Source organism: Perca fluviatilis, chromosome 13, assembly GCF_010015445.1.
Source record: "Perca fluviatilis chromosome 13, GENO_Pfluv_1.0, whole genome shotgun sequence".
Classification (NCBI taxonomy): domain Eukaryota; kingdom Metazoa; phylum Chordata; class Actinopteri; order Perciformes; family Percidae; genus Perca; species Perca fluviatilis.
Window position 1 is genome coordinate 37,044,570 of NC_053124.1, and position 72,089 is coordinate 37,116,658.

The window sequence follows — 72,089 nt, forward strand, 5'->3', positions numbered from 1 at the left end:
GATAGTTTCCGATCTGTGTTGAAGGTCTTGTACTGATCATCAGTGTAATGGACCTTTTTCAAAGCAGACATTTTGACTTGTCATAGTGGGAAAAGCACAGCTGAAATTGATAACCTTAACAATGGCTCAGTTCCATCAAGTGTCCCAGTAAGCTATTTCAGTGATGCTACGTTTACACATGGCCGGCTATTTTCATAAACGGACATTTCAACCTCTCCGTTTTCAGAAAAGTGTTTGTTTATATGTACCCGTGTAATATGCCGTCAATGCCGTCAAGAGCATGCCAGACCTGTAGGTGGCGGTGTAACGAGAAGCTCAAGCCCACGTTAGCCAATCAGAATCCCGACAATAGCAACAACAGCAACCAATCACGTCCTCTTTCTCTCTCTCGGCTGCCTAAACCTCTGTTTCTCCCAGTTGACACGGCAACACATAACCGGCGTTATCAGAAATCTCCACTTTGGCAAGAGTTTTTAGAAATAATCGTTTTCTGTCATAAAAACTGGGTTTTCGTGTAAATGAGAGGCCAAACCGAAGGAAAATATCTGCATCTTCCCTTTGTGTAAACGGGGCCTAAGTCAGCATGCACAATACCAGGGTCTCTCCTAAGTGGAATGCAGCCATCATTAATGGTTTAATACCAGGGCCTCTCCTAAGTGGAATGCAGCCATCATTAATGGTTTAATACCAGGGCCTCTCCTAAGTGTAATGCAGCCATCATTAATGGTTTAATACCAGGACCTCTCCTAAGTGGAATGCAGCCATCATTAATGGTTTAATACCAGGACCTCTCCTAAGTGGAATGCAGCCATCATTAATGGTTTAATACCAGGACCTCTCCTAAGTGGAATGCAGCCATCATTAATGGTTTAATACCAGGACCTCTCCTAAGTGGAATGCAGCCATCATTAATGGTTTAATACCAGGACCTCTCCTAAGTGGAATGCAGCCATCAGTAATGGTTTAATACCAGGGCCTCTCTAAGTGGAATGCAGCCATCATTAATGGTTTAATACCAGGGTCTCTCCTAAGTGGAATGCAGCCATCATTAATGGTTTAATACCAGGACCTCTCCTAAGTGGAATGCAGCCATCAGTAATGGTTTAATACCAGGGCCTCTCCTAAGTGGAATGCAGCCATCAGTAATGGTTTTAATACCAGGGCTCTCTCCTAAGTGGAATGCAGCCATCAGTAATGGTTTAATACCAGGACCTCTCCTAAGTGGAATGCAGCCATCATTAATGGTTTAATACCAGGACCTCTCCCTAAGTGGAATGCAGCCATCAGTAATGGTTTAATACCAGGACCTCTCCTAAGTGGAATGCAGCCATCAGTAATGGTTTAATACCAGGGCCTCTCCTAAGTGGAATGCAGCCATCAGTAATGGTTTAATACCAGGACACTCTCCTAAGTGGAATGCAGCCATCAGTAATGGTTTAATACCAGGACCTCTCCTAAGTGGAATGCAGCCATCAGTAATGGTATTAATACTTCAGTTCCTAGGTTTAATACCAGGACCTCTCCTAAGTGGAATGCAGCCATCAGTAATGGTTTAATACCAGGGCCTCTCCTAAGTGGAATGCAGCCATCAGTAATGGTTTAATACCAGGGCCTCTCCTAAGTGGAATGCAGCCATCAGTAATGGTTTAATACCAGGGTCTCTCCTAAGTGGAATGCAGCCATCATTAATGGTTTAATACCAGGGCCTCTCCTAAGTGGAATGCAGCCATCAGTAATGGTTTAATACCAGGACCTCTCCTAAGTGGAATGCAGCCATCATTAATGGTTTTGAATACACCTGTGCTTTTCCTACTATGACATGTCAACATGTCTGCCGGTCTATAGCTGCAGTGTCATTGATGTTAAAGAAGAAATTAATTTCTGGGTTGATATCGTGCTCAATGTCTTCTGATTTATGTTCAGTGTATTCAAATGTTTTCAGTTCCAGCTTATCACTGTCAGCAAGCAGTTGGGTTATAGGTAACGGTGTATTATCTTTCCATTACATTACATTTCATTTAGCTGATGCTTTTATCCAAAGTGACTTACAATCTCCAGATGTAGGCCTAGATGAATGATTATTTTCAGAGTGTGTCATGTTTGAGGTGAGTTTATTTCCAATTACCTCATAATCCACTTTGCTCCTCATTGAAACTTGTCCAAATCACGATGTCTTTGATCACCATCACTTTCGCCTCCTCTGGTGTTCCGTTTATTTTTATGAAGATTTTGCATCATCTTTAACTTGGTTCTTTGTTTTCTCATAGTTCTGAAAATGTAATAAAGTATTTGTCTTTCTTCAAAAGTGTGTTTTAATCATTTATATTCTTGCGTGTTTTTCACAGGAAATCTGGAACACCTCCGGACTTTTATTTTGAAGCTCAGCAACTAATCTGCACCGGAAGCTGTAGTCTTTACTGCGGCTGACTTCACACTTTGAACAAGATGGCGTCTAGCAGAAAGGCGTGTTAGCAGAGTGTCTTTGCTGTGTAGAGAAAGAGGTAAAATGTGTAAAGTCCAGATGCTGAGAGCGTTGGTGAAGCAGCGACTAACTGCGGCTGCTGAAGAGATATTTGGGCTGTTTGAAAGAACGATAGCAGAGTACGAGGAGGAACTTTGTCGTTCAAAAGAGGAGAACGAGCGACAACGGGAGCTACTGGACGCTGTTTACAACCCTCAGCTTCGGCTACACAGAGCAGGTTTGGTCATTAAACCTTCAGTTGATCTTTTCTCTCCTTCCTGGGATCTCTTCTCTCAGCGACGATAGGACGTATGGAAATAAGCATTTGTTCATAAGATCTATTGTAATCTTCGCTCTTTAACAGGCCTTCGCCAAACCCACCAGACTCCATGTTAATAATCTGTACTTTTATCATCGTACAACACACTTCATTCTAAGTGGACAGAAACTAAATAAAACTATCAAAAGCCGTCTTGGTTCATCTTTCAACTGCTCCAACAATCACCACTCTGGTTTGGTTGAAATTAACCCTTAATTCACCCATTTACATGTGGAGATATGCTGGTTCTATACACGCTAAAAGTCCTGATTATTTACATGGAGTCTGGTGGGTTTGGTGATGGTGATTTCGGGGCTGTTTTCTAGATAAACAAAGGTTCTTATTTAATAGGTATTCCCTTAGGACTGTATAGGTGATTGTTACATAGTAGTGATGTTTGCTTTGGAACACAACAGCACAGTATTGTAACCACTCAGGCTTAAGGCCGTTTTACAGTTGTAAAGTGTGTGTGTGTGTGTGTGTGTGTGTGTGTGTGTGTGTGTGTGTGTGTGTGTGTGTGTGTGTGTGTGTGTGCGTGCGTGCGTGCGTCTGTCTCTGTGTGCGTGTCAGAGATGGGGACTGCACTATATGTGTCTACACCATTAGGGCGCTGACACACCAGGCCAAACCGCTGACTTCAGACTTGACTTGCAACTTGAACCAAAAGACTTGACTCGAGCTTCGAGACCTGTCTTCATGCAATTATTGCTTTTTAAATCTAAATTCATTGATGTATTTCTATTTTCTTTTATTGGCGCATATACGCTGGGGAAACATATGATGAGCTGCATGTCCCCTGCACTTTGCCATAATGTGCAACATAACCCATGCGTTATGCCTTATGTGCGCACTCATAAATGCATTGACGATGGTGACACAAAGTCCTCCCGGAGTTGTACCTTTTGTCATTAGTTTTGCTTTCAATAACTTGGTAAACAGTGGCAGTAAGCCAACAGCTACATGCAAAGATAAATGATGCCGGATCAACAACGTGGAACAACATCGGGCATCTCAAAACGCACCCAGATAGGTCAGTCACTCACTTGCTAATGTGAAACAGTCGTTACATTTAGCATATATCGTCACAGGTATCAAGATAACCATCGCCTCGTTCTTATCTCTGAGTGTGTATTCTCTGGGAAGCCCCTCTCTCGGCTGTCCTCTAAGCCTCTGTAGAGAAAGGAGGAGTTCTCCATTTTCTACGTCTGATCTATGACATCGTTGATTCAAAAATCTATATAAGATAAGAAAGATTTTATTGAGCCCACACTGGGGAAATTCCCTAATTATGGCAGCTCAAAATTTGAATCACAAACATATATTTTGTCTTTGTCAGCTTTATTTTTACAACTTCTGATCAACATTTTCGATTTTTTAGCACTTTTGTACTTTCACAATCTTCATCAGCTTTTGGCATTTGGAAAAAGCATATTTTACTCCATTAATAGGAAAACTATAATTTAAATATCGCTCAGATAAAGGCAAGAAGTAGGTCAATTATAATTGACTTCTGAGTAAAGATAACTATTAAATTTAACTGCATACAATCCACAAACATATCATACAAAATGTGCACAATATATATTGGTGAAACAACATATGAGATATGATCTCTGAACCTAGTAATATCAATATGAACTCCATTATCCTAAATGTCTTTTGCAACAATTGTTATCCCTTTAATATACAAAGTATATTATATCTTTATAGTAAAAAAATATTTTATTTATAAGATTTTATCTTTAACTTACTGTATATTATCTCATTTTTTGTGAAAGATTTATCTTTAACTAATATTATATCTTACCTACTTGATAAAGGGGTGATAGAATGATTATTTCGGGTATTTCACACTGTTCCTTATGGTCTCCTAATGGGGTATGTAACATTGGTTGGGCTGAAAATGGCCTGGTTGATATTTTATTGGCCCTTATGCATCCCTGTGTTTTGGCCCTATTTGTAACAAGAGCTTTTCTTCCAAATATGGTATGGTCATGAATATTTAGATGAGCTGGCCCTGGCTTGGTTGGGGCCTTAGCTCCCCGATAACACACATAGAGACCCGCTGATTGGTTGAGCGAATCCCCAATACACACACATTAGAAACGCGACAGAATCTCATATTCCAGACACTGCAATGTTTCCTTACCAAATTCACTTCTGAGACTTTTTTATGCGAGAAATCAACTATATAAAGCTCAAATATGGGCCGTTTTACGAAAATGGATGGCTAATTGCAAATTTGGTAAAACTGTGTGTCGGAGTTAAGCTGCCTGTGTTGCTGGCTCGCCGCCCGGCCTGCCTTCCTCCACAGACCCCGGCTTGCTGTGAGCTCGATTGAGCTCCGGCACGGCTGCTGCAGCCCACAGCACCTCATACCCGCGCAAAGTCACCGTTTGGGCTAATGGACTACTACAAAATGCCGCTGCCCTGACAAAGCGCCAGGGCCTGCATCTCCTCTATTCCTGCTAGCTAAATGGCCCGTGTGTGAAAGCGCGGTCAGCGAGCTTGTTACACCAGCAATCTCTTACCACATGTTACACACGTCACGCCACTTAGTTATACAACATATACCTAAATGTCTTATAAAGCTAACAACGGTGTCCGATTTCAAGTTAATGAATATTTGTGAGCTGTAAGGGTTTCGTTAGCTGCGACTGTCCCTTCAATCCTATGTGTACAGATTGCGGCTAGTTAGCTTCATTTTTGGTCGTAATTCGAGTATATTTACAGTTTGAATTTCGTCACACCACTTATACAACAACTAACTATATGTTTTATAAACCTAACAACGGTGTCCGATTTCAAGTTAATGAATATTTGTGAATTCCAGAGGAATTCTAAGAGGAGGCTAGCTAGCTCTCATTGATAGAGCTCCATCCAGCCGCAGGCTCTATCAATGAGACTCACGGACAAGCAGCGTTTATTTCCCCAATAGTTTGTTTAAATAACTCAACACATTATAATTACACACATTAAAAGATTAACTAGAATCTGTGTTAAGAGAATGCTGGCGTAACAAGCTCGCTGACCGCGCTTTCACATACACCGGGCATTTAGCTAGCTAGCAGGAAGAGGGGAGCTGGAGGCCCTGGAGCTCTGTCAGAGCAGCGGCGTTTGGTAGTCCATTAGCCCAAACGGTAACTTTGCGCGGGTATGAGGTGCTGTGGGCTGCAGCAGCCGTGCCGGAGCTCAATCGAGCTCACAGCAGGCCGGGGTCTGTGAAGGAAGGCAGGCCAGGCGGCGAGGCAGCAACACGGGCAGCACCAGCCTCTGAAGTCCGACACACAGTCAGACAAAATTTGCAATTAGACATCAATTTTTGTAAAACGGCCCATATTTGACCTCTAAGTAGTTGATTTCTCGCATAAAAAAGTCTCAGAAGTGAATTTAATGGTAAAATAGCATATGAACAATGTATACATTTTCTGAGATCTGCACGACCTAGATTCAGAAGACTTCCTGATCTCAGGTCAGTTGTGTAGCCTATGTAAATGTTGGGGCGTGACCGTTCTCTTAATACACCCATGGGCTGACAAAGGTTCCGGATTTTGAGACGCTTACGCAAGCAACTAGCTTTGTTGAGATTCGCCCGTTTTCAGCGGCAGTTTCAAAATATGAGATTTTCATAGTAAAGGGGTGTCAATGGGATTTTGAGCTTCTATGTATGTCCTATTTACCCACCGAACTGTCCTCATTCAACTATGACAGGGTAAAATCGGTTTTGCATTCTATCACCCCTTTAAGACACCACACTGTCTATAATCTAGGGTTGGGCGATGTCCCCTAAATTGGCAGTTGCCGATGTTTACAGTAACACATCGTGATGGATGATGATATCGTCGCGGGGGGGTGGGAGTAGCGTTTTTATTTTAATATATTTCTTTACATGAATATTTTTTTCTACTAAAAACTATTATTTCGTTATTTTATTAACCCAACTAATTACTCATCTGGACTTTCCAATAAGGAGAACGAAAAAAAAGTAGCTTCAGTTCCTTCCACTTAACAAGAGTTGATACAATGGCGTTGGTATTGGTTGCTAAAAAGGGCACTACTTCGCCTATATGGCAATTTTTTGGATTTAGACCTGATGAGAGTGGACAGCCAAGGGACCCGATTCAAGTTGTGTGCAAGATCTGCTTATGTGTGATCCGCGCAAAAGATGGGCAGACGACCAATCTTCATGACCACTTGCGTGTGCGCCAGCCAGCAGAATATGCCACCTTGCCCGCACGTCCTGGGCCTAGCAAAAAAGCTAGCCAGGGTCAGCAGACGATAACTGGGGCTTTTGCAAAAAGCACCAAATATAAAACAGGCGGTGACAGATGGAGGCAGTTGACAGATGCGGTAACTCGCTTCCTGGCCAAAGAAATGGTGTCGTTCAATACAGTGAAGAAGCCGTCGTTTAAGGCCATGCTGCATACCTTTGAAAGTCAATACGAGCTGCCAGGTCGGAAATATTTTTCCAATACGGCTATCCCTAACCTTTTCAACGAGGTCAGAAGTAACATCACGAAAGAGCTGGGTGATGTAGAATATGTGGCCCTGACAACGGACATGTGGACCAGCTGCAATATGATGCCCTACATGTCAGTGACAGTGCATTATGTGAATAAAGAGTGGACACTGCAGTCCAAATGCTTACAAACTAGCTTCATGCCCGAAAGCCATACAGCAGATAATTTGGAAGAAGCACTGCGCGAGGCAATTAATGACTGGAAACTACAGGAGGAACAAATTGCCTGTATAACTACCGACAATGGAGCGAATATTGTTGAAGCCATCCGGCAGTTGAAATGGCCATGGTTAAGTTGCTTTGGCCACAACTTGAACCTGGCCATAAACAACTCGCTTGCGCAACAGAGGGCCAGCACAGACCGAGCTTTTTCGGGGTTTGCCGGGCAGTCAACACTGCGTTTTCGCACAGCTGGCTAAGGCGACGTGAGCTGCAGAAAGCACAAGTGGAAATGAAACTCCCTGAGCACTCATTGATCACGGTAATTTTTAAAACAATTCGTAACAACGAAGGAATTATTGTTTAAATTATTTAATATGTATTTTATAATTTACTGCGTCTTTACTGACAGGCCTGTGCAACACGATGGGGCTCAAAACAGCAAATGGTGGAGAGAATGCAGGAGCAGGAGCAAGCCATCAAACGTGCGTTTGCCCAAGACAAAAGCCGCCGCCCACTCCCCCAGCTGACATGGCAAGACATAAGTGTTCTGGAATCTGTGAACAACGCGCTGAAGCCAGTAGCGGACTTCACAGACATTCTCTCTGGAGAAAATTAGGTAACGGTGTCCTCACTGCTGCCCATGTTGGCCCATTTAGAAGGTGTACTGGAGGAGTCAGATGATGATTCCAAACTGACAGCCGACCTGAAGCGTGTCATCCTGGAGCAGATGGAAGGCAGATATGGTGATGACACCATCCAGAGGAGGATGCGTAAAGCAACACTGCTTGACCCCAGGTACCGAGGAGACCATATGAAACCTCCCGAAATTCATTCCACAAAATCTGAAATTATGGAAGAGATTGTGAGAGAGATTGCTCTGTCGCTACCAAGGCCAACACCAGGTCCCTCACATGCTGGAGAAGGGGGAGAGGAACCAGATGCTGGCGCCGCCACCCTGCCTAACAAAAGAAAGTGTTCTTTGGGCAGCCTTCTTGCGAAGAGAGCAGCCACAGCATCTGCTGCCACGCTCACTGATGAGCAAAAGGTCGAGTCAGAAATGACCATGTACCTGCAGGAAATGGCCATTGATGGGGAAGAGGACCCACTGACTTGGTGGAAAACGAACGAAAAAAGGTTTCCGTTCATGGCAAGATTAGTACGGAAATATCTGTGCATCTGTGCAACCAGTACTCCATCAGAGTAGGTCTTCAGCACAGCGGGTAGTGTAGTTACTCCAATCCGCAGCTTATTAAAACCAGATAAAGTAAATATGTTGGTATTTCTGGCCAGAAACATCGAAATTTAAACATGGTCTATGGTGATTAGACTTCTTTACGCACGTTTTGCAATCCGTTACGGAGCTATTTAATTTTGATTTTGCAATTTGCATATTGTTTTTTAAATGTTCATGTAGTTAATATGACCACTTTACAATATTTCAATAACAATTTATTTTGTAGCCTTTGCTATGGTTTGCACGACAAAAAGTTAATTGTGCTGCTAATAAGTGAAATGTAAATCCCGAGTGTCTGTCTGAGTGTTTGTTCCCGTTTTCTTGTTCTTCTGTGTTTTAATAAATGTGTGTTATCAGAAGAATCACATTAATTCTTTCATTTGATTTGACATTATGGCTAAGGCAAATTGTCTTTAAAAGTATTAACCAGACAAAAGACATTCGCTGAAGTCTGGGTTTATCTTAAACTGCTTCAGTGCAGTCACAGAAGAGCTACGTGACAATGAGCAAGATTTCCTGAGACACTAGGCTAGCCTACTAATAATTCTTTAATAAGGGCTGTTTTCTTACAAAATTAAATATTTTAAGTTAAATGTACAGTATAAGACAAAGACAAGAGGCTAACAATGTCAAGATCAATGTTAGCCTGCCTGACACGGTATCTTCACAGACTAACACGTCACATCTAGACTAGCCTCCAGTATTTTAAATAGCATATATGCATTAGTTATATTCTCAATGTAATTTATAGAGCAATCCCTGCAAAGTTTTTAGGTTAACTATAAGAGATTAGGATTAGTCAGTGGTTCTCTAAGATTTTTAAACCTAAAAACAATAGAGAATAATATAGATCAGAACTAACTAACTTAATTTAAATAAACAACATTTAAATAGTTAAGTGATGCTTTGGATGGAAACTATATAAAAGCGCCAATATATAGCAGCTTTGGGGAGTGCCTCACGAGCTCAGCTTCTTGTTGGTCTTGTCACTGGAGCGCGCACAGCAGCGGAGTGCCGCGTTGACAGTAGCGGGGGAAGGGGGGTTGGCGGCAGCGGGGGGGGCGGGGTGACTCACCATCGTGATGTCTGTCAGCCGATGGACGATGGTATCGTCCATCGGCACAACCCTACTATAATCAGTCCAAGACTGATTTCCCTTCAGAGTCTCACCCTGTCTCTTAGAAGTTGCGAACTCCCTTTCTCTTTTAACATGCAGTTCAATGTCTTATTGTACTCTGAAATGAAAGAATAGAACAAATGAACAATTTAAGTTAAAAAATAAATCATGGAATCAATTTATAAACCAAAATGTATTCTATATTTTTGACTCCTCAAAGTAGCCCCCTTTGGCAGATACAGCTGAACACACTCGTGGCATTATTAGTTGGATGCTGTCCTCCTCTCCTACTTCAATGCCTAACGAATCTGTCTTTCTCTCCACTGTATTTCACTGGTTGAAGCCTGAAAATATTGTGAACAAATTAATAACCTAACTTGTTGAGGTATCAGCTCTGTTTCAGACTGATACCTCCGGTTCAGGCTGGTCCTCATCCTCAACACGGGCCTTTTTCAGTCACGGAAAATACTTTTCAATACTCATCTGGATTGAAGCAGCAAACATTCAGTGTAAGAGTACAAAATGGCATAACATTATTTATAATACGTTTACTTGATTCACAGCTGCTACATATAGTGTTTTGACCTCAACAACCCAACTGCATTTTACCTCAAACTTGCAACTAGTTAACTTTCTAAAGCAGGCACAATCGCTTATTTGCTAAGAGTCTGGTCGGTGATTATGAATGTGTGATTGTGTAAAGGTGTTCACGAGATGGATACCAACCTTTCGTGAACTTGTGAATTTGGCCAGCCGTCTTCCCTCCTTGATGGAGACAGACGCTGTGTGCACGGTGGGATCGATGGTGTTTTAAGCCCCCAACGTTGCCTTACAAGCAGTAACCCTCACCGTAACCTTAAACATAACCATTGCTGTGGTGTCTGGAAGGCGACGTTGGGGGCTTAAAAAAAACCTTAATAACAAAACGCAATGTGCGGCTGGTGTTGATGCACCGCCACACAATAGTCTATGTGTGGGAAACACTGGGCTGCACCACTGACCTGAGGTCAGCTTAGTCTTCTGAATCTAGGGCACGCAGATCTCAGAAATGTTATACATTGTTCGTCCGCTATTTAATTACTAAATTCACTTCTGAGACTTTTTTATACGAGAAATCAACTATGTAGAGGTCCCGTTTTACGAAAATGTATGGCTCATTGCAAATTTTGTCCGACAGTGTGTCGCAGTTCAGCAGGAGCTCAGCAGGCTAATGTGACAGTGGCCGGTGCTGCCTCGCCGCCCGGCATGTATACCTTCACAGACCCCGGCTCGCTGTGAGCTAGATGGATCTCCGTCACGGCCAGAAGGACTTCCTGAAGTCCGACACGTCTTACCAAATTTGCAATTAGCCATCAATTTTTGTAAAACGGCCCATATTTGAGCTTTATGTAGTTGATTTCTCGCATGAAAAAGTCTCAGAAGTGAATTTAGTAACGAAACATTGCAGTGTCTGAAATATGAGACCTGCTGTCTCGTCTCCAGTGTATGTGTATGTGGTTCCTCAACCAATCAGCGCGCAGCTCATCTAAATGTTCGTGAACATACCATATTTGGAAGAAAAGCTCTCGTTCCAAATGGGGCCAAAACGCAGGGCCCATAAAATAGCAACCGGACAATTTTCAGCCCATACATACACTATTAGGAGACCTTAAGGAACAGTGTGAAATACCATATATAATCATTCTATCATGCCTTTAACGTGCTGCACAGAGTTAGTTTTTACCGGTAACCTTCTCACATAGGCTATGGACTAGTATTCTATTTCACTAGTCTTCCCATAAGACAAGAGACATTGTCTTATCGACTTACGTGTTCTTGATTCGTTTCTGATTGTCTTGTCATTAGGTAAAAGCAAACTATTACCACATTCAAGTTGTATAAGGCATGAAGTGTCACTAGTAAAGAGAATACCCTAGCAAAATAAAATACATAATCACATTTTGTCTTAAACAAGCAGCCTTAACAAGCTCTGCTATGCTACTTTGTATCAGTTTGTTAGACTAAATTTGTAAGTTTTGAGATATATATATATATATATATATATATATATATATATATATATATATATATATATATATATATATATATATATATATGACAATACAAACTACCTCTCATTATTATTATTATTATTATTATTAGTTTGAGTTTAGTTTGAGTGGTGGTCTGTAATGTGTCTGTTTCATTCTGTTTTCCTGCAGATGTGCAGCAGCTGTTGGTGGTTAAAGAAGAGGTTCCCCCTGAGCAGCAGGAGTGTAGCTCCAGTGTGGACCAGCAGGAGCCAGAGCCCCCCCCACACATTAAAGAGGAACAGGAGGAACTGTGGAGCAGTCAGGAGGAAAACAGCTCGGGCTGGTGGGAGGAAAAAGAAGAAAAAAACAAAGGCTGATATCAACCCTCTGAAGAGTGAAGATGGTGAAGAGAGAGGTCAGTTCTTACAGCTTCATCAAAGACAAACTCAACACATGGAAACAGAAGCTGATGGAGAGGACTGTGGAGGACCAGAACCAGCCAGGAACTCAATTTTAGCTACTAAAAGTACTGACTAAACAGTTGAAGTAGTTAGCTAAAAGTACTGACTAAACAGTTGAATTAGTTAGCTAAAAGTACTGACTAACCAGTTGAATTAGTTAGCAAAAAGTACTGACTAAACAGTTGAATTAGTTAGCTAAAAGTACTGAGTAAACTGTTGAAATAGTAGCTAAAAGTACTGACTAAACTGTTGAAATAGTAGCTAAAAGTACTGACTAAACAGTTGAATTAGTTAGCTAAAAGTACTGAGTAAACAGTTGAATTAGTTAGCTAAAAGTAATGTCTAACCAGTTGAATTAGTTAGCTAAAAGTACTGACTAAACTGTTGAAATAGTAGCTAAAAGTACCAAGCTGCCTTGCCTTACATCCTTAGCCTGTCAGTCAGTCCCCAGGGCAGATGAAAAACAGTTGTGCCTGATTGTCAGGAAGTGTACATCAACAGCACCGCGACCACTTTCGCCTCGCCGTTATTATCATATCGCAGCAAACGCTGTCTGCGTGAAGTTTTGAACAACTGTAACCACACTTGCAACCACTTTGTCGGCATTTCCGTGACTAACTGTGACTTCAACAAAATGTAGTAGTAGTTATGTAGAAACGTAGAGTACTTTGCTGTGTGTGTGTGTGTGTGTGTGTGTGTGTGTGTGTGTGTGTGTGTGTGTGTGTGTGTGTGTGTGTGTGTGTGTGTGTGTGTGTGTGTGTGTGTGTGCGTGCGTGCATGCGTCTGTCATATGCGGAGAGGACAGATAAGCTTGCGCTTACGAACTCTGTTTTACACGCTTAATGTGTAAAAAAAAAAAAAAAAAAAAAGGGGGGCAAATTAACTGGTCGACTGGATGTAAAATTCAGTCGCACACTCTCAAATTTTTGGTCGCAGTCTGGAGCCCTGAAATAGTTAGCTAAAATTAATAGCCTAAACAGTTTAAAAAGTTAGCTAAAAGTACTGACTAAACAGTTTTAAAGATGAACTGAACTGGAATTTGATTAAAGGTGATATAACAGATGTATTTTATTTCTTCTCGTTGGTACAATGATTAAAATGGCTGAATTTGTTAAAAGGGGTAAAATGGTACATTGAAAGTGTTGTTGTTGTTACATGGGCGCCGCCATGTTGGAATTCCACAACCTGCTACGTCACTGGCATGGTAAGCAGCCATAGAATGTAAACAGTCAGAGGCTAACGGACATGGCTGAGGAAACGGCAACCAACAGGTCTAGGGGGGGTCTTACTGTATTACCCCTGGCTGCAGTAATGACTTGTATAGGGCTAAGGCAGCTGGGGTTATGATACATTTCCACAGGCTACCTTTGACAAGGAAGCCAGTCCTCAACTCATAGCTAGCTGCCTTAAAACTGGCTAGCCCTCCGACGGCCCCTGGATTTAGAGTCTATAGCGACCATTTTTTAGCGACAGACTGTTTAGAGAGCTGTACATTTGATACAACAGGGTCACTGGTGAGGGTTAAGTCCAACAGACTGAAACCTGAGGCCATACCCTCAAAGATCAACTTTTCAGGCTACAGTACAGGGCCGACCGATAGACCAACGGCAAGTACCAACACCAGCGATGCTATCTGCCGCAGAGACAGGGCGCTGAAACGCTCCCATCAGGCAGAGGACAGAGAGGGATGTGTAGCTGTTATCCAGCATGCTAGCTAGTCTACTAGGCAAAGGGCTGGATGTAACGTTGTTGTCACATACACAAAACACGTTCATATTCACTTACACACACAAATAATAGCGTTCAACAAAACTGAGACTGACACACTGGCCGTTCATTAAAAAAGTGGGTCACAAAACCAAGCTAGATACCACACGCTCCAACCTAGGGAAAAGGCTAGCAGCTAAACACGTTGGAAACATTTATGTCAAACTCCACAAGCTAGCACTCCGACCATAGACTGTATGAATAAATCCTGACTCCGACAATATCACAGATCAATAATAATGCGTTACTAGCTGCTAACTAAACCACAGCAGGTCTGTAAACAGACTCCAATGTCCCTTTCTACTCACCCTGATGCTAGCTGGTGTCCACCGCCTCAGGGCACATCGTTGATGCAGAGGGAGTTCAACTCGCAGAAAAAGCTGCTAGTTCCATATTAAGAGGTATCTGTGTAGTATCCTAGTTCCATAGTAAGAGGTATCTGTGCAGTATCCATTTGTGTAATATCCATCAACGACCACAAGGAAAAAATATGCCAACTCTACACTAGCCTAACGTAAACGGCAAAACTCGTGAATCCTCCGTGTATCTATGGTCAACCTGGGGTGACTCTCCTACGTGCAGCGAACTTTTTTTTTTCTTTTTTCAAACTTTATTTATTTTGGTTTTAACATTTTGCGTGCAGGTAACTTAACAAGCGATCCCATTGGATGAATTCGTCCAATCACAGATGGATTCAGTTGCAGTGTCCATGCTCCGGCACGCGCCTCACACACCAGTCACTTCCCCCCACACGGTCCTGTACTGCAGGTGGAGCCTGAAACCATGGACTGGTCATCCTCCATGTGGTGGTAGTCAGACACTGCAGGCCTGTCCCTCACAGGCTCAAATGCGTAACCTATGCCATTAAAATTACTCATTTTCATGTCCATGCTGCACTGTAACCTATATACCTTCGCAGGTCCTACCATGCCAGTGACGTCATCGAAATTGTCAGTGTTCTAATACTAACAAACGTAATTTTTGTGTTGCTTAAAAAAAGCTATATTGATTTTTTTTTATTAAAATTTTTAGTGTAATTCATTTTTATTTGTCATAACCAACACATTATCAATGCAGATTATTTCAGTTCAGTTCATCTTTAAATATTAGGTAAAAGTAATGGTCTAAACAGTTGAAATAGTAGCTAAAAGTACTGACTAAACAGTTGTCTGTATTTGATTATGTTTCCTGCAGATGTTGAGCAGCTGTCAGTGGTTAAAGAAGAGGTTATCCCTGAGCAGCAGGAGTGTAGCTCCAGTGTGGACCAGCAGGAGCCAGAGCCCCCCCCACACATTAAAGAGGAACAGGAGGAACTGTGGAGCAGTCAGGAGGGAGAGCAGCTTCAAGGGCTGGAGGAGGCTGATATCACCAAGTTCCCATTCACTCCTGTCCCTGTGAAGAGTGAAGATGATGAAGAGGAAGCTCAGTCCTCACAGCTTCATCAAAGACAAACTCAACACATGGAAACAGAAGCTGATGGAGAGGACTGTGGAGGACCAGAACCAGCCAGGAACTCACATCCACTTTTACAACCAGAGCCAGAAGACCAGACTGTAGACTCTTCTGATCCTGAGACTGATGCCAGTGCTGATTGGAAGGAGACCAGAGAACCTCAGTCAGTTTTAAACTTTCTGAAAAATGATTCAACATGTAAGAAACCATTCAGCTGCTCTGAGTGTGGGAAAAGATTTGGCTTCATGTCACCTCTGAAGAAACACATGCAAACTCACACAGGAAAGAAACCATTCAGCTGCTCTTTTTGTAATATATCTTTTTCATGGAGAGGAATTTTACGGTCACATATGGTAGTCCACACAGGAGAAAAACCTTTCAGCTGCTGTGTTTGTAATAAATCTTTTACACAGAGTGGAGCTTTAAAGACGCACATGAGAATCCATACAGGAGAAAAACCTTTCAGTTGCTCAGTTTGTAAGACATCTTTTACACAGAGAGGAGATTTACAGAAACACATGAGAATCCACACAGGAGAAAAACCTTTCAGCTGCTCAATTTGTAAAAAATCATTTACACAGAGTGGAAGTTTACGGTCACACATGAAAACTCACACAGGAGAGAAAAGTTTCAGCTGCAGTGTTTGTAAAAAAAGATTTGCCTGCCGTTCTCATGTCCAAAGACATAAATGTGTTGGTCCGATGGCAACAGAAGCTGATGTAGAGTACTGTGGAGGACCAGATCCAGCCAGAGACTGAAGATCAGACTGGAGACTCTTCTGAGCCTGAGACTGATGACATGGAGTAACGTTTGTGCCTTTAAGTCTAAGCAAAACTTCATCAAAATTAGTATCAAACAAAAGTCTTTATGTTAGACCCAGCTGCAGTGGGTCAGCGGACCGCTAACGTTAGACCGAAGTCTTATAGGACACCTATTAAAGGAGTTCAGGTGAAACTGTTTACTGTTCTAAATGAATATGCTACATTAAAACAAAAAGGAAATGTGAATCTATTATTTCCAACACTGTTTGGTGCTTCAGTGCCTCGTCCTCTGAACACCACAGGATGGCGCTAACACACACGCTGTAAGAAGTAAGTTATACTGCCCCTCTGAACTGACTTTGTTTCTCAGCGAATAACGTTATCTCACTGTTCAGGGCGTAGCCAGGTTTACAGAGTTATTGTTTGGAAAAACTTTAGATTTCGATTGTAAAACCAATTAAAATATAAACTTATGTTTTAAAAATGTTATTTGGCAAGTGACCATGGTATGAGCAGGTTAATGCCCTTCGAGGTGTCAATTGTCAGGTATTAATGGAAGACGGCGAGGCGTTAACCGTCCCATGTGTACATATGTACATATTTATTGTTTCATTATTACTGTTATAATAACAGTATTATGTGCTGATGTTCTGCTGTTTTTATTATGGCTTTTTTTTATATATATACAGTTTAGTGTATTACGTGGTTTGTGTCTCAGTAATCATCAGTGGAGGAATGTAACTAAGTACATTTACTCCAGTACTGTACTTAAGTCCAAATGTTGAGGTACTTGTACTTTACTTGAATCTTTTCTTTTCATGCCATTTTCTACTTCTACTCCGCTATATTTCAGAGAGAAATATTGGACTTTTTACTCCACTACATTCATCTGTTCCAGCTTTAGTTACTAGTTACTTTACACATTAAGATTTCTGCACACAAAACACATGTAGTTTATAAAATCTGATGTTTTATTATAAAGTAAACTAGCCAACAATATAACGGCTATAAGTCTAGCTGAGATGATTAGACCACTTAGTTGATTGACAGAACTCTTTGGATCGTTTCTAAAATGTGAGGATTTTTCCGCATTCATTACTTTTACTTTAACACTTTAAAGCTCTATTGTGTAATAGAGTTGATTATTATTGCAAAAAAAAAACTTTGTTCTTTCACAAATATGTGCTCATTCATGTGTAATTACTTCCACCAACTAATCAAAGTATTCTCGTAAGCGTAGAAGAAGGTTAATACAACTAAAAGTGATTACCAGTTTGCAGTTGCTGTCTTTTGCTTTGCGGTTTATAATTACATTTCCATTGTAGTTGTTTTGGGGCTGTGGAGGCAGATGGTTATATCTGGTATTCTTTCCACTTACATCTCTGTTGATGTTAGTTTTGGTTGTAGTGCAAGTGTTTCTTGATCATAATTAAAGGGCTGATTCTAAGCACTGGGCCTTATGCTTGTTTGTATTTGTGTTTTGTCTGTAATGTTCAATTTTTCATATTTTACCTATGTGGTGTGGTGGTAATTTTCTTACTGTTGTGGTCCACCACTTGAAGGGATGTAAAGAAAACACTGTAGTTGCCAATGGTGTCCCACGGTTCAGAGCTTTTTTAGCCGGCTTCGGAGTCTTAAGACCTGGCTCCAGTCCACCTGCTGTGCCCATAAATTTGGATTTATCGACAATTTTGACTTGTTTTGGAACCGCTCCTCCTATTTCAGGAACGATGGTGTCCACCCAAACAAGCTGGGCAGCTCGTTTTTAGCTGCTAACATGCAGCACGCTGTACAGTCCGCCGCACGAGAATGACCGTATACTAGGGCTGCCACTAACGATTATTTTAATAATCGATTAATCTGTCGATTATTTTTTCGATTAATCGATGAATCGGATAAAAAAACATTAATTTACATCAACTATATACATACATACTTGTTGTTTTAGTTAATAGTTGTGTAAAGGTAAGTAACCCAAATAGCAGATACAGACAAGACACACACACAGACAGACACGCAGAGACACACACACTCACACTTATTCATTAAATTATTACCATCATTGTAGTAAGTGCAAGTTAAGTTCATTTATAAACCACACACTAATATATTTGCCAACAATAAATGATATTGGACAAGCACATAATATATACATGACAACAATTGAAAAATGAATGGGCCAAAAAAGGCGAGTGAAAACCATGTCTTTAGTATTGCAAACTATACCACCCCTGCTTTATTACTGTTATTAGCGAGCTAACGCTAGCTTGTCATGCTAGTCAGCTGGATAACGAGTAAACGGCAGCACCAGAAGAGCTACTGGAGGGACGTTACGTTCCTCACTTCAGAACAAAACAGAAGTAGGATAGTGTAGTGACTTCACCCTGCTGTTAAACTCCCTTCCTCCTCATCAAGGACTCCAACATGTTTACGTTTTAGGTGCTGACTCATCACCGTGGTGCGCCCATGCCATGCCGTGTCGCTTCTGCTTATCTTGCAATTAACATGTTTTTGATTTCTTTAGTGTGAAATGCTCCCACACCTTGGATGACTTAGGTCGTACTGATTTCTCTGCCTCCGCCGAGTGTTTCAGAACAACGTTACGGCTCTCTCCGGTCTCTCTCCGTATTTCCTCTACCCCCGCTCTGCTCTTTTTTTCTTTTTTTTCGCTCCGCGCTGCTCCGCTCCGCACTCAACTCAAATTATTTTTATCTCCGCGACTGAGTGGCGTAATAGTTGCGCGACACAACGAATCGATAATGAAATTCGTTGCCAACTTTTTTAGTAATCGAATTTTATCGATTTTATCGATTCGTTGTTGCAGCCCTACCGTATACACCACACACCCCCTTCGCAGACTATTCTTCTCTCAGTACCACTTCTTTCTCTCAGGACATTGTCAGCAGTGACATCTCCCCCTACAGCCCGTCAGTGGCAATTACACAATCACCACTCTATGGTCCCATACAGACCATTTTAACAATTAGGCCGTCCACCCAGAAGAAACGCTCTGGTGGATCACTTCCAAGGTATCTGCATCCTCTGGCCCTGGCCCCTGCTGTACCTAGCAGTGGGTACGCGCCTCTGAAGATGGCTCTGATGAATGCTCGATCCATTACAAACAAATCTTTATTCTGAATGATTTGTTTATTAATGGGTGCCTTGATTTCTTGTTCCTGCAGAGTCTTGGCAGAAAAACTTAGAATACGGCCCTCGAATTGAACTTTGTCCACCTGACTGTTGTTTTACTCCCAGGACCTCAGGTCGCGGTGGAGGACTCGCGGTGGTATATAAAGGCTGCTTTCAAAGTCGGACAGTACCCAGTAGAGTTTCTTTCCTCATTTAAACTGCAGGTTACCAAAGTTGGTAATTCTAATCCATTTTATTGTATTTTAATTTATCGACCACCTGTTTCTAACAGTTGTTTTTTGTCTGAATTTAGTGATTTTTTTTTTTTTAATCATCCATTATTATGTTGGATAAAGTTATTATGGTTGGAGATTTTCATATCCATGTTGACGACTTGTCTAGCACTTTAGCTGCTGATTTTCTTAATGTCACTGAGGCTTTTAATTTTATCCAGCATGTTTCTGGTCCCACACACATTGGGGGTTACACTTTGGACCTTGTTTTTACTCTTGGTGTTAATATTGACTCTGTTTGCACTGAGGAACTGCATATTACTGACCATGATTGTGTTGTGTTTAATTTGTCTTTTAATCCAGATGTATTGCCCAGTAAAAATTTAAGATGTTCTCGCATCTTAAATCACTCCTCAGCTGAGAAGTTTACTGCAGCTTTTGTCCAAAGCGCAGTGCTGTCCTCTCATGCTGACATTAATGATCTGGTCCATTCATTCAACACAAATTGCATATCAGTGTTGGATAAAGTGGCTCCATGTCAAATGCGTCGTGTTTACCCGTCAACTCATCGCCATGGCTTAGTGACTCCATCCGCTGTTTCAGGCGTACTTGTCGGAGGGCGGAACAACAGTGGAAATCCTCCAAGCTTCATGTTCACCAACTATATTACAAGGACCTCTTAACTGAATACAACAACATGGTCAAGACGGCGAGAACAACTTATATTGCTAATCTTATTTCTTCCAGTAAACAAAACCCTAAAGTACTTTTTGAAACCATCAACAATATTGTCAATCCTGCTCCCCCTAAAGTGTCAATTTTTTCAAATAAGGACTGCAGTAACTTTCTCAAGTTCTTCGTAAAGAAAATCAGTGATGTCAGAAATGGCATTATCCCTTCGACTTACTCCATTTTCGGCTCACTCAATCCGGCCACCAATCATGAACCATTTTGCTCCAATCTCACTACAAGAACTCACTGATCTGGTTAGCAGTATGAAATCTTCCTCGAGCCCAGGAGATATTATACCAACTTCATTATTTAAAAATGTTCTTGGGTCTGTGAGTACTTGGGTTCTCGCTATACTCAACAGCTCTCTGCAATTTGGTTGTGTTCCTTTCATATTTTAAACATGCAAGTGTTCAGTCACTTTAAAAAAAAAAAAAAAACCTGGATACATCACTCCCGGAAAATTATAGGCCCATTTTGAAAATGCCTTTTATCTCCAAAATTTAAGAAAAAGTTGTTGCTAAACAGCTCACTGCTGTCCTGAATGCACACAACATTTTAGACAAATTTCAATCTGGTTTCCGTCAGAAACACTCAACTGAAACCGCTCTTCTTAGAGTGTCCAACGATTTATTAATGTCCTCTGACAAGGGTCAATGCTCTGTTTTGGTGCTGCTGGATCTTAGTGCCACTTTCGATACAGTGGATCATAACATCATGCTTGAAAGACTTAAGCATTGGGTTGGTATCTCAGGAAGCGCCCTGGATTGGTTCACCTCCTATCTATCAGATAGAAGTTTTTCTGGGTCTCTTGGTCCCTATTCCTCAGAAACTGTGTCCCTTTCCTGTGGGGTGCCGCAGGGTTCTGTGTTAGGTCCACTTTTATTTGCATTGTACATGCTCCCCCTGGGACATATAATTAGCCAAGTTGGAGATATTTCTTATCACTTCTATGCAGATGACATCCAGCTGTATGTCTCTTTTGAGCCAGAAGACACTGACAAAGTGTTGAAATTGCTTAGATGTTTCAATTCGATTAAGGATTGGCTCGCAAACAACTTTCTACAGCTCAATGAAAATAAGACCGAAGTCCTTATTGTTGCTCCGGACATTATAGCTTCCAAGTTTAGTCAACTGCTGGGCTCCTTGTCCTCAGCTGTTCAGTCCAAACTGAAAACTCTTGGTGTAATATTTGATAATAACATATACTTGGATCAACATATTAAATCTCTGACCTGCACATGTTTCTTTCAATTAAGAAACATTGCCAAAATTAGAGGAGCTGTTTCACATTCTGAGCTTGAGATGATCATTCATGCTTTTATTTCATCTAGGCTTGATTACTGCAACTCTATTTTCATCTGTCTCAGCAAATTGTCCCAGGACCGTTTACAACTAGTCCAGAATTCTGCTGCAAGGCTGCTAACCAGGTCTAGCAGGATGTCGCACATCACTCCGATTTTATACTCATTACATTGGCTTCCGATTAACTTCAGGATCAAATTTAAAGTTTTGGTTCTGACTTATAAAGCTTTGCATGGTCAGGCTCCGGCGTATATCTTGGACCTGCTCCATTCATACACTACGAATAGGCCCCTCAGGTCTTCTAACCAGGGATAACTGGTTTTCCCATCCACCCGTTTAAAGACTAAAGGTGACCGTTCCTTTGAAGCGGTGGCTCCAAACCTGTGGAATGCTCTTCCTATTGTCTTACGTTCTGCAGTCTCTGTTGAAGCTTTTAAAAAGCAGCTGAACTTGCAGCTGAACTTGTTTAAATTTGCTTTTGATTCATGTATGTAAAATGTTGTCTTTTAATGATTGTTTTTAGTCTTTTAGTCTTTTTAGTTGTATGACTTACTATGTTTTGTACAAATGTTTATCATTTGAAGCACTTTGTGACTTTGTCTGTGAAAGGTGCTATATCAAATAAACTTATTATTATTAGTGTTGGCTATCTCAATGTGTGTGTATGCCAGTTCACCATATTTGCATGTGGACACCATGTATGGCACTAAATAAATGTTTCCAGTAAAGCCCCTGGCCATGAGATGCACCTCCTGTTGAATGAGAACACAATAACAACCCTGATTGGTTGGGTCCATTTACAGTAGGCTCGTTCGAGATGAGCCAGGTCTGCGCAGAATCGATCACCGGCAATCGGCGCACAATGCATGCTGGGTAGATTTGTGTCCGACTTGATCCTGACTTGCTCTGACATCATGCACACGTGGGCAACAATAACCTCATGAGATCAAGGTGGCCGCAGGTTTGAGACGCAGGCAGCGCAGTTGCTTTTCACCGACTGCAAGACCCGGGCGGACCCAGGGGCATGCTGGGAAATGCCGGCCTTTCAGCTGATCTAACAGCTGATTGGTTCAGAATCTACTCAACATGATGACGTTTTATATAAACTTTTTTATTGATTTTGAAATGGAGGGATTTTAACTGCTGTTTGTATAATTTAAAGGCGCAGTTCATCTCGAACAAGCCTAATGTTTCCTGCTTTATGAAGGTGAAGTAAATGTTCACCTTCAGTAAAACAACAAAATCAGATGAAATTACACTGCAAGACCAAAACTTGTATCTTCTGTTTGACACATTAAAAGGAAAGGGAAACAAACTACCATCATCTTTAATTTGGTTAATTGTTTTTCTCAGAGCTCTAAAAATGTAATAAAGTATTTGTCTTTCTTCAAAAGTGTGTTTTAATCATTAAAGATCCTGCGTGTTTTTTAGAGGAAATCTGGAACACTTCCGGACTTTTATTTTGAAGCTCAGCAACTAATCAGCAGCGGAAGCTGTAGTCTTCACTGCGGCTAACTTCACACTTTGAACAAGATGGCGTGTAGCAGAAAGGAGTGTTAGCAGAGTGTCTTTGCTGTGTAGAGAAAGAGGTAAAATGTGTAAAGTCCAGATGCTGAGAGCGTTGGTGGAGCAGCGACTAACTGCGGCTGCTGAAGAGATATTTGGGCTGTTTGAAAGAACGATAGCAGAGTACGAGGAGGAACTTTGTCGTTCAAAAGAGGAGAACGAGCGACAACGGGAGCTACTGGACGCTGTTTACAACCCTCAGCTTCGGCTACACAGAGCAGGTTTGGTCATTAAACCTTCAGTTGATCTTTCTCTCCTTCCTGGGATCTCTTCTCTCAGCAACGATATGACGATAGGACGTATGGAAATAAGCATTTGTTCATAAGATCTATTGTAATCTTCGCTCTTTAACCGGCCTTTACCAAGCCCACCAGACTCCATGTAAATAATCAGGACTTTTATCATCGTAAAACACACTGCATTCAAAGTGGACAGAAACACAATAAAACTATCAAAAGCCGTCTTGGTTCATCTTTCCACTGTTCCAACAATCACCACTCTGGTTTGGTTGAAATTAACCCTTAATTCACCCATTTACATGTGGAGATATGCTGGCTCTATACACGCTAAAAGTCCTGGTTATTTACATGGAGTATTGTGTGTTTGTGTGTGTGTGTGTGTGTGTGTGTGTGTGTGTGTGTGTGTGTGTGTGTGTGTGTGTGTGTGTGTTAGTCCGCTATCAACATGGGTGTGCATCATGAGTATGAAAATTATCGTGCCATTTAATGCTGTCAGACTTAACATATTTGATCATTTCTGTTAGGTTCATTTGAAACCTTCAGCTCGTTCGAAATGAATCGAAGGTTGACCGCGATTTCACTTGGTTGTACAGTTGTGTTGAAAATAATAGCAGTGTGTTCAAAAAAGTTAAATAGCTTTTAAATTCCATAATATCAATGCATTGGGAACACTGCACATTCAATTCCAAATAAAAACATGACCAAAATTGATCAAGTTTGTGTCAAAAGGAATATTAGGCTGTTCAAAAAAATAGCCGTATTTGCATTTTTCTTTACAAACTCAATTTACTGTATAAACAGACGATTGAACTACATTCCACAATTCAATTGGGTTTTGCCTCAGAAACAGCAGTGATTGAGGTCTGGGGATTGGGCTGGCCACTCCATAACATCAATCTTGTTCATCTGGAACCAAGACTTTGCTCGCTTACTAGTGTGTTTTGGGTCATTGTCTTGTTGAAAGACCCATTTCAAAGGCCTTTCCTCTTCAGCATAAGGCAACATGACCTCTTCAAATATTTTGATGTATTTTAACTGATCTATGATCCCTGGTATGCGATAAATAGGCCCAACACCACAGTATGAGAAACAGCCCCGTAACGTGATTTAGGACTGCATGATTATGGTCAAAATGATAATCACGATTATTTTGATCAATAGTGAGATCATGATTTAATTTTCACGATTTGTTGATTTTAACCAAAACTAATTTTATTGTCACATAGGCTAATTATAACTGCTTTCACATCCATATTGTGCTACATTCCTCCTTTTGTGGAAGGATACTATGAAGCAGAATGCCATTTCAGCTGTTGTGGGACCGCTTTCCACATGTAGCAGGTTTCAATCACACTCACTCTCTCTGGACCAATCAGGAAGTAACTGCATGCTATATAGGCAGGGGGTTTGACCTCTTGACACTTTTACTCTTTGTTGCTGGAAGCACATTTCCGCTTTGGGTCCTTTTGCGTGGTGCAGTCACGGTTGTGCAACAGGTAATGCAGCGTGCTTATTTGGTTGTTACCTAAAGGCCTCGTTTGTGTTAAGATGGGCAGTACAGCGTGTATTGTCTTTTGCAGTGTCTCCCTGTTACAAACCTGCTGGTAGGTTGGACAAATCTTTCTCCTCCTTTTGAATATTTCAATAAATGAGTGTTTAAGTAATTGGCCGTTTTATTGTAGGCTCTGTGTAGCTGTACTATCGGCACTTGTCGGTGTATTGGTGCAAAGCTCCTTGACGGGTATATATGTATACCAGTGGCATTGCGTGTATTTTCTTTAATCATAAACAGTTACTGAATTTGGTTTGTTTGTGCACACCAGGGTTGTAAAATTGCTTCGCTTGCGCTGGTATCTGCACTAGCCCCTCCCTTCCCTGCCACGCTGCTGTTTTGTCTCAACCACTCAACGGGTTGTAACCACACCAGCTCACGCCAGGCTTTGAACGCCTCTACGCGCCTCACAGCGCCAGGATCTGTTGCCCAAAGTGTCCGACAGGGCTGTATTTGAGTGATCGTGACACGGACGATAGCTTTGCCTTTCTTTGGCTTGCCAACGTGTATGGAGATTGGGGTTTATGTTTATGGGTTTATTTGTTAAATTATGATTTAAGTGATTTTTTTTGGTTAATTTATATTTCTTTTTGTTTAAGTCCTGATAAAAGACTAATTTCTGTTGAAACTTTATGATTTATCTGTTAATCTTTTGTTTGGCTCCAGGCAGCTCGGATTAAGTGATCTTTGGTTGATTTTTATTTCTGTTTAAGTTGTGATAACGACTTTCATTTTTGTTGAGACCTTTATGGTTTATTTGTTAATTTTGGTTATTTGTTAGGCTCTAGGCAGCTATTTAGACACCTTTGCTGCCTAGATTTGCCTTAGATTGAAGTTGTTTTTCATTTATTTTTTTGATTCATTCTCCCCAATAACTGAATGTTCTTCTCCTATAGGTGCTGAGTGCCGAAGGTGGTGGTGTCTCCCTCCTGTGTGCTGTGTTTTCCCCCTTGGTTTATTTTGTGTGTGTGTGTGTGTGTGTGTGTGTGTGTGTGTGTGTGTGTGTGTGTGTGTGTGTGTGTGTGTGTGTGTGTGTGTGTGTGTGTGTGTGTGTGTGTGTGTGTGTGTGTGTGTGTGTGTGTGTGTGTGTGTGTGTGTGTGTGTGTGTGTGTGTGTGTGGAGACCCTTCCCTGAGACCCCACACCCTTTGACCCTGTCCCTCCACCGGTAAGGCCTCAGCACTTATTTCCCACATTTAGTAGGTCTGGTATTTTAAATAGTATTTTATATTTGATGTTTTAGTAATTGTATTAATAAAATCATTGTTTTTGATGGAACTACGTCTCTGGCTTCATGTATAAATTGAATCTGTGTGCTTTCTGTATTTTGGTGGTTTAACTATTTTATTAGTCAAATCCTATTCTCGGGGTGAAATTCCAAAAGAGTCCCACTCGCCACACACACATGCGCATTTGTCGTGAAAAGATACTTTCTCTCAATTTTCTGTTCACGTTAACGGGCGAGAGAGATGGGGGATGACATGCAGCAAAGGGCAGCAGGTCGGATTCAAACCCGCGCCGCTGCAGGACTCAGCCAACACGGGGCGAATGCTCTGACTGGGTGAGCTAGAGGCCGCCCCGTCACCAACCTTTTTTAAGCCCAAGATCACTGACCTCTGCCCTGGTGAAAAGCAACATCTACTCATCAAATTATTGAGAGAAAAAGAATGCCAAAAACACTTCTAACTTGAGGCCTTTTTAGTTTTGCAAAATATATTTGAATAACATGAAATACTTTGCTCCAACTTTCAATTTGATGCAATAAAAATTCATTCATTCATTCATTAATAAAACCTGTAACTGGAATATAACACCCCCCCCCCACCCCCCCATAGACGTCCATAGATGTACCGCTACAGCGGAGAGGATGGTTCGTTAGGACAGCAGTTAGGTTTACATGAGTTTGTCCAAAGTTCAAGATTCGTTGCAAACTAAGAAACCGACTACAAACTAACATCTTTCATTTTAGCTTGGACTGGGGGTAAAACCGATGCTGATTACCAGGGCCCAAGGGGAGAGAGGGCCCTTTAAAAGTCTTTTAATATATTTTATTTCATATTTTCATTTCCTAATTAAATTTCATAATGCATGTCAGATGAAATGTAAAGTTAGTGTATTGGCTGAATAACTTGGTTGATTGACTGACTACATTTTGTATACAAAATAAGACAGGTCTCACCCACCCCTTGCTAATGAGCCAAATGGTTTAGTCCATCTGCACGCATTTTGTTTACGTTAGCTAGTTCAGTTGAGCGTCTGGTGGAGCGCAAACTTCTGCTGTAGAAATGTCTTTCTCAAAGAAAGCCAAATCAGCCTACCAGGAAAGAAAGGAGAAGGAGAAAAAACAAAATGAGGGGAAACAATTGGTAACTGACTTCTTTTCAAAGAAAGGTGAGCACAAACTAAAAAACCAAATCCATGGTGCTAAACTGCTTGAATATCTCCGTGACCGTTAGTGCTAAAAACAAACTGAGACAACCCATATAAAGAGCAGAACATACACTTTCAAATGATAATTTGGTTATACTTGTAATCTGAGGTAAAGGCTAAATAAATAAACTACACTAGCAATGCTGTTTGCATATAACACACCATTGTAATAGCCTCATTTAAACCATGTTTAATTTTAAATTAATAGGCTATAATGTCTATAATTAGCAGTAATAGGCTAATCAGTGTCATAGGTAGCTTGGTAGCTCATCGGTAGATCATATCATGTCAACATTATAGTTATGTCAGATTTAGTAGAAGCAGATTTTAACATTGTAAACACATGGCCCTCAGTTTCAGAAACTGTCACAGCAGGGAGCAACAGACCCCTCAGCCTCCTCTTTGGATTTGAAACAAGGGAAGCTTATATCAAAATTAAAGCAAACCATGTTTAGCTATTTTGACTGAAAGGTGTTAAGTAACACCAACATCTTAGTGTGTTTGATTATATTAGGTTACAATTAGGATAAGAGGTTAATATCAGATGTATCCTTCATAGAGAAAGATGACCTAGAACATCTGACTGAGGATGATGGGAGTGAAGACAGCAGGGAGCTCTGAGCACAGTGTGGAAATGAGAGCTGAGGAACTGGAAAGTAGGCAGAGCAGTGCAGACCAGTTGTTGCCAGAGGATCCAGGACTATGGCCAGATAAATTAACAGATGATCAGAGAGACACCATAGTATGCAGGCTGGCAAGTAAAGGTCCAGAGAAAACCAACAAAATGTAGTAGTAACCACAGTAAAGTAGGCTAGAGAATGTTGACAAAGGAGGTTTGAAATGTGTGTTATCAGGCTACTCTAAGCATTAAAATGAATAGTTATTACCCTATAAACATCTAGGCCTACTGATTCATGTGTACAGAGGCCCGATTATTTTTTTTGGAGGAACATGGGGGCCCATCAGGGCTGCCTATGCATAGGGCCCAGGGTCTGGTGCTATGCCCCTGGGTAGGTGGGTATTGATAAGTAGGCCTATTGACTTTTTAATCATGGAGGTTTTATTGTAAGCTACTTACAGTAAAAGTGTAGCGTTAGTTCATCTGCGCCAGCGGCAGTAAATAATCCTCGGTATCGTTTCCAGTCAGTTACATGTGCTGCGTGAAGTAACGCACACACCTCGGCGTGTGTGTGTGTGTGTGTGTGTGTGTGTGTGTGTGTGTGTGTGTGTGTGTGCATCGCTGTTCTGAATCCCGGTCTATCTTCCAAAATGCAACGCTTGTATCCAAATGAATTGTGTTTGAAGCTGCATGACATTTTGCTGGTTTACCTGGGTGTTGTCCATTCGAGTGTGACTTAACGTTAGATCCGCAATCGGAATGAGAATAGAGATGCAATTACCAGGGGGCGGGCTTACGCGCTCCCTGTGGAATGTTACCTGCTCTGACTGCTCGAAATGACCCGTGTCAAAGTCCTTTTAGGCAAGTCATGCCACTCGGCCGCCATCTTGGCAACGCCTCCGGGCAGCTATTTCGGACTAACAAGACCAGGCTCCTATCTAAATGAATGGGCAGAGAGTCAGAAATGCACTTTCACTGGTCAATCGGGACATAAAAACTACATGTATAGAAAGAGCAGTAGAATATGATAAAAATCGCTGAAAAAGTTTGATGACTTTGCCCCAAAATAAGGTTTAAAACGCCTTTTTCCCCACAGGTTATACTGTTACTACGCATGCGCAGGGGTTCACGACACCAACTTCATTTAGACGATAGGCTTAAATGTTTCCCGGCTTGACTGTTAAAAAGCAGATGATTGGCTTTCCAGCGGGAGGGGCGGGACATGTGCATAGAACCGCCATCTTTGACGTTACGGTTTTTCCTTATATAGTTGTATTGAGGATTGAGGAAGTGGTATGTCTATTATAAATAGTCTCTGCCCGTGTCTTATGCGCAAAATCAAAAGTCAATCAGGCAAAATTTGATTGTTTATTTTTCTTAGGCTGTTATTTTCGGGAGCTACAGTTAAAGTCTCAAAGATCTACTAGTTGATCGCAATCGACGGGTTGGTGACCACTGCTGTACACCAACAGGTTTTTTTTTAATATTCTTTCCATCATCTCTGTTTTTATTTTTAATCTTGAATGTTAAGTGTTGTACTTTGAGCAAAGATTACCAGTGTCAAATTTCTTGTTTGTCTATACAAACCTGGCCAATAAAGCTGATTCTGATTCTGAAGATACAAAAACATAATGACAATTTAAGTCATCTTAACCGGTTCTTAGACGTAGTCATATTTTAAAATCTCCAGTTAGCTTGTAGCACTGACTTCATGTAGGGCCCCATGGAGTCTTCTAGCTTTTTTAGAGTCTCATTTTCACACTGGCCACCGAGGTAACAACTTTTCTGGGGGAAACCCTGCAATCTCTAAGCTTTAGCTGACATTAACTTCTGTCTGGGTTTCAGCTTTGCCTCCAGATGACAAAAGCCAGATTGTTATTAAAGAGGAGCAGCAGGAGTGTAGCTCCAGTGTGGACCAGCAGGAGCCAGAGCCCCCCCCACACATTAAAGAGGAACTGTGGAGCAGTCAGGAGGGAGAGCAGCTTCAAGGGCTGGAGGAGGCTGATATCACCAAGTTCCCATTCACTCCTGTCCCTGTGAAGAGTGAACATGATGGAGAGGAAGGTAGGAACAATGTTAACAGAGTTTTTAGGGGAAGTAAAGGGTGGAAAATCTGCAGAAGTCAAGAGCATAAAAGTTCAGGAGAACCTGGTTAGGGCCCGAGCGCCGACAGCAGCGAAGGCCCTATTGAAACTGAAGGAATAATTCTTTCTTTCTATTCTTTTTCCCGTCAAATGAATTGCCTTTTTGAGGGGCTTAACATATTCAGAAACTCACAAAATTTGGCGGTCGCATCAAGTCTGGTGAAAATTTACGTATTTTAAGGGTTTCGGGAATAGGCGCCCAAAAATGGCTCGCTAGCACCTTAGAAAGTCAAAAAAATGTAGCCCCTGCAGTGCTTTTAACGTAGACTCACGAAACTTGGTACACATATGTAACATGTCAAGATGTACAAAAACGTCATTACAGCCATACCCTAAACCCAACAGGAAGTCCGCCATTTCGAATTCAAAGTTCGAAATTACTGCGATTTTGGCCATTTCCACATGTCGTACTTTAACGAACTCCTCCTAGAGATTTCATCCGATCAACTTCAAACTCGGTCTGTGCCATCTTAAGATGTTAAAGATGAAAAGTTGTTAAAAGAAAAACTTTCGGTCATAGGGCGGGCGGTGCGGGGCGGCCATTTTGTGCGTTTCACAATAGGCAAAGGGGAAGTGGGTGTAACTCGAGTGTAACGTTGTCCAACTGGCTCGAAACTTTTCAGGATTCATAAGAGTCCAACCCTGAGGACAAATAAAGGCCGATATTTACTTAAAGTCATAGCCCCCCCTAGTGGCAACAGGAAGTAGGCCTAAAAGTCAAGGCTATACTATAATTTAACTCCTCCTAGAGATTTCATCCGATGGACTTCAAACTTGGTCTGTACCATCCCAACAACTTAACGATGAAAAGTTATTAAAAGAAAAACTTTTCGTCAGACGGTGTGGGCGTAGTGGCCATTGTGAGTGTTTAGCGATGAACAAAGAAGTTGTTGTAACTTGAGTGTACGTTGTCGTATCTGCCCGAAATTTCTCACGATTGACAAGGGTCCAGGCCTACAGGCCAAAATTGACTTTTGGTGCACCAGGAAATCTGCCATATATGACAAACATCATCCGATTTACATGAAACTCAGAATGTGTGGTCTACATGTCATACTGAGCCCCCCCCCCCTATAATATGACCACGCCCTTTGATAACATTTGAACCGTTTAAGGTAGACCCTTGTGTGAGGTATCATTGAACTCAGCAGAGACTTCCTTCTTCATTGGTGATGGTTTGGCTCGCCCCCTATGTTTAAGCCACGCCCCCTTTTATAACTAATGACCCGTTTGATGTAAACCCTTGTGTGAGGTATCATTGAACTCAGCAGAGAGTTCCCTTTTAATTGCTGACTGTTTGCCCCGCCCCATATGCTTAAGCCACGCCCCCTTTCGTAACTGGTGACCCGTTTATGGTAGAGTCTTATGTGAGGTATCAATGAACTCAGTAGAGACTTCCTTTTTTATTAGTAAAGGTTTGGCCCACCCCCTATACTTTGGCCACGCCCCCCCCCTTTCACAGCTAATGAACTGTATGACGTAGAGTCTTGTGTGACGTATCGTTGAACTCGGCACAGAGTTCCCTTTTCATTGGTGACGATTTGCGGTGTCTGAGTGCCACGCAAATGCACGGTCGCAAGGAGTGGTGTCCGCCGGTAACCCAGACGCGCGCCGAGGCGCGAGGGCCCGTCCATCGCTGCTCGCAGCTTTAATTTTTTTTTATGTAAAGCACTTTGAATTGCCCTGTTGCTGGAATGTGCTATACAAATAAAGCTGCCTTGCCTTGTCTTGCCTGTCTGACGTAATGGGTTGGAGGAACAGAATGACTGGACGGACAATGCTGATGGTTTACCCAGGTGGTCCTCTTATAGATTTGTCGCATACTGTGCTGTGTGCAGATAACTAGGAGTTATAAAGGCTTGCCTGTGGCCGACAAAACTCATTTCGTAGTCTCTAAGGTAGAGGATATAGTAACTGCCGCTTTGGACGTGTTGATTGTGGTAAGGCCCCACTGTATGTGAAACTAGGCTGCATCCTGAGATCCGGGGGAAACTTTACTTCCAGCTTGATGGACCAGTTATTGAATAGGTATTCACTTAGGACTGTATAGGTGATGGTTACATATAGGGATGTACTGCTTGGGGAAAGAAACAACACTGATTGCTCCTTTTAAGTTGCAATAAAAACAGACATCTATGTCATTTACATAGGAGAATGTCAACATTGTCCAAATCAACAGTCTTACTAGAAATATAAAGGTTCATCTAAACTAGCATTAACATTAGGAAGCCACATAGTGATTAGATTAGCCGTTTATCAGCAAACGTCTCACCAGAACACCGTGAAAGACTCAAATAATGTCCAGATCAGACCAAAATGACTGAATTTTACTCAGGGTTCATCAGAGACACACACAACTTGAACCATTTGAATGCAGTAAAGTCCGCTTCACACTCTGTTATTCTGACAAGTCTATTGGACACAAGTGGTAGTGTTTTTACCACATCTGCTGACGTAACGGTCTTTTCTTTACGGTACTTTATTGCCCACTGTATTACTGAGTTAGCATTACTGGGAGGTCATATAGTCGTGATGAATTTGCTCAGACAGAAAATCATTAATTTACAATAAGAGAATACATTACAGATGCATCGTTGTATTTCAAGTGTTGCTTACGGTAACTTAGCCTACTTACGAATTCCTTTTCTCAAATTTTTGTGAAGAAAAGTGGGCCATAAGTATTTATCAACTTTTAACATATAAAAACTGAAAAAGTGGGCATCCCAGTGCCATATCATAATAAAAAGTGGTATATAGTGAAAAGAGAGAATAACAAACCCAGGCATGTGGAGAAGTAAAGTTGAACACCCACTTTAAAATCCAAACTTCTAATATTGAAATGGGAGTATAACCACTACATAACGCCTCTAACTACTCATACAAGAGAACGAGAACAGAACGAAACTGGTGGGAGAGATAACAACAAATATACGCACACTGCTATGGAAGAGCAAGAAGAAAGCATCTAAAATACCATAAAAGGGTTTAAGTTTCCAAAAGACTGGGAACACAATGTAGAGGTTGTGAGCCAAAACAACTTTGGCAAATGCAAAACTTATTGCAACACCCATCCCCTAACACACATCCCACTCAACATGGTGGTGAATATTTGTTCAAGAAGAGTAATATGAAGAATAAAATAAGAAATGATGAGAAGCGAGATACAAACAATGATCAAAACAAAATATTTACAAATAACATGGTGTTATAAAAAATGAATAACGAGAATGTAAACGACTGTCACACCTTCCCTCACTGCTCTTTGCAAGGAATGGGCAAAAATGATTGATGTCAAAACTGATAGAACAAACCCAAACTACAGCTGTAATCGGCAAAAGGTGGCTACAAAGTATTAACTTAAGGGCGAATAATTTTGACCAATATTATTTTATTTGTTTAAAAGGTTTGAAATATCCAATAAATTTCGTTCCACTTCATGATTGTGTCCCCTTGTTGTTGATTCTTCACAAAAATTACAGTTTTATATCTTTATGTTTGAGGCCTGAAATGTGGCAAAAGGTCGAAAAGTTCAAGGGGCCAATACTTGCAGGCACTGTACCTGAGGGCCTATTCGGGTTGGGTTTGGAATCATATACAGTATATATAACTGTTTTCGAAAACATAAATGCTTGTGTGGCATTGCTGTGCGTGTGATATCAAGTGAGATTCATGTTTTTATGGTCCTTCAACCTTTTTAACATTCAAGTGAACTCACTGCAGCACAAATATAATAATAGCCCAGTTTTTCCTGAAAAGAATTATGTTCATAGATTGACTATGGAAAACAGGGTTGATGTTTTACAAACCAGACGGACCAGAGGTTGTCAAAAATCCTTTAGGGCTCTGGGATATTTGCAACGCCAATGTACCGCAGACCTTGTGGACCCCGTCATAACTGCTTGCAGTTCTAGTTCTTTATAACAATCACAATCCAGGGAATTAGATACAGTTCCACAACATTTCTCTGTATGTGTTTCCTGCAGATGTTGAGCAGCTGTTGGTGGTTAAAGAAGAGGTTCCCCCTGAGCAGCAGAAGTGTAGCTCCAGTGTGGACCAGCAGGAGCCAGAGCCCCCCCGACACATTAAAGAGGAACTGTGGAGCAGTCAGGAAGGAGAGCAGCTTCAAGGGCTGGAGGAGGCTGATATCACCAAGTTCCCATTCACTCCTGTCCCTGTGAAGAGGGAAGATGATGAAGAGAAAGCTCAATCCTCACAGCTTCCTCAGAGACAAACTCAAGACATGGAAACCGAAGCTGATGGAGAGGACTGTGGAGGACCAGAACCAGCCAGGAACTCGCCTCCACATCCACTTTTACAATCAGAGACTAAGGACCGGACTGGAGACTCTTCTGAACCTGAGACTGAAGACAGTGCTGATTGGAAGGAGACAAGAGAACATCAGTCAGCTTTAAACTCTCTGAAACATGATTCAAGATGTATGAAAACATTCAGCTGCTCTAAGTGTGGGAAAATATTTGGCCAAAAGGTACATCTGAAGAGACACATGATTACTCACACAGGGGAGAAACCTTTTAGATGCTCAGTCTGTAAGAAATATTTTACACAACGTGTACATTTACAAAGACACATGAGAATCCACACAGGAGAGAAGCCTTTCAGCTGCCCTGAGTGTGGTAAAGCTTTCTCTGATAGGGGAATCCTGAAGACCCACATGATGACTCATTCTGGAGAAAAACCTTTCAGCTGTTCAGTTTGTAAGAAAACGTTTTTAATGTCTGGAATTTTACGGTTACACATGAGAATCCACACAGGAGAAAAGCCTTTCAGCTGCAGTGTTTGTAATACATCTTTTCGACATAGTGGAAGTTTACAGTCACATATGAGAATCCACACAGGAGAAAAACCTTTTAGCTGCTCTGAGTGTGGTAGAGCTTTCTCTATACGTGGAACCCTGAAGGCACACATGATAACTCATTCTGGAGAAAAACCTTTCAGCTGCTCAGTCTGTAAGAAATCTTTTACACAGAGAGGAAGTTTAAGGTCACACATGTCAGTCCACACAGGAGAGAAAAGATTCAGCTGCAGTGTTTGTAACAAAAGATTTGCCTGGAGTTCTGATGTCAAAAGACATAAATGTGTTGGTCAGATGGAAACGGAAGCTGATGGTGAGGACTGTTGAGGACCAGAACCAGCCAGGAACCCACATCCACATCTTTTACAACCAAAGACTGAAGACCTCACTGGAGACTCTTCTGAACCTGAGACTGATGACAGTGCTGATTGGAAGGAGACCAGAGAACCTCAGTCAGCTTTAAACTCTCTGAAACATGATTCAAGATGTAAGAAAACATTCAGCTGCTCCGAGTGTCGGAAAAGATTTGGCCTCAAGACACATCTGATGAAACCCATAACTCGCAGAAGAAAAACCTTTCAATTGCTCATTTTTGATAAAGAATTTGCAGATAAGTATTATCTGAATATACACCTTAGTGTTCACACAGAAGACAAAGCTTTCAGCTGCTCTGAGTGTGGCGAATCTTTAACTGAAAATGGACACTTGAAGACACACATGAGAACTCATACTGCAGTGTTTGTGACAAAAGATTCAACTGGTGCACCAGACTCAAAACCCATCAGTCTATATGTAACGGCTTGTATATAGGTTCTGTTAAATTTCTGCATAAATGGGGACGGCACCGTCTGCTGGCGTCACTTTCACATTGCTTCGCTAAAAGTAATGAATTAAATTTTGTGATGTAATTTAGAGAGGAATGCAGTTTGTTTGGCGTCAGGTGAGTCATTAATCTTAGGCTCAGAGCTGAATGCTAAATGTAGCTTATTTTGCATGGCTTCTAATGCTATTCCTCCATCTGAATTTATGTGTGTTGTGTAGGGCTGTTTATAATTATAATTATTAGTATAATAATAATAAATTGAATTTATATAGCGCTTTTCAAAGACTCAAAGTCGCTTTACAGGGGAGGTAGATTACAAAAACAGAATAAAACAAAAACAAAACAAGATTCAGGCACAGATGAAAAGGGGACGGGGGCGTGGGGCTAGGGATAGGCAGAGGTGAAGAGATGGGTCTTGAGGCGGGACTGAAAGATGGTGAGGGTTATGTCTCTGTCTGTGATGCCTATCCTGATTCAGCTTGGTTTCCCCATGTGCAGGTAACTGATATTGAATTTGATGTTGACTTTTGTTATGTGAAAGATGTATAATGTTACTATAAGCGCTATATTCCGGTGTCAAAGACACTACTGTTTTGTATACTGTGTTTTTATACAGCATAAATGCCTTAGAGGTTGAGGATTTTATTTAATTTGTTTTATTTTAAAACTTTTGTTAAAAATAACCATTCCACTATACGATTATAGTTAAACACATTTAATAAAAAGCACAACTCCTGATACCGGCTGTGGGCTGTTTGTGTCTCTGTCGGCGAATTCCACGTGCCCATCCCGATTGACCTTGGTTTCACCATGTGCAGATGCAGCTCCATGGATCCTCTTATTGAAAGGATTAAATCAGCATTGACAAAGTTAATTATGAACTTACTTAACTAAGTTCCTGTGGCTTTCAAGGTTCAGTTATTCAATGGTTACGTGAGTAATTATGTCATTGTAAACACAATCAAAAGTTCTCTTCACAAAGCAAACATTTTGTGTGGGGTCCCACTGGGCTCAAACATAGGCCCTCTTATTTATATAAATGACCTAGTTTTCTTTTTGCACAGGATATGATAAGTGAGCAGCTCGGTAGTGTGTGTGAGAGCATTTCACTTGTGCGTGTGTAAGGTAATTGGGAATAATGTCCCTGATGGCGACTCATATACACTCAGTCATTTCCACCAGCTGACAGTTTGTAACATAGAAACAAAATGGATTCTGGATCTTTTTTTTAATAGTTTGTAGCTGACTTTACCAGCTAACTTCTCTATTAGCTGTTGAAACAGGAGACGTCTCTTACGTTCTAAAACCAGCCTCTACAGACTCCACCAGCTCAGTCGCAGCGACACAGGGCTTTATGTTATTGTACTCTTGAGTTACTGTTTTTTCACAGCTGTTATTGCACGTGTGGGGTGCCAATGATTTTCTTAATTGATTTGATTTCAATTCACAAGGTCCAAAACTTAACTGTTGCATGAAAAGTCGTTTGTGTTTAGCCAGCCTGGTAAAGAAGCTGCAGCCAGATGCTCCTCAACAGTGCCTCCCAGCAGTCAGCTCCCTCTGCTGTCCATAAAGTGCCTCTGCACCCCTTTTGTTTCAGACCCTCCCACCAGCCTTTGGGCCACGCCTCCACTTTTGACATCTGTCAGTGGAAAACCAAATGTTAAATTGAAATGGGAAAAGCCAAATGTTAAATCAAAATGGGAAAAGCCAAATGTTAAATTGAAAAGTAAAATGTTAACTCGAAATTGAAAATTCAAAAGATAAATCATTTTAGGTCCGTGTACTTTTTCGTTCATTCCATTTTAATTTCATAAAAAGGTATTAAAAAACAAAAAAATGAATGGTTATTTGATTTTCGTTTTAAAATACGACATTTGAAATTGAAATACAATGCGTTTTTTCTTTTTCATGGTCGAAATGGGATGGGAGAAATTTAAAATATGCTGTGATTTTCATTTTCTATTTCATATAACAAAAATAAAATCACTCGGAAATAGAAATGAAAAAAGGCTTGTTTTTTCATATTCAGAGACCGGATGTTGTCATTTCCAAGGCAACAGCGCCAGCCTAGCCTACCAGTGTTCAGCCCAGGCTAAAATTACTTTGGAAACCTGTGCTCTTGATAATGCTTGGGGGGAATTTTATTTCATAATGCCACATGTATTTATTCCCCTCTCTCCCTGCCTCCCTCTGACTCTCTGTCTCTCCCCGCAGCAGACAACTTCGCCCCAATCGAACCAGCTGAGGAAACAGACTTTCAGTTCACGGCTGTAACGTTACCGTTACGCCACCGTTAACAATCCCAGCAAACTTTCTGTTGCTGCCGTTAAGCTTGCTGATCTGGCAGAGAGTCACCGGCGGTTCGGGATCAGATCATGGGGATCAGACCTCCGGTGCTGGGTCTATTCTAATATTAGCTGCTGCAGCTAGCTAGCAGCTAGCCACCAGCCCTGTGACCTCGGTCCCCGTGGTTCGCCCCCAGTGCTGACTGACTCTGGTCCGTCTGCAGAGCGCGTTACCCGCTCTAGCTGAGCTGGGAATCTGTCGCTCTAGTGATTTATTCATATTTTATTTTATTTGCAGATAGTGATATGCTATGATGCACTGATGTCAGGCAGGCTTGCTGCTGCTTTTAGTCTGAGTCTGTGAGATAACCAAACTTCCCTTAAATATAACGTGCATATAAATAGATGGAATAAATAAAGTCCCTCGAAATACATAGTAAAACATACATGTATTTAGGCTATTGAAGTATTATGACTAAAGCCTGTATTTCATGATCTATTTCATAGCCATATGTATATTTATGTAAAGGGGCAAAAACGGAAGTTAGGCAGCAGGGACATTCTAAAAGGCTTAACGTGAAAAGCTTAACTTTAATGTACCTAAACAATGATCAATCAAATATCAGTCAGTTATCAGTCGAATACGTCCATAACGACTTTAGGTTAGATTTTTGATCACTGTTTATAAACAGTGATCAAAAAAACGCTTAACGAAAAAGCTAATGGTTAACCACGTTAAGCTTTTCCTTACAATTCCCCTTAATGAAGCAGAAACCCTTAATGTCAGCTAACGTCCATATAATTGTACTTTGGGTTAATTTTTGACAGTTTTCAGTGGTTATGAGGAGCAATAGAGAGAGACATTGTAACTTGATATTGCCATTGATCATACGGGTAACCAAGTCAGTCCGGGCACCCAGGGTCACAGGGCTGGGGTAGCGCTGCACCAGCAGCATTAGATATAGACCAACCCGACGATAATCCCCAAAACCTCTCCAATCAGCATAACGCAACAGAAAGTTGCGGATGTTAACGGTAACGGTAACGTTACGCTGACTGAAGTCTGACTCTCGCTGGTTAGGTTGGTAGCGACAGGGGAGGGGAGGGGTAATAAATACGTACATAGAAATAAACCCAAATATCAAAATATACTAGGCCAGAAATTGGTTTTGAAGCGGCTGACGTGGAAGCCAAGCTGGCTGTTGCCTTGAGAAACATCTCTAAGCCTTTTTCGTTTCTGTCGGTATTATTTTTTTATATAAAATAGAAAAAAATCACACAATAAATTTTCCCATCCATTTCACATGAAACTCATTTATTTCAATTTCAAATGTGTTTTTAAACGAAATCAAATAACCATTCTTTTTTGTTTTAATACCTGTTATGAAAAAATCAAATGAACGAAAGTACACAAAGCCTATACAGTGTTCAGCATAGGCCAAAATTACTTTGGAAACCTAGCTAGCTATACTCTTGATAATCCTTGGGGGAGTTTTATTTCATAATGTCATGTATTTATTACCCTCTCTCCCTGCCTCCCTGTCTCTACCACGCGCAGACAACTTCGCCCGAAGAGAGTCGAACCAGCGGAGCAAACAGACTTTCAGTTCACGGCTGTAACGTTACCGTTACGCCACCGTTAACAATCCCAGCAAACGTTCTGTTGCTGCCGTTAAGCTTGCTGATCTGGCAGAGAGTCACCGGGGTTCGGGATCAGATCATGGGGATCAGACCTCCGGTGCTGGGTCTAATATTCTAATATTAGCTGCTGCTGCAGCTAGCTAGCAGCTAGCCACCAGCCCTGTGACCTCGGTCCTCGCGGTTCGCCTCCCGGACTGACTCTGGCGTTACCCGGCTGATCAATGAGCAATGATCAAGGATTACCAAATTTCTCTCTCATATTGCTCCTCATAACCACTGAAAACTGTCAAAAATCTAACCCAAAGTACAATTATTATGGACGTGCAGCTGACATTAAGGGTTTCTGCTTCATTAAGGGAAATTGTAAGGAAAAAGCTTAACGTGGTTAACCATTAAGCTTTTTCACGTTAAGCGATTTTTTTGATCACTGTTTATAAACAGTGATCAAAAAATCTAACCCAAAGTCGTTATGGACGTTATCTGACTGATAACTGACTGATATCTGATTGATCATTGTTTAGGTACATTAAAGTTAAGCTTTTTCACGTTAAGCCTTTTAGAATGTCCCTGCTGCCTAACTTCCGTTTTTTGCCCCCCTTTACATAAATATACATATGGCTATGAAATAGATCATGAAATACAGGCTTTAGTCATCATAGTTAAATAGCCTAAATACATGTATGTTTTACTATGTATTTCGAGGGACTTTTATTTATTCCATCTATTTATATGCACGTTATATTTAAGGGAAGTTTGGTTATCTCACAGACTCAGACTAAAAGCAGCAGCAAGCCTGCCTGACATCAGTGCATCATAGCATATCACTATCTGCAAATAAAATAAAATATGAATAAATCACGAAGGCGGCAGATTCCCAGCTCAGCTAGAGCGGTAACGCAGCTCTGCAGACGGACCAGAGTCAGTCAGCACTGGGGGCAAACCACGGGACCGAGGTCACAGGGCTGGTGGCTAGCTGCTAGCTAGCTGCAGCAGCAGCTAATATTAGAATAGACCCAGCACCGGAGGTCTGATCCCCATGATCTGATCCCGAACCGCCGGTGACTCTCTGCCAGATCAGCAACAGAACGTTGGGATTGTTAACGGTGGCGTAACGGTAACGTTGCAGCCGTGAACTGAAAGTCTGTTTCCTCAGCTGGTTCGACTCTCTTGGGGCAAGTTGCGTATGGGGTGGTGACACAGAGAGTCAGAGGGAGGCAGGGAGAGAGGGGAATAAATAAATGTGGCATTATGAAATAAAACCCCCCAAGCATTATCAAGAGCACAGGTTTCCAAAGTAATTTCAGCCTGGGCTGAAAGCAACACTGGTAGGCTAGGCTGGCTGTTGCCTTGGAAATGACAACATCCGTTCTGAATATGAAAAAACAAGCCTTTTTTCATTTCTATTTCCGAGTGATTTTATTTTTGTTATATGAAATAGAAAATGAAAATCACAGCATATTTTTAATTTCTCCCATCCCCTTTTGACCATGAAAAGGAAAAAAATGCCTTGTATTTTGATTTCAATTGTTGTATTTTAAAACGAAAATCAATAACCATTCGTTTTTTTGTTTTTTAAGTCTGATTATGAAATGAAAATCGAATGAACGAAAAAGTACACGGACCCTCCATAGGAGCGAGCCTGAGTTTTGAACTGCCAACGACTTCTTTGTGTTTTTGTGCACATGACGCAAATCAAATGAATAAATGAGAGAAGATGTGTGTTTGTTAGATAGACCGACCGGTTAGATGGAGAGATAGGTTTAGATGGAGAGAGATATAGTTACATAGATTTAGAAACAATTTTTTCTTTATTTTCTTGAAAGTGGTCTGATTTTATATGTTAACAATCAGTCTAATATAAACATAAACATTAACTTCACCTTTAGACAAACAACAAAAACAGTTGACATCTTACATTTACACTCCAAGATTAAACCTTCTGTCTTCTGTTTGACACTTTAAAAGAAAAAGGGAAAAAAACTACCATTGTCATTCTGCGAACGTGTATTTTAATCATTTATCTTCCTCTGTTTTTTTCTTCAAATTAGCCTAAAACACTTCCAGACCTTTATTTTGAAGCTCAGCAACTAATCTGCACCGGAAGCTGTAGTATTCACTGCGGTTAACTTCACACTTTGAACAAGATGGCGTCTAGCAGAAAGGAGTGTTAGCAGAGTGTCTTTTTGTGTTGAGAAAGAGGTAAAATGTGTAAAGTCCAGATGCTGAGAGCGTTGGTGGAGCAGCGACTAACTGCGGCTGCTGAAGAGATATTTGGGCTGTTTGAAAGAACGATAGCAGAGTACGAGGAGGAACTTTGTCGTTCAAAAGAGGAGAACGAGCGACAACGGGAGCTACTGGACGCTGTTTACAACCCTCAGCTTCGGCTACACAGAGCAGGTTTGGTCATTAAACCTTCAGTTGATCTTTCTCTCTTTCCTGGGATCTCTTCTCTCAGCAGCGATATGACGATAGGACGTATGGAAATAAGCATTTGTTCATAAGATCTATTGTAATCTTCGCTCTTTAAAGGGGTGATAGAATGATTATATAGGGTATTTCCAGTGTTGTTTAAAGACTTCGGTAAAGTTGGACAGAAATTGGCAGATTCGCGGGTTCGCGGTTCAATAAATCATATGCGAAACGTGTTACTTACACAATAGGCAGCTCTATCTAACCGTAGGAAGATAGACAACAAGCTACAACCCGGTTTTTATCCGAAAGTACCGTCTACATATGTGGATAAATCCAATGCATCCCTGTGAGCGTTCAGCTTTCAGCCGAGCGTCTAGGGACCGTCTACAAAGTGCAAAACCGAAAGTGGATACAAAGAGAAAAATTCAACAGCTTCACTGTTATTGAGCCTAGCTCTTCCAAAATCACTCCACACATCTATGGCCTCTCTCTGAACATACTACACCCTCTAAGTTTTGAAAATCTGACTCAGTCTATTTTTTATATATTTTTATTTGGAGAAATTTCAATACCGTCAATGCTATTGAGTCTAGCTCTCCCAAAATCACTCCACACATCTATGGTCTCCCTCTGAACATACTACACCTGCCATCTTTTGAGAATCTGGCTCAGCCTATTTTTTATGAATTTGTATATGGGATAACATCCAATAGCTTCACCGTTAGTTAGGCTTGTGCTTCCAAATTTACTCCACACATCTGGGGCCTCCCAAAAAACATACTACACCTTCTTATGTTGGAAAAGTAGGCTCAGCCTATTTTTTATGAATTTTTATATGGGATAACATCCAATAGCATCACCGTTAGTGAGCCTAGTGCTTCCAAATTTACTCCACACATCTGGGGGCTCCCTACCAACATACTACACCATCTTATGTTGGTATAGCAGGCTCTATTTTTAAATAATTTTTATTGTAGAAAAATGCAATAGCTTCACTGTTATTGAGCCTAGTGCTTCCAAATTCATCCACACACATCTGGGGGTCCTTACCAACAGACTACACCTTCTTATGTTGGTATAGCTGGCTCTGTCTTCCTACGGTTAGATAGAGCTGCCTATTGTGTAAGTAACACGTTTCGCATATGATTTATTGAACTGCGAACTCGCGAATCTGCCAATTTCTGTCTAACTTTACCGAAGTTGTATAAAGTACTAGAAAGCAATACTTGAGTAAAAGTACAAGTATCGTACTAGAAAAAGACTTTGGTAGAAGTGAAAGTTACCTTTTAGAATATTACTTAAGTAAAAGTCTTAAAGTATCTGATATATACTGTACTTAAGTATCAAAAGTAATTTTCTGATATTTAATGTACTTAAGTATTTGAAGTATTTTTTTTTTTTTTAAAGCAAGCGGTTAGAACTTTTATTGTGGCTTTCTTATAATAAAGCATAAAGCATATTCAGGGTTCCCATATCTTCTTAATCTCACTCATCAAATAAAAATCACATTCTTTTCTAGGACTTTTCAGGCACAATTCTCTTAAGTTCAAAGAACAAACAGCATATTTTTAGAGCTGACATCAATGTACAGAAACATTTCTTGCAACACGGGTGTATGACGTTATCTTCACCACTACCCTGTTCACCGAGTTCACCACTATTGTTGGGGTGGTCGCAGGGCTCAACATAAAAAAAATCCAGAGCAGTTGCGTTTGGTAGTAGTCCATTAGCCCACAAAGCGGAGACTTTGCGCGGGTATGAAGTGCTGTGGGTTGCCAGCCGTAACGGAGCTCAATTGAGCTCTCAGCAGGCCGAGGTCTGTGAAGAAAGGCAGGCCCAGGCGGCGAGGCAGCAACACAGACAGCACCGCCGCTGAAGTCCGACACACAGTCGGACAAAATTTGCAATTAGACATACATATTTGTAAAACGGCCCATATTTGAGCTTTACATAGTTGATTTCTCGTATAAAAAAGTTTCAGAAGTGAATTTTGTAATGGAATAGCAGAGATCTGCGTGACCTAGATTCAGAAGACTACCTGATCTCAGGTCAGTTGTGTAGCCTATGTAAATGTTGGCGCGTGACCGTTCTCTTAACACACCCATGGGCTGACAAAGGTACAGGTCTTGGGAGGTTGACGTCAACTTCCAGCTTTGTTGAGATTCGCCCGTTTTCAGAGGCAGTTTCAAAATTTTCGATAGTAAAGGGGTGTCAATGGGATTTTGAGCTTATATGTATGTCCTATTGACCCACCGAACTGTCGTTATTCAACTATGACAGGGTAAAATCGGTTTTGCATTCTATCACCCCTTTTAACAGGCCTTCGCCAAACCCACCAGACTCCATGTCAATAATCAGTACTTTTGTCATCGTAAAACACACTGTGTTCAAAGTGGACAGAATAACAATACAACTATCAAAAGCCGTCTTGGTCACCGTGGTGGTGATTGTTTGTTGTTCCAACAATCACCACTCTGGTTTGGTTGAAATTAACCCTTAATTCACCCATTTACACGTGGAAATATGCTGGCTCTATTAGAGGTCGACTGATTAATCGGCCGATTTTTTTGGCTTTTTTTACATAATCGGCATCGGCCAATATCGACGCACGCTGCCCCTAGAGTCAGTTACCAGCAGAGTGAGCAGACCTCATCCAGCGCCTAAGGAAGGAGCTGTTCCTCGGAAAAAACGGTAAGGATTAAATTCTTATAAGTCGTATATATTTAATGAAAACGTATGACAGGTTACTGCCAACTTCGAGAAAAAACATGAATAGGCGACATGACGTTCGGCTACTTTGGATATTGATAGCTGTCGTGTCATGCTGTCATGTCACAATAATTAAGCTACAATTTTGCAATCACAGGACTGGCTTTGCGTTGCTAGCGTCGTTGCTAGGGTTGGTACAGAGTAGACCCGGTGCTAATATGGCTCCTGTGCCTTAACGACCCGTATCTACCGGACCGAATAGTAACGTGGATTTCTGTGACTCATTTCGGCGCCACTGATATGCCTGCGTTGCTCTCTGATGCTCCGAAAACGAATGTTAGAATAACAGAAACATCGCAGCATTTGACGCTAGTTAACATTACACTCGTCAGCAGCTAACGTTAGCCTACCGTTAGCTAGCAGATGGATTAAACACGATTAAAATGCTGACAGCTAAACGGTGTAAAGTGTGATTTATTTCGCTGTATAGGATCCAACAGCAGGATGTTAAGCAGCGTGTGCTGCTGCCGTTGTTTAGCTACTTGTCTGAAAAAAAGAAAAAAAAACGGTGCATTCAAAGTTGTTGTAAAATAGCCTTCTGCCATGGTGGTTGTTTTTGTCGTTCAACAGCAATTTACTAGTGAAATACGTTATTGTTATGTTATAGTTATTACATTATTATTAAATCATTTAATTTTGACCATATGGCCTAAAGTTGTTTCCCCCCCTTAATTAGGTTTTGTCCATTTGGCTTTGTCTGTCAACAAACAAAACAAACCAAAAATACATGTTTCAGGACAGTTTTTGGGAAGATGATAGAAACGTTTTTAGCCTTTTATCACTTACAATGCACTGAATTATTAGCTGATTTATAAAACAAATGTTAGATTTTATATCTATACCTATCTATAAAATGACTTGAAGAAGATACTATACAAAAATACTAACTTAACCTTGTATTTTCCCCCTTTTTTAGTCATTAAGTGTGATGGCTGAAAAGAAAACCACTCCCTTATGGCAGCGCTTCACCCAGCCAACACCAAAACAAAGAAATGCTGCTGGTTGCTACTGTGTGTCAGCACTACTATTGTTAAAATGGTCAATTTATTTTATTGTTCTCAGCTGTTTGATAAATGCTGCTAAGTGCACTAAACTTTATCTTTAAATTGAAAAGTTTATTTGACAAAGTTAAGTTTATTTTCTTTCTTCTTACCCGTTTTGTGCAGATTGGTGTTCAAGTGTTCAATAAATGTTTTTGTTGAGAAATTTTGTGTATCTTAAGTACTTATTAGTGTTAAATTTTATCTTTCAAATAGAGGTTAAAAACAAGCAAATATTGGCCAAATATCGGCCAAAAATAATCGGCAGCATATATCAGCCACCGGCCGACCCTGATTTCAAAAGATCGAGGCATCGAGGCATCGGCATCGGCCTGAGAAAACCCATATCGGTCGACCTCTTGGCTCTATACACGCTAAAAGTGCTGATTATTTACATGGAGTCTGGTGGGTTTGGTGATGGTGATTTCGGGGCTGTTTTCTAGATAAACAAGGTTCTTATTTAATATGTATTTCCTTAGGACTGTATAGGTGATTGTTACATAGTAGTGATGTTTTCTTTGGAACACAACAGCACAGTATTCTAGGGTGACCAGATGTGCCCGAAACATTCGGGACACCCAGCTAAAAATTTTTGGTTCCCAGAACGCTCTGGGAACGTTCGTTTTTGGTTACATCGAACGTTCTCTGAACGTTCCCAGAACGTTGCAACCTTTAGAGAATGTTCCCATAACGTTGTATAACGTGTGCGTGTGCGTGTGCGTGTGCGTGTGCGTGTGCGTGTGCGTGTGTGTGTGTGTGTGCGTGTGCGTGCGTCTCTGTGCAGCGACAGACTGACAATCTGTGCATTCAAGTCCAGACCGGTGTTATAGCCCTACTGCTTTCCACACTAACTGGTTTCCGCAAAAATGTTTGTCTAAGTAATCACCACATCACAGCCACCTACAAAAACAAAAAAGATCCTAAAAACAATATAATCATTCAAGTTTGGGTTGAGCTGGTTTCGATCTTGTGGCATAAATATAATAGTTAACATCCAAGTCTGCAGCTCTACGCAGCGAGCTATCGAAGCTCTATATGAAGCTGCTTCCAGTCACCTATCTATCAGCTACGTCATCACCCAGGTAACAATTTGATTTGAGCTGATCTAAAACAACTGGTTACCTGGGCTTAGTTGAGGAAATACCCGATGGTAGTTTTCACCTTTCTTTCCTCACATCTACGGCCATATGGACTACTACTACTTCATCACAGCCACCTACTAAGCTACACATTGTGACTGATACATATTTTTTAACAGTAACGATAACTTGTGGTCTAATATTGTCGATATACACAATTGTTACCACAGAGTCACAGAAAAGTGGTAATACACGACTCAGTTTGAATGCATGGTCTTGATGATTTACAGTCATTGTCTTTCCTTTTGTGTAACTTATATGGTATGGGATATAATAATATATACCTCCAGAATTTGCAAAACAGCGGCTTGTAATACAGTGTTAACCTACTTGAGTTTGGCTGTGAATTAATCAAGCATTGTAATGTGTCTCTAATCGAATTTTTAATGAGCTTATTCATCTTTAGTGATATGAGTTTCTCTCTGGGTTTAACCAAGTGCGCCCCTTGTGGACAAAATAAAACACCAGCATATTACAACATGAGAAACACGACATTCATAGCCTTAATTATTACAAGCCACTACTTTGACCGGTAGTATATACTATATTTTTACTTATTTAACTGTCTAATAAAGTTCAAAGACAGTGTTTAAAAAGTGCAATCCACATGTTTACATATGTTTATTACAGTAAATAATTAAATAATCTAAATACAACTAAGTGTGGTAAAGCCACATAGGCCTACTGTATTTGTTTTTATATTTCTGCAATCTGCACTTTAGTGTGATTTGTTTCTGACTTTCATATGAATGTATACACCAGACTTGGTCAGTGCTCAATATACTACTGTGATTGAAGTAGTTAAATAAAAGATGTCATTCATATAAATTCATGCGTCACCTAATTTCGTCATCACATACAGGCCTGGCCTCCAGGAAAGAACAGTTTTTTTTAATCTATCTAACCTTGTGTTGTTCATACTATACAATGATTTATTGCTTGTCTTTGTTGAATAATACAGAAGACAATGGGCTTTAAAAAATAATCGCATATTAAATCGCAATTGCAATATTGGTGAAACAAATCGCAATTAGATTATTTTCCAAAATTGCTCAGCCCTATTCACCACTCTTACTAATGTGAACACATTTACATTTACAGGGTTGTATGTACAGAGGTTATGGACCTAAGCTAAAATTACACATGTGGACCACTAAATGGCGCTATAATGACGTCAAATATGTTTTTGCCTATAACTCCCACAATCCTCATCGCACATTAGAAATCCTTACATCCTCGTGTTCCTTGGATCAAGCTGAATCACAGGATATAGGCCCCGCCCATTTCCACAAAGAAGTTTATTCGCAATATCGCGCAATGTGCAAAACCAACTTTTTCAAACTCGTCCTAGGCTGTGCGACCGAGCTGCACGAAACCTGGTAGGTAGCATCTCCAGATGAACCTGACCAAAGGTTATTAAAAGAATTTTACTACATTTAAATACGCCCAATTTACGACCAAACTAAATGCGATTGCAATTTCTCTGCCATAGTAATTGCTATCAACGTGAAACTTGTAATGCTTGTTGACCATGCTACTTTGAGGCTCTGTACCAAATTTGGCAGAGATCAGTCATTAGGGGGCGCTATAGTAAACGTTGACCAGTTTTGGCCCTTTTACTCCTTAAGAGGTCGAGCGCGTCATATACAATGCTAAACGGCACTTCTGATTCATAACTTAATAACTTTATAATTATAACTAGTAGAAACATACAGTCTTTTGGAGCTAAAAGCTAACAATCGCACCGTTCTGCTTATGTCTTTGTTGTCTTCCTAGCCCTTACAGAAGGTTTTGTATCCAGCATAGAAGTCCAGAATTTTCGGGGTCTTCGTACAATTAATACTGTTACATCCGTAATAATGTTCATTATGTTTAGTTTTTGCACTGGATGACTCCAAATATATATATATATAACTGTTTTAGACAACACAAATGATTGTGTGTAATTGCTGTGTGTGTGTGTGTGTGATATCAAGTGAGATTCATGTTCCGTTTTATTCATTTATTTGTCTTTATGGTCCTTCATCCTTTTTAACATTCAAGTGACCTCACTGCAGCACAAATATAATAATAGCCCAGAGGGCCTATTCGGGTTGGGTTTGGAATCATATACAGTATATATAACTGTTTTCGAAAACATAAATGCTTGTGTGGCATTGCTGTGCGTGTGATATCAAGTGAGATTCATGTTTTTATGGTCCTTCAACCTTTTTAACATTCAAGTGAACTCACTGCAGCACAAATATAATAATAGCCCAGTTTTTCCTGAAAAGAATTATGTTCATAGATTGACTATGGAAAACAGGGTTGATGTTTTACAAACCAGACGGACCAGAGGTTGTCAAAAATCCTTTAGGGCTCTGGGATATTTGTAACGCCAATTTACCGCAGACCTTGTGGACCCCGTCATAACTGCTTGAAGTTCTAGTTCTTTATAACAGTCACAATCCAGGGAATTAGATACAGTTCCACAACATTTCTCTGTATGTGTTTCCTGCAGATGTTGAGCTGCTGTTGCTGGTTAAAGAAGAGGTTCCCCCTGAGCAGCAGGAGTGTAGCTCCAGTGTGGACCAGCAGGAGCCAGAGCCCCCCACACACATTGAAGAGGAACAGGAGGAACTGTGGAGCAGTCAGGAGGGAGAGCAGCTTCAAGGGCTGGAGGAGGCTGATATCACCAAGTTCCCATTCACTCCTGTCCCTGTGAAGAGTGAAGATGATGAAGAGGAAGCTCAGTCCTCACAGCTTCATCAGAGACAAACTCAACACATGGAAACAGAAGCTGATGGAGAGGACTGTGGAGGACCAGAACCAGCCAGGAACTCACATCCACATCCACTGTTGAAACCAAAGATTGAAGACCAGACCGGAGAATCTTCTGATCCAGAGACTGATAATAGTGCTGATTGGAAGGAGACCAGAGAACCTCAGTCAGCTTTCAACTCTCTGAAACATGATTCAACATGTAAGAAAACATTCAGCTGCTCTGAATGTGGAAAAAGATTTGGCTGCAGGACACATCTGAAGAGACACATGATAACTCACACAGGAGACAAACCTTTTAGTTGCTCAGTTTGTAATAAATCTTTTACACAGAGTGAAAATTTACAGAAACACATGAGAATCCACACAGGAGAAAAACCTTTTAGCTGCTCTGAGTGTGGTAGAGCTTTTACTGAACGTGGAACCCTGAAGAGACACATGATGACTCATTCTCGAGAAAATCGTTTCAGCTGCGCAGTCTGTAAGAAATATTTTACACAGAGTAGAGCTTTAAAGATGCACATGAGAATCCACACAGGAGAAAAACCTTTCAGCTGCTCAGTTTGTAACAGAAGATTTGCCCGGCGTTCTGATGTCAAAACACATGAATGTGTTGGTCAGATGGAGACAGAAGCTGATGGAGAGGACTGTGGAGGACCAGAACCAGCCAGGAACTCACATCCACTTTTACAACCAGAGACTAAGGACCAGACTGGAGACTCTGCTGAATCTGAGACTGAAGACAGTGCTGATTGGAAGGAGAGCAGAGAACCTCAGTCAGCTTTAAACTCTCTGAAACATGATTCAAAACGTAAGAAAACATTCAGCTGCTCTGAGTGTGGGAAAATATTTGGCCAAAGGGCACATCTGAAGAGACACATGATTATTCACACGGGGGAGAAACCTTTTAGATGTTCAGTCTGTAAGAAATATTTTACACAACGTGTACATTTACAAAAACACATGAAAATCCACACAGGAGAAAAGCCTTTCAGTTGCAGTGTTTGTAATGCATATTTTCGACATAGTGGAAGTTTACAGTCACACATGACAATCCACACAGGAGAAAAACCTTTTAGCTGCCTTGAGTGTGGTAGAGCTTTCTCTGATAGTGGAACCCTGAAGGCACACATGATAACTCATTCTGGAGAAAAACCTTTCAGCTGCTCAGTCTGTAAAAAATCTTTTACACAGAGAGGAAGTTTACGGTCACACATGGTAGTCCACACAGGAGAGAAAAGATTCAGCTGCAGTGTTTGTAACAAAAGATTTGCCTGGTGTTCTCTTGTCAAAAGACATAAATGTATTGGTCCGATGGAAACAGAAGCTGATGGTGAGGACTGTTGAGGACCAGAACCAGCCAGGAACCCACATCCACATCTTTTACAACCAGAGACTAAAGGCTAGACTGGAGACTCTTCTGAGACTAATGACAGTGCTGATTGGAAGGAGACCAGAGAACCTCAGTCAGCTTTAAACTCTCTGAAACATGATTCAAGATGTAAGAAAACATTTAGTTGCTCCGAGTGTGGGAAAAGATTTGGCCTCAAGACACATCTGATGAAACTCATAACTCGCAGAAGAAAAACCTTTCAATTGCTCATTTTTGATAAAGAATTTGCAGATAAGCCTTATCTGCATATACACCTTAGAGTTCACACAGAAGACAAACCTTTCAGCTGCTCTGAGTGTGGTGAATATTTAACTGAAAATGGACACTTGAAGACACACATGAGAACTCATACTGCAGTGTTTGTGACAAAAGATTCAACTGGTGCACCAGACTCAAAACCCATCAGTCTATATGTAACGGCTTGTATATAGGTTCTGTTAAATTTCTGCATAAATGCTCATAAATGGGGACAGCACCGTCTGCTGGCGTCACTTTCACATTGCGCCGCTGCGCTAAAACTAACAAATTATGGGGAATCCACTGCTGAACTCCTGATAATTGCATGTTCAACGCTGCAAAGAATTTTAGACAAAATTCTTTAAAGCCCACCACACAATATTTTATTTTACTGTATTTGTTTTGTGATGTAATTTAGAGATGAATGTCGTTTGTTTGGCGTCAGGTGAGTCATTAATCTAAGCTGAATGTTAAATGTAGCTTATTTTGCATGGCTTCTAATGCTATTCCTCCATCTGATTTTATGTGTGTTGTGTAGGGCTGTTTATAATTCTTCTTCTTCTTCTTCTTATTATTATTATTATAATAATAATAATAATAATAATAATAAATTGAATTTATATAGCACTTTTCAAAGACTCCAAGTCGCTTTACAGGGGAGGTAGATTACAAAAACAGAATAAAACAAAAACAAAACAAGATTCAGGCACAGATGAAAAGGGGACGGGGGCGTGGGGCTAGGGATAGGCAGAGGTGAAGAGATGGGTCTTGAGGCGGGACTGAAAGATGGTGAGGGTTATGTCTCTGTCTGTGATGCCTATCCTGATTCAGCTTGGTTTCCCCATGTGCAGGTAACTGATATTGAATTTGATGTTGACTTTTGTTATGTGAAAGATGTATAATGTTACTATAAGCGCTATATTCCGGTGTCAAAGACACTACTGTTTTGTATACTGTGTTTTTATACAGCATAAATGCCTTAGAGGTTGAGGATTTTATTTAATTTGTTTTATTTTACATTTTACTGTGAAATAGACAAATTATTGTAAAACATGCATCACTCTACTTTTGTTAAAAATAACCATTCCACTATAAGATCATAGTTAAACACATTTAATAAAAAGCAGAACTTCTGATAACTGCTGTGGGCTGTTTGTCTCTGTCCGTGAATTCGACGTGCCTATCCCGATTGACCTTGGTTTCCCCATGTGCAGATGCAGCTCCACATACACAACTGATTCATAGAGGACTATTTTTGGGGCTATTTTACAACTTATTGAAAGGATTAAATCAGCATTGACAAAGTTAATCATGAACTTACTTAAAGTGATGGTTTGGAGTAATTCACCCTAGGGTCCTTTGCACCATGACCTCGTGCCAAACACCCCCCCAGAAGCTTTTTTCACCTGGGTCTAACATTGGGCGAGTTAGCGTAGAGTAGTGTTAGCCGCTGAATAGCTTAGCGCTGGGCTAATGGACCCACGTTTGTATCTCTTAAATGACCCCACTAATAATGCCCGAAATGATACCAAAGGTCTACACTAGTATATATAGGTTATGCACTCATAAAACGATGGATTGTAAAGTTTGTAAGTACACCAGAAGTTTATGTAAAAAACACTTGCCTGCTGGCTTCTGCTCTCTGCTGCTGTTGTTGCTGCTGTAAGACGAGTGCTTAGGGACATCTACAAATTACAACACCGAAAAGAGATGCAACAAAAATATTTATTAATTTAACTTTTTTTTTAAGTAAGTGCTGTAATATAACTAGCAGGAGACAAGTAATAATTGAGGTAAGTTTGGAGACATTACCTTATTTAATCATTAAATTAATAAATATTTTTGTTGTAACTCTTTTCGGTGTAGTAATTTGTAGACAGCCCTAAGCACTCGTCTAACTGCAGGTAGCAGCAGCAGCAGCAGAGAGCTGAAGAGAGCAGGCAAGTGTTCATAAACTTCTGGTGTACTTACAAACTTTCCAATCCATCGTTTTATGAGAGCATAACCTATATATACTAGTGTAGACCTTTGGTATCATTTGGCTTTTTTAACCATCACTTTAACTAAGTTCCTGTGGCTTTCAAGGTTCAGTTATTCAATGGTTACGTGAGTACTTAAGTAACTGTAAATACAATCAAAAGTTCTCTTCGCAAAGCAAACATTTTGTGTGGGGTCCCACTGGGGTCAAACATAGGCCCTCTTATTTATATAAATGACCTAGTTTGCTTTTCTTTTCTTTTTGCACAGGATATGATAAGTGAGCAGCTCAGTAGTGTGTGTGAGAGCATTTCACTTGTGCGTGTGTAAGGTAATTGGGAATAATGTCCCTGATGGCGCCTCATACAAACTCAGTCATTACCAGCAGCTGACAGTTTGTAACATAGAAACAAAATGGATTCTGGATCTTTTTTTTAATAGTTTGTAGCTGACTTTACCAGCTAACTTCTCTATTGGCTGTTGAAACAGGAGACGTCTCTTACGTTCTAAAACCAGCCTCTAGAGACTCCATCAGCTCAGTCGCAGCGACACAGGGCTTTGTTATTGTACTCTTGAGTTACTGTTTTTTCATAGCTATTATTGCACGTGTGGGGTGCCAATGATTTTCTTAATTGATTCGATTTCAATTCACAAGGTCCAAAACTTAACTGTTGCATGAAAAGTCGTTTGTAATAATCATTCTATCAACCCTTTAATAAAACTGGTTGTGCTTTTGGATAGGGGTGCACCAGTCAGATACTCAGGATTGGTATCAATCCGAAAATTAAGAAAAAAAGGGAAACCTTTTTGCCACAACATGAACATATTATAAATAAATAATAATGTAGTCTGGTGGGTTTGGTGATGGTGATTTTGGGGCTGTTTTCTAGATAAACAAAGGTTCTTATTTAATAGGTATTCCCTTAGGACTGTATAGGTGATTGTTACATAGTAGTGATGTTCTCCTTGGGACACAACAGCACAATATTGTAGCCACTGAGGCTTAGAGGGTGTGTGTGTGTGTCTCTCTGTGTGCGTGTCTCTATGTGTCTGTCTCTTTGTGCGTCTCTCTGTGTGTGTAAAACACACTGTATTCAAAGTGGACAGAATAACAATACAACTATAAAAAGCCGTCTTGGTCACCAGGGTGGTAAACAAGACCACACTCTGGTGTGTGTGTTTTGTGTGCGGGCGTGTGTCTCTCTGTGTGCTTCTCTTTGTGTGTGTGTGTAGTAGGGCTGGGTACCAAACGTCGATACTTTTATGGTATCGAAAAATATACTCCGATCCTTGAGTATTGAAAAATTCTTTATCTTGCGCCTCTATTCTGCGGGGGAAATTCTCCGCCTCTTAAAAGCAGGTCTAAACCAGCCGCAGTCGAGTTTCCTCGTAGACCTTTATGCCGCTGGTGAAATGGCAACAGTAATTTGAGCAAGACGAAGACATAGGCGAGGCTGAAAATATTTTTAACACAAGAATCACACTTTGTCAGTGAACACAACATCATTTAGCGTTACAGATCAAGCAGCCGTGCAATATTAGAGTTACTGGAAGAAATCAAAGATGAAATTGAATCTCCCACTCAGCGTTCACATCCCATTCCAGCAGTTGTTAAACTCCTTGCTACATTACAAATATTGGCATCAGGATCATTTCAAACAGTCATAGCATCAGCAGTGGGAATATGGCAGTCTGCACTCAGCCATATCATAGCACCAGTACCGCTTTGCTACAGCGCAATTTACGGTCTAGTGGGCGGAGAAAGACGCTGATTGCCTGATGGGTGTCAGGGTTGATAAATACTACGCAAAATGTGGAAGCATAGCGTGCGCTATTACCGAACTCGCATAAACAGACGCAGCGCAAACTGCGCTAGTGTTAGTAAATTAGGACCAGAGGTGCACGGTTGGTTTCAAGTGTGGTTACAGTTTTTAAAACTTCACGCAGACAGCGTTTGCTGCGATGTGATATTAATGGCGAGGTGAAAGCGGTCGCGGTGCTGTTGACGTTACACTTCCTCTTACGAGCAGCCACAACGAAGGTTTCTCTGCCCTGATGACTGAATGACAGGCTGAGCTTGCAAGGCAAGGCACTTTTATTAATGTTACTCTGAGTGAGCAGTTTTACCAGAATTTTTTAATTTTGATAACTGTTTTGATTCACAATTAAGGTGGAAAATAAAAGCTTGTTGAAATGGATTTTAAAACATATGGTATTGAAAAAAAAGTATCGTTAGGAATCGGTATCGAAACTGAGGTATGCTGTGAGGCCATAGCACGCAACTAAAAGAAAACGCACGCAAATAAAACGCAGCACGCAACTAAAAGAAAACGCACACAAATAAAACACAGCACGCAACTAAAAGAAAACGCACGCAAATAAAACACAGCACGCAACTAAAAGAAAACACACAAATAAAACACAACACGCAACTAAAAGAAAACGCACGCAAATAAAACACAACACGCAACAAAAACAAAACGCACGCAAAAAAAACAACACGAAACAAAAAAAACGCACGTAAATAAAACGGCACGCAAATAAAACACAAAACGCAACTAAAAAACCGCACGCAAATAAAACACAGCACGCAACTAAAAGAAAACGCTGTCGTGGAAGTTTTCCTATGAAGCAGCAGCGTTTAGAAATATCAATGATCAAAATGAAAACGAATAACGACCGTTTGAGAATTAAACCAAAGTTTGGTCTTTGAGTATTTATTTACATTTGCAAATGGAGAAAACACAGTTTCAAAGGTACACGCAGCACAACTGAAAATGTCTTTCTAACCTAAAGTCTAAACATCCACACATCATATAGTGAAAACCTCTGTTAAGCCACCCCTCTAAATGTATCTTCTAGCATGGCCATAGTTGATCACCTTCCCCTCTGCTCTCTGTTCCTAACATTAGCCTAAACAACAGTTTATCTCAGGAGACAGAAACCTACGTAGTTCTCACTGTCGTAAACAGTCATCGGCCTTCTCCACTTCTATCTAAGCAAAAGACAACAATGTGAGAAGGTTCAAACTAGTAAAACTAAATAATTCTACTGGGCTATAGTTCACGGTTGCCATCTATTTCACTTGGAGCCTTTACCGTAGTAAAGTACCGTTAAGGAACCGACATTGAAACTGAGGTATCGAAATTGGCACTGGATTGAAAAGGTTTGAACAATGCCCAGCCTACACACTAGTACGGTGGCCCTGAGAGGCCACAGCACGCAAATAAAAGAAAACAGCACACAAATAAAACACAACACGCAACTAAAAGAAAACGCACGCAAATAAAACAACACGCAACTAAAAGAAAAAACACGCAAATACACCACAACACAACGGAAGTGTTTCCAGGGGTGCCTCAACCATTGGTGTTTCCAGTACATAGACAGGCCAACAACAGGACAATTTTAACGATTTTCTCCAATTTATTCATCACTAAATTCACTTCTGAGAACTTTTAGGCGAGAAATAAACTGTTTACATTTCGAAAATAGGCAGTCTTGTGAAAATCGTTGCCGAATTGACAATTTGCCTCAAAGTTTTTGGAGTTGAGAAGCTCCATAAAGTGACGGGACGGCCAGCAGGCGCCTGCCGGGGATGGCAGCTCGTCGCTCGTCCAGAAATGCTCAGAGACCCCGCTCTAAGCTGGAGGTCTCTCAGACCGCTCTCGTAAATAAGAGGCATTTATTTCGCCGTTGACGGTTCGTCTGTTTAAATATCTCTGAGCATTCCTGGCATTCCTTCTTTTGCGTGCTGTGGTTTATTTGCGTGCGTTTTCTTTTATTTGCGTGCTGTGGTTTATTTGCGTGCGTTTTCTTTTATTTGCGTGCTGTGGCCTCTCAGGGCCACCGTACTAGTGTGTAGGCTGGGCATTGTTCAAACCTTTTCAATCCAGTGCCAATTTCGATACCTCAGTTTCAATGTCGGTTCCTTAACGGTACTTTTTTCGATACCATATGTTTTAAAATCCATTTCAACATGAAAACACTGCTCATAACATTAATAAAAGTGGTTGTGCTTTTGGATAGGGGTGCGCCAGTCAGATACTCAGGATTGGTATCAATTCCAACTTGGCCAAAATTAACAAAAAAGGGAAACCTTTTTGCCAAACCTTTGACATTTAAATAAATAAACAAATGACATTGTGTACAGGCTAATATTGAACTAACTAAAATGTAAAGGACTGTAAACGACAAAGACTTTTTACTGCATAATGACACCAACCTTTAACACTAAACTTGGTGACTGTCCTGTTGTCAACATTGAACAATGGGGAACTAACTTCAGTGCAAAGAAATGTAATTGAATTGCTTTGTTGCTGAAAGGTGCTCTAGAAATAAAGTTGCCTTGCCTTACAACTTCAGCCTGTCAGTCAGTCCCCAGGGCACAGAAACCACCATTGTGCCTGCTTGTCTCAGAGGAAGTGCAACGTCAACAACACCGTGACCGCTTTCGCCTCGCCGTTAATATTATATCGCAGCAAACACTGGATGCGGGAAGTTTTGAAAAACTGTAACCACACTTTATCGGCATTGCCGTGACTCAATGTGACTTCAACAAAACTGCAGAGCAAACGTAGTTTACTCCGTCGGTGTGTGTGTGTGTGTGTGTGTGTGTGTGTGTGTGTGTGTGTGTGTGTCGGTCAAAACTGCAATCTCTAAACTTTAGCTGACATTAACTTCTGTCTGTTTCAGCTTTGCCTCCAGATGACAAAAGCCATATTGTTATTAAAGAGGAGCAGCAGGAGTGTAGCTCCAGTGTGGACCAGCAGGAGCCAGATCCCCCCCCACACATTAAAGAGGAACAGGAGGAACTGTGGAGCAGTCAGGAGGGAGAGCAGCTTCAAGGGCTGGAGGAGGCTGATATCACCAAGTTCCCATTCACTCCTGTCCCTGTGAAGAGTGAAGGTAGGAACAACGTTAACAGGGTTTTAGGGGAAATAAAGGGAGAAAAAAGTCAAGAGCATAAAAGTTCAAGAAAACCTGGTTTATTTTAGGAACAGGGTTCCTTTCACACTAGTCTCGCATGTCCAGACCTTCCTCCACGGAGCTGCAGAGGAAGTTGAACACTGGATGGGAGAAAAACGTGCTCTGGTTTTATTTCTTTAAACCAATCACAATTGTCTTGGGTGGTGCTTGGCGCCGGACGGAGCCACGGTCCCTCTGCTAAATAGTCTCGGGAAGGAACTTGTTTTGGTGGAACATGTTTACGTTCAAAGAACAGTGTATATGTGTGTGTGTGTGTGTGTGTGTGTGTGTGTGTGTGTGTGTGTGTGTGGGTGGGTGGGCTGAGACCCAGTGAGGGCTGCGACAGTTCAGAGCCATATGCAGGGTCTGGGATTAACACTCACCAGTCGCAAAATGCGGATACATTTTCCGTTTGGCGAGCAAATTCCAGAGGGCTAACCGCCACATGGCGAGTAAATGTTTGTAACAAAATGGTTCTGTTGTTCAGCCTTCATTTTGGTAAAGCTGCAGCTAAACACTGACGCACATACCATACGCCAGCCACCACGTCACTTCTCTTAACTGTTAGACAGCGTTTACCTACCTAAGTGGTGATTTTTGGCAGCCAGCCGTAAGCGGCAATTAGTGGGTTCAAACCCTTTCTCGGCCAACAGAAGGATGTAAATGGACTGCGTTTCCATTTCCCTTTTCTAGTCCTTTCACTCACATTCATACACTTTGAGATTGGACTGCAGGGCCTGGGATCGAACCGTATACTTTTTAATTGTTATGAAAATGCTCTACCGCCTGAAAAACATGACATCATGACTTTGCATAAACATACGCCACTTTCTTAAGCCAAGTGGCTTGTAGAACAGGGTTGGATTTAGTAAAAGAAGAAAGCGACCGTTGAGTTTATGAAACGTCACACGCAGGACATGATCCGCGCTCTCCTGGGTGAAAGTCCTGTGTTTGACCCATCCACCCCCCCAACCAACCTCCCTACGTGGATTTTCACCCTTTCATACTACCTGCTAGGGCATAAATTCACACGCAATTGCAAGGTAATGTAAGTCAATGGAGGCCAAACAGCGTTGATAAACATGCTAAAAATTTAATATGCGTCTTGATAACACGCCAATAATAGCATACGAATTAGCGTGTCATACATACGCCGCTTCGTGAGATCAGTGTGGCCTGAACTACAGCAGGCTTAGGAAGCAGCACAATCGCCAAAAGTTAAAGCAACAAGCAGCATTGAACAGATGCCAAATCACCAAAGTCAAAGCCACAAGCAGCGTTGAGTGGGATTCTAGTTTCACCAAGCTGATCAAAACCACTTCAGATGGTTTAATGCTCTATAGAAAATTGGTAAAACCAACCACACACCTGTTTCGTCAGTGCAATACATGCAGAAAATTCTGCGATTTCACCCCCTTAATCGGATTTTATCCCAACTTGAGTTATAGGTAATTCCCTGCTAGCCCCTCCCTTTAAGAAGTTCTTTGATGTATGGCGGCCATGTTTTTTGATAAATATTTGTAGAATTTTTTTAATAGATTTATTGAAATGTGTATCTCAGTCCCAAACAGCTGTATGCAAAATTTGGTCTCACTAGAATCAAAATTGACAAAGGGTTAGGGTTTGTCATAGTTTAACTGTTTTTCACATTATGCAAATTAGCAAAAAAATCCATAATGGCAGACGGTCCAAGAGGCTTTTTTGTAGAGCACATTGAGCTGCATATGTGTTAGAAATTTCAAGTCAACCGGACTTACGGTGTGAGTTGCGTGGCCTCTCAAAAATTGTGTATTCATGCCTTCATTATAGCGCCACTATGTGGCCGATTTGGGCTCATATTTCTTGGGAGTCTAATGCACATCATTTGCAATAATTGGGCCAAGTTTCGTGTTTCTAGCTCATTCCAGTTTACGGCATCAGGTAACTGTGGATCATCCCAATCTCTGGGCTTGTCCCGAGTAGATCGTATTGACTCTCCAGGGTTCTATAAATGCTCCTCATTGTTGGTTGTTCATAGTGAAGGCGGCAATGCTTAAAGCCAAGGGAATCTGTTTCACAGTGCCTGTTCAGTGTTGACTCGTCTGTCTTTGCTTTGTCATGCAACAGCCAAAGCTCTAGTTTTTCTGAGCATGCTTTTGGTGGTAGATGGCAAATGACCTCTGTCCTGTTGCTAGCCCATTGAAGGACCGCATATCCTCCTGATGCAAGAAGCTGCTGTAACTTGTTGACCAACTGCTGGGCCTAAGGGAACACTTTGAAAGAAGTTGTTTACGTAGAAGCACAGTTTGATTGAGAATCTTACATCCTCTCTATGTTCAATGTGCAGGAAAACTTGGCAGTGAAGGGCAAAGGAGGCACAACATGGACAACAAGTAGTCCCAAAGGGAAGTACCTGCCACTCAGATTTCAGGGGGTTCATCTGTTTTCATATTGCGCTAAAGAAACCTCAGGAGGGGTTTGTCTTCAGGTAGGAGGCACACCTGATGAAACATGTTTTTTCTGTCGCCACTGATTGGGACACTGTGTCCCCTAAAGTGCAGCATCACACAAAAAATTGAGGGACTCAGGTTAAAGTGATGGTTCGGAGTAATTTCACCCTAGGGTCCTTTGCACCATGATCTCGAGCCAAACACCCCCCCAGAAGCTTTTTTCACCTGGGTCGAACATTGGGAGCATTAGCGTAGCGTAGCGTTATCAGCTGAATAGCTTAGCGCAGAGGCTAATGGATCCGAAGTGTCTCTTAACATTACCCCACTAATGATGCCCGAAATGATACCAAACGTCTACAGTAGTACAAATAGGTTATGCACTCATAAAACGATGGATTGTAAAATTTGTAAGTACACCAGAAGTTTATGTAAATAACACTTGCCTGCTGGCTTCTGCTCTCTGCTCTCTGATGCTGCTGCTGCTGTTACTACCGGGCAGTAAGAGTGCTTAGGGACATCTACAAATTACAACACCGAAAAGAGATGCAACAAAAATATTTATTAATTTAATGATTAAATAAGGTAATGTCTCCAAACTTACCTCAATTATTACTTGTCTCCTGCTAGTTATACTACAGCACTTACTTTAAAAAATAAGTTAAATTAAAAAATATTTTTGTTGCATCTCTTTTTGGTGTTGTAATTTGTAGATGTCTCTAAGCACTCGTCTTACAGCAGCAACAACACGGCAGAGAGCAGGAAGCTAACAGGCAAGTGTTATTTACATAAACTTCAGGTGTACTTACAAACTTTACAATCCATCGTTTTATGAGTGCATAACCTATATATACTAGTGTAGACCTTTGGTATCATTTCGGCATTATTAGTGGGGTAATGTTAAGAGACACTTCTGGATCCATTAGCCTCGGCTAGCTACTCAGCGGCTAACGCTACTCTACCCCTATTCACACTCTGCCGGTCCTGGATTCCAGTTGGTTTATAGCTTTTAACCACCTTTCCACTTTTATAAGGCAGTGTCAACTTGCCAATGCTTCTCAACATGTATCTACAACTCAACTGACAAGGGGCTGAGAGATTTAAAAAGGCTTGTTGAGGCTGTAACTGTGAGTCAAGCATATTTGCCAGCCCTTGAAGTGTCCCTCCCAGCCGCCGTTTCTGATTGCAGCTGGCCCTCCTGGTTGTCCTAAGCACACAGGTTCCATAAGGATTGTAAAGCAAAGGTGGTCAGCTCAAATTAGCAGCAAGGGTGAAACATGGCTGAAGGTAAGTAAACAGTAGCGGCACTGCCTGGCTGAACATGCTGTGTGGAAGAAAGAGGTAATACCTGTGGGGAGAGCTTAACTCTCTCTGCAAGCTTAGATAAGCAATAGTCTATCCCCGGCCAACTTGGCATCGAAAAGGCTGCAGGGGGAAGTCCACACTGTGTAGCAAATGAGCATCTGCAGGGCTCCAGACTAACTTTTTGCCTTGGTTGGACTGGTGCACCTAACTTTTTATTTAGGTGCACGAGCACAAAATTTAGGTGCACCAAATTTTTCCTCACATCACCATTAGCACTGAATGCCGATAACGATATATAGCTCTGTATTTTTTACAAAGTGGGCTAAATGTTCATTTTAAGTCAAAGCCACTTTTCACAAGCTCTTTTATTGAAACAGATTGTGATTAAAATAAAATGCAAAGACAGGTTTTCCTTTACCAGTTTGAAAATATACAGCTGCAACACAGTGTAAATGAAAGTTATCTGAAATAAATAGCCTAGGATATATATATAAAATCCTCAGAAAGCTCCTTAACTTGTTTTCAACAACAATAACCGACTGATTAAAAGAGAAAGAGGGTGCCCGGATAGCTCAGTTGGTATATATAGAGGTTTGACTCCCAACCTTTGGCCCTTTCCTACATGTCATTCCCCCTCTCTCTCTCCCTTCATGTCTTCAGCTTTCCTACCAAAATAAAGGCCAAAATCTTAAAAAACAAACAAAAAAACAGACCGAAAGACATAGGGAGACAGAGGGAGTGCGATGGACTGAAACGCATGCTACTCAGAGAGTGACGGCTGACTCATTATGAATGGGTCCCGCATCGGTCGAATGCGTGGCGTTAGCGGGTCAGCGGTGTTACACCCGTCTTGTGTATCATCACTGCGCTGCATTTTTATGAACTATGATCCAGCAGGTTCCGTCTTACACGCTATTACTCAACGAACTGAAGTAAGTTGCATTTAATAACTTGGCCGCAATAACAGAGAGTTACCAGCGGAAACACTGGTACCAATACAGGTTTCCCTCTCATACTTAACTTAAAATGTCAGCAGTTTGGACTGGCGGCGCGGTGTCTCTCCATGTTGCAGGGGAGCCGTGAGTGAATGGGGGGGGGGCTGCGCGGAGGAGAGATCCAAACACAGGCACGGCTTTACAGAAGGAATGGGTCATGTAACGCAACATTAAACCATATCCATATAATATCCATATCCCCCAGCTCCTACAGGCTTTTGCTCAACAATAGGGTGAGTATTAGGTGTCCTAGTCTCATCAGGGGTAAGGGCCCTTTTTGATCTAAGGTATAATCTCATCCTGTTTCTTATACTGCACTGTAACCTTTATTCTTGTATTTGATCTGTTTTTAAATGTTTTTAACTTTTCTTTAATGTTTTATGTAAAGCACTTTGAATTGCCCTGTTGCTGAAAGGTGCTATACAAATAAAGCTGCTTTGCCTTGTCTTGCCTGTCTGACGTAATGGGTTAGAGGAACAGAATGACTGGACGGACAATGCTGATGGTTTACCCAGGTGGTCCTGTTATAGATTTGTCACATACTGTGCTGTGTGCAGATAACTAGGAGTTATAATGGCTTGCCTGTGGACGACAAAACTCATTTCATAGTCTCTAAGGTAGAGGATGTAGTAACTGCCGCTTTGGACGTGTTGATTCTGGTAAGGCCCCACTGTATGTGAAACTAGGCTGCATCCTGAGATCCGGGGAAAACTTCAATTCAATTCAATTCAATTTTATTTATAGTATCAAATCATAACAGAGTTATCTCGAGACACTTTACAGATAGAGTATGTCTAGACCACACTCTATAATTTACAAAGCCCCAACAATTACAGTAATTCCCTCAAGAGCAAGCATTAGCAGTGGCTATTGTGACAGTGGCAAGGAAAAACTCCCTTTTAGGAAGAAACCTCGGCAGACCCAGACTCTTGGTAGGCGGTGTCTGACGGGGCCGGTTGGGGGTGTGATGGCGATAATAGTCGCATTAAAGATAGTGGACCAGTGACTTTGAAGGTAGTCGTTGTAGTTCATGTCACAGCAGGACGTTGTGGGATGTAACGTGGCGCTGCAGAGCATGGGTGGATGCGGCAGACACAGCAGGACACGGCCGGGCGTTGAAGGGAATCGCAGAGCATAGCTCTGCGAAGAAGAAACATAAGGACTCCGGGCTGCAACTCCTCACTTCTTAACTATAAGCTTTATCAAAGAGGAGAGTTTTCAGTTTATTCTTAAATGAGGTGATGGTGTCTGCCCCCCTAACCCAGACTGGGAGCTGGTTCCACAGGAAAGGAGCCTGGTAGCTGAAGGCTCTTGCTCCCATTCTACTTTTGGAGACTCTAGGAACCACAAGTAACTCTGCATTCTGGGAGCGCAGTGCTCTAGTGGGACAATAAGGTACTAAGAGCTCTTCTAGATATGATGGTTCTTGACCATTTAGGGCTTTGTAGGTCAGGAGAAGGACTTTAAAGTCAATCCTGTATTTTACAGGAAGCCAATGCAGAAGAAACAGGTAAAATATCTCTTTTCTTAGTTCTCGTCAGAACACGTGCTGCAGCATTCTGGATCAGCTGGAAAGTCTCAAGGGACTTATTTGAGCAACCTGACAGTAGGGAATTACATTAGTCCAGCCTGGAAGTAACGAATGCATGGACTAGTTTTTCAGCATTGTTTTGAGACAGGATATTCCTAATTTTGGCAATGTTACGAAGATGAAAAAAGGCTGTTCTCGATGATTGTTTTAGATGGGCGTTAAAGGATATATCCTGATCAAAAATAACTCCTAGATTTCTGACAGTAGTGCTGGAGGCCAGGACAATACCATCCAGAGTAGCTATATCTTTAGATAATGAAGTTTGGAGGTGTTTAGGGCCCAGCACAATAACTTCAGTTTTGTTACAGTTTAACATCAGAAAATTATAGGTCATCCAGGATTTTATATCTTTAATACATGCTTGAAGTTTAGCTAACTGACTTGTTTTGTCTGGTTTGATTGACAAGTATAATTGGGTGTCGTCCGCATAGCAGTGATAGTTAATTGAGTGTTTCCTAATGATATTACCAAGAGGAAGCATATATAAGGAGAATAGAATTGGTCCAAGCACTGAGCCTTGTGGAACGCCATGTTTAACTTTCGCGTACTTAGAGGATTTATCATTAACATTAACAAATTGAGATCGATCAGAGAAATAAGACTTAAACCAGCTTAGTGCAATTCCTTTAATTCCGACTGTGTGTTCTAATCTCTGTAACAGGATTGTATGGTCAATAGTGTCAAATGCAGCACTAAGATCTAGTAAAACAAGTATGGAGACAAGTCCTTTGTCTGCAGCTGTTAGAACGTTGTTAGTAATTTTCACCAGTGCCGTCTCTGTGCTATGATGCTTTCTAAATCCTGATTGAAAGTCTTCAAATAAGCTGTTGCTATGGAGGAAATCACATAACTGATTAGCAACTACTTTCTCAAGGATCTTGGAGAGAAAGGGAAGGTTAGATATAGGTCTATAGTTTGCTAAGACCTCAGGATCGAGGGTTGGTTTTTTTAGAAGAGGTTTTATCACAGCTACTTTAAATGACTGCGGTACATGACCTGTTAATAGAGACATATTGATTATATCTAGTAGAGAGGTGTTAACCATGGGTAATGCTTCTTTGAGTAATCTCGTTGGGATGGGGTCTAAGAGACAAGTAGATGGCTTTGCTGAAGAGACCTTTACCATTAGTTGTTGAAGGTCTATAGGATAAAAACAGTCTAAGTATATGTCAGGTCTAGTCGTTCTTTCTAGCAGTCCTGCGTTGAAAGGTGAACCATTAGAAGTTGAGGGCAAAAGGTGATGAATTTTGTCTCTAATGTTATAATTTTATCATTAAAGAAGCTCATGAAGTCATCACTACTCAGAGCTAGAGGAATAGATGGCTCAGTAGAGCTGTGACTATCTGTCAGCCTGGCTACAGTGCTGAAAAGAAACCTTGGGTTGTTCTTGTTTTCTTCTATTAATGATGAGTAATAGTCTGATCTGGCATGTCTGAGGGCCGTCCTATAGGTTTTCAGACTGTCTTGCCAGTCCAAACGAGAATCTCGATTTGAGACTTCCGGCTTGATGGACCAATTATTGAATAGGTATTCACTCTGGACTGTATAGGTGATGGTTACATATAGGGATGTACCGCTTGGGGAAAGAAACAACACTGATTGCTCCATTAAGTTGCAATAAAAACAGACATCTATGTCATTTACATAGGAGAATGTCAACATTGACTACGTTTACATGCAGCCAATAACCCGTTCAAAACCGGAATATTAGCAATAACCCGGTCGCGCACGGCCATGTAAACACCGGCAAAACCTGAATATGCTACCTGGGTTACCCTTTTCTAAACCCGAAATTTTGGTCATGTATAACGTGTATCGGCATATCCCCATCAAAGGAACATTGATTTGTGTTCTGCACATGTTCTATTAGCAAGGAATCTTGGTCTTTTGAGTAGAGGAACTTCTTGTATGCGCCAGAAAACATAGTTATAATAATAATTATATACTATAATAATATAGTTATATATATGTCAATGCAGAAAACCTGCGCGCAGTATACCGGAAGTAGAGGTAAACATGGCGAGACGCAGCACAGCACCACACTTTTGGAGCGAGGATGAAACCAATTTCTTTATTAGTGTGGTGAAAACCATTAATATAATGTCTTTTGTTGACGGCAGAAAGTACCGAGATAGTGAGAATTATAAGAAGGTGACCGAAAAGTGATTGCATCTTAAGGTTGTCCGTAGGCTAAGTCCAGACGCTAACCGTGCCTCGCCGTTTACGTCGGGATATCGCCGATTGATTACAAATTCCATGTAGGAGTAACTCTCTCTGCTCACGTATGTAAACGGGTTATTCCGAATGTTTCAGAAACCCGAGTAGTGACCTTCACCCGACCATAACCCGAAAATTGACAGCTTGTAAACGTAGTCACTGTCCAAATCAACAGTCTTACTAGAAATATAAAGGTACAGCTAAACCAGCATTAACATTAGGAAGCCACATAGTGATTAGATTAGCCGTTCATCAGCAAAGGTCTCACCAGAACACCGTGAAAGGCTCAAATAATGTCCAGATCAGACCAAAATGACAGGTTTTACTCACGGTTCATCAGAGACATGCACAACTTGAACCATTTGAATGCAGTAAAGTCCACTTCACACTCTGTTATTCTGACAAGCCTTGTGTTATGCCTCTTAATGTGGCTATATGTAACTTTCACTTTGTGTTGATTCTAGCGGCCATTAATAATTAAATGAAATCATTAATTTACAATAAGGGAATACATTACATTACAGATGCAAAGTTGCATTTCAAGTTTTGCTTACGGTAACTTAGCCTACTTACCTGAGGGCCTATTCCGGGTGGATTTGGAACCATTTACAATCCCGTAATTGTCTCCATCTGTTGAAAGCCCCACTGAAGTTGACTCGCATTTCCGCCTGTCATCACTTTCCCTTTTAGCATTTAGTTGTTCTTCATTTAATTCACTTCTTTTCTGTGATGGATCTGCCCCAGTATCAGCCATAACTACAGCAGATAACTTCTAAAATAAAATTAAAATACAACTATGCCTAGCATATACAAATAAATCTTCTACTACCTATCACCTGGCTGGATATGCTAACACAGGCTTTTCCGGTGTTACAAAAAAATCTGTGACCCTTCAGAATGTGTTGCTGTTGCGCCATCTACCTGCCATAAATCATTCTGTGACTACGCGGGAGAAATTTAACCCGAGCAACAGCACTAATAAAAACTACCTAAAAGTAGAGTTCTTTTCACTGTTAGTCTCGTTTGCTGTTACAGCTCATTTAAGATCATAATATGAAAAATTACAGAAACACTAAAAAGTTGCATATAGTCACTTTACTGCGCCACTTTGTGCTCAACAGCGCAGTTGCATTATTTCACCACAAGAGGACCCTAATATGTCAGTCAACAGCCTTTCTAACAGTTTTCCAAGGTTGAAAAGGAAGACTAGTAGTGTAGATGTAACCTAAGTAACTGACTGAACAACCAGTATTTAGGGGTCCAAAAAAAATTAAGGGTTTTATTCAGGCTCGAGTCCATACATGAAGTTAATGGATACAGGCACGCAGAACTGAAGGCTCAGTTAGCAACGATGAGCTTTGATTAGTGGTTAGCTCCAGTTAGCTAGTTATAAAGATATTGAGTGGAGGGGACTGCCACGGAGAGGGGTAACAACCAGACTCTGATAAATTACATTCGGGGAGCTTTCACAGCGGCGTGGCCGCGTTGTTTCAACGGTTTTATTATATAATCTTGTGTTGTTCATACTATACAATGATTTATTGCTTGTCTTTCTATGATGACGTCAAACGTGTTTTTGCCTATAACTCCCACAATACTCATCACACATTAGAAATCTTTACATCCTCTCAAACTTCATATGGCACGGAAAGAGACCTAGATTAAAGATGAAGACTTTACAATTACCCGTTAACAGAGGGTGTCAAGACCTTCCCAATTTTTTGTATTATAACTGGGCCTGTCATGCACGCATAATATCAGGCTGGCTCAATCATTTTCTCCACCAGGAGGGAACCCTGGTGGATGCCTGGTGCTGTGCCCCTTTTTCCCCCATCAGTCTTATTTCAATCGACAAAGGTGAATCCATGGCAGAGGTTAAAAATAACCCCATTATGCTTAACACTCTAAAGACTTGGCGCGATATCGCTAGATATGTTGGTCAGAGAGGCTTTTCATTGGCATTACAACCTATAACCCAAAATAAAGCTTTTCCTCCTGGTGTGGGGAAAAGTATTTTCAATGTTTGGTACTAGATTTGTGGGTAATTTATTTGAAAACGGTAATTTTATGTCATTTTCACAACTTCAGAATAAATACCAAATACCACACAGCCACTTTTTTGGCTTTCTTCAGGTTAGACATTTTGTAAAGTCCAATCTTGTACTTCCAACAGACCAATCAATAGAGAATCCAATTGATGGCCTCCTCCTTACTTTTAATTCAATCGCTTCCAATAACAGAAAATTTATTTCACTTTTTTATGAAAAACTGTACTCTTTTAATTGTGCCAATGTTAACCAAAACAGGGAGTCATGGGAAAAGGATTTGGAGGTTGATCTTGATACTGATATCTGGTCAGATGCATTTGAATCTGTTAAGAAACTGTTTACGTGTAATAGACTTAGAGAGAGTCAGTACAGGATATACTCCTCATTTTCTAAACAAGATTAACCCCCAAGTCTCTCCCCTCTGTAGGAAGTGTAAGAAAGAAGTAGGGACCTACTATCATTGTATTTGGCAATGTCCCTTAATACTTAGGTATTGGAGGAATATTTCTCAGGAGCTAAGTTCAATTTTTCACAAAACAGTTAAATCAGACCCAGTCTTGTTCCTTCTGAATCTACATCTAGAGCGGCTCTCTCTATCTGCAGGGCAACTATTGTTACTGGGTAAACTCTTACTTTTAGCAAGGCGTTGTGTTCTGTTCCAGTGGATTGAGAAAAAACCTCCCTCGGTCACACAGTGGTACAGAGAAATATTTAAGGTTTTTCCTCTGGAACGCCTCAGTGCCACATTAAGGGGCAATACCAACTTGTTTTATAATATCTGGCAACCTTTTCTTGATTGCCTTCCTGGTGATCTTGCTGGTTTGCTGCAGGGTGGGAGACCACATTTTGTCTTCACCAATAAGTCATAAACTCTGTTGAAATTCCCCCTTTTTTTTTTTTTTTTTTTGTTTTTTTTTAAAAAAAAAATTTTTTAATTAATTAACCTGTAGTGCGCAATTTGTGTGTGTGAATGATTTCCCCCTGTTTTGTTTGTTGGTAATAGCTGGGCTTGTTGGTTTGTTGTTTGTTTAAAATTAATAAAATATATCGTATAAGAAATCCTTACATCCTCGTGTTCCTTGAATCAAGGTGAATCACAGGATATAGGCACCACCCATTTCCACAAAGAAGTTTATTCGCAATGTGCAAAACCAACTTTTTCAAACTCGTACTAGGCCGTGCAACTGATGAAACGATGCATGAAACCTGGTAGGTAGCATCTCCAGATGGACCTGACCAAAGGTTATTAAAATAATGTTGCTACATTTAAGTATGCCCAATTTACGACCAAACTAAATTTCGTAGCTAGCTACGAAACACGAACTTTAGCATATCTTGGCCAAATTAAATGCTGTCAGCAAAAAACTTGAGATTATTGTTCGACGTGCCACTCTGAGGCACAGCACCAAATCTGGCAAAGATCGGCCATTAGGGGGCGCTATAATCAACGTAGACGTGTTTCGGCCGATAACTCATTTAAATGGGACATTTGCAATTGCAATTTCTCTGCCATAGTAATTGCTATCAACATGAAACTTGTCATACTTGTTTGTCATGCCGCTCTGAGGCTCTGTACCAAATTTGGCGAAGATCGGTCATTAGGATGCTCTATGTAAACGTAGACCAGTTTTGGCCCTTTTACTCCTTCCGAGGTCGAGCACGTCGTATACAATGCCAAACGGCACTTCTGATTCATAACTTAATAACTTTATAATTATAACTAGTAGAAACATACAGTCTTTTGGAGCTAAAAGCTAACAGTCGCACCGTTCTGCTTATGTCTTTGTTGTCTTCCTAGCCCTTACAGAAGGTTTTGTATCCAGCATAGAAGTCCAGAATTGTCGGGGTCTTTGTGCAATTAATCCATACTGTTACATCCAAGATTGATACACTGTATGTAAGAAATGTAAATAGTTTGTCCTTTACATGAGTTATAATGTTCATTATGTTTAGTTTTTGCCCTGGATGACTCTAAATATATATAACTGTTTTAGACAACACAAATGCTTGTGTGGCATTGCTGTGTGTGTGATATTAAGTGAGTTTCGTGTTCTGTTTTATTTATTTATTTGACTTAATGGTCCTACAACCTTTTTAACATTCAAGTGACCTCACTGCAGCACAAATATTCTAATAGCCCAGTTTTTCCTGAAAAAAATGTTCATAGATTGACTATGGAAAACAGGGTTGAAGTTTTACAAACTAGACGGACCAGAGGTTGTCAAAAATCCTTTAGGGCTCTGGGATATTTGTAACGCCAATGTACCGCAGACCTTGCGGCTCACACATCTCAATATTTCCTGACGTTTGCCACCCCACCATTTCGCTTCTGGTTCTGCTTTTGCACGCTCCCTGTGTCGTCAGGGGCGACTGGCGCCGGGAGGCTTGGACCCCGTCATAACTGCTTGCAGTTCTAGTTCTTTATAACAATCACAATCCAGGTGATTAGATACAGTTCCACAACATTTCTTTGTATGTGTTTCCTGCAGATGTTGAACAGCTGTTGGTGGTTAAAGAAGAGGTTCCCCCTGAGCAGCAGGAGTGTAGCTCCAGTGTGGACCAGCAGGAGCCAGAGCCCCCCCCACACATTAAAGAGGAACAGGAGGAACTGTGGAGCAGTCAGGAGGGAGAGCTATTTCAAGGGCTGGAGGAGGCTGATATCACCAAGTTCCCATTCACTCCTGTCCCTGTGAAGAGTGAAGATGATGAAGAGAAAGCTCAGTCCTCACAGCTTCATCAGAGACAAACTCAACACATGGAAACAGAAGCTGATGGAGAGGACTGTGGAGGACCAGAACCAGCCAGGAACTCACGTGCACATCCACTGTTACAACCAGAGACTGAAGACCAGACCGGAGACTCTTCTGATCCTAAGACTGATAATAGTGCTGATTGGAAGGAGACCAGAGAACCTCAGTCAGCTTTAAGCTCTCTGAAACATGATTCAATATATAAGAAACGATTCAGCTGCTCTGAGTGTGGAAAAAGATTTGGCCGCAGGACACATCTGAAGAGACACATGATAACTCACACAGGAGAG

At 41.0% G+C, this 72,089-nt stretch overlaps 3 protein-coding genes across 3 annotated transcripts; all 3 read left to right on the forward strand.

The window, feature by feature from the left end:
* The first annotated feature begins 12,224 nt into the window (after nucleotides 1-12,224).
* Nucleotides 12,225-17,101, forward strand: LOC120570977 (gastrula zinc finger protein XlCGF8.2DB-like). The gene is made up of 2 exons (XM_039819660.1): nucleotides 12,225-12,239; nucleotides 15,297-17,101. Exons 1-2 carry the CDS (start codon nucleotides 12,225-12,227, stop codon nucleotides 16,260-16,262), a joined length of 981 nt encoding a protein of 326 aa, XP_039675594.1. The 3' UTR covers nucleotides 16,263-17,101.
* Nucleotides 17,102-30,115: 13,014 nt separating this feature from the next.
* On the forward strand, nucleotides 30,116-52,118 carry LOC120570978 (zinc finger protein 32-like). The gene is made up of 3 exons (XM_039819661.1): nucleotides 30,116-30,130; nucleotides 34,154-35,833; nucleotides 51,717-52,118. The coding sequence occupies exons 1-2, from the start codon at nucleotides 30,116-30,118 to the stop codon at nucleotides 35,348-35,350; spliced, it is 1,212 nt and encodes a 403-aa protein (XP_039675595.1). The 3' UTR covers nucleotides 35,351-35,833; nucleotides 51,717-52,118.
* On the forward strand, nucleotides 49,857-51,300 carry LOC120571050 (gastrula zinc finger protein XlCGF57.1-like). The gene has a single exon (XM_039819751.1). It carries the CDS (start codon nucleotides 49,899-49,901, stop codon nucleotides 51,237-51,239), a length of 1,341 nt encoding a protein of 446 aa, XP_039675685.1. The 5' UTR covers nucleotides 49,857-49,898; the 3' UTR covers nucleotides 51,240-51,300.
* Nucleotides 52,119-72,089: the final 19,971 nt, after the last annotated feature.

What these genes read in the sequence shown, in the direction of transcription:
- LOC120571050 (XM_039819751.1), top strand. Translation starts at nt 49,899, where the DNA reads ATGGAAACAGAAGCTGATGGAGAGGACTGTGGAGGACCAGAACCAGCC.